The sequence below is a fragment of the Drosophila gunungcola genome, unplaced genomic scaffold (assembly GCF_025200985.1).
Source record: "Drosophila gunungcola strain Sukarami unplaced genomic scaffold, Dgunungcola_SK_2 000112F, whole genome shotgun sequence".
NCBI classification, from domain to species: Eukaryota; Metazoa; Arthropoda; class Insecta; order Diptera; family Drosophilidae; genus Drosophila; species Drosophila gunungcola.
Genome location: NW_026453273.1, coordinates 161,242 through 233,330, shown reverse-complemented (window position 1 = coordinate 233,330; position 72,089 = coordinate 161,242).

Here is a 72,089-nt window from a genome sequence, read left to right as displayed (position 1 = left end):
GGTGTCCTCCGTCTTCTTCGCATCTTCTACACGTCACTTGTTGTGGTTCTGTTGATTTGTTTCGCGAGATTTTGTTTTCTTGTATAAACGCTTTTCGCTATTTCTCGAGTTCCTCATACAGCTCCATTAGAGACTCTAGATCGTCTATCTTATTAGTTCTCAGAGAAATCCTCAGATCAGGCATGCAGTTTTCCTTTGTCAGCTCGAGTGTTTTCTTTGGGGAGTAGCCGAGTGGTCTCATCATGGTCTGCATGTCAACCATATAGTCCTTGAATGTCTCTCTGAAACCCTGTTTCCTTTACTTGACCTGATCTGCTTGAAATAAGTTTGGAAACTTTCGTTGAACTCTTATTGTTTGAAATAAACCACTTTAGAGCCTTGCCCTGCAGCAATTCTGGCTTGGTTTGAGGAATGAAGTTCAGGTTCAAACCGTATGTGTTTGCTGACCAATCTGCTTGTACCAAAAACTCCAGCGGTTTTTCCGTGCCGTCAAACTTGAAAGACCTTTCCCTGACTTCCTTTGCGACTTTTGCATAGTCTGGTGACCGAGGCATTTGCTGTTCTGGTCTTCTTTCTTGACTTGTGCCTCCTTCATACTCTCCATGCCCAGGCTAGCTATGACTTGTTCGGCGTCTGGGACTTGCAATGTGCCGCTTGAGCCTGGTTTCTTGTAGATTTCCTCCAACTCAGCTCAAATTTCCGCCATTCCTGGGTCATTTTGTGCCCCACGTTGTGCGTCTTATGTAACGAACTGATTTTCTTGGTTTATCCGCTCGCTACGAATGTCGGTCGGCTAGCTCAGAAGATGTAAGAGTTCGTCCCACCAAATTTATATAAACGTGACCGCCCTATTGATCAGTGAAAACGCACAGAAAGATTGGGAATATACAAAAATCTTTTATTCGCCGACTTGACCCTCGGCCGGGGTTTCGTATTGACAATGTGGAAATCCGCCGTCGGCTCCTTCCCACGTTGAACGTCTCGCTGGGTTGTGATTGCTTCGCAGTGGTGTTTCCCTCGCCGGTTTCGCTCGCGATGCCTTCTGTTCCCTTTGGTTCGGCAGGATTACAGGGCTTAGGGATGCGTCACCGTTCCCATGCAATAATTGGCTGCTGCAATATGGTTTGACGTTTGGCCCAAATACGCAATTTTGAAAAACTGCACATTGTTATAATTGAGGTTATGGAGTTGATGGCCTGGCCTTCGATGGAGGATCTTGCTGATCCTTAGGGGTTCATTTTCGTCGACGTATTCCTTCCAGGCGTAGATCAGTAATTGACTGCCAGAAATATGCAAACCGTCTGGCCACAAGCTTCTCTAGTTTCGGCCAAGAAATTTGGGAACCGAGCAGCGTAAGTTGGTTATTCGGGCCTCTGGGCCAAATCAATTTCGATCCCTACACATACACAAAAATTAGAACCTAACTTTCACTTGTTTACAACACGTACCTCTGCACTATTTATCACCCGAATAATTCACGGTTTTAATTAAGTCCCATTTAGTTAATGTTTTGCTAATATAAGTTGTTAGCTAACAGAAAAAGGACTTTAAATGGAATCATTTGCAATCAGCTGAGTAGAAGACAGTGGTCTGTGGTCAAAATCAATTTTGACAGAGCTATATTTCCGTTTTGGGTTAACCTGCTAAGCTTACGGCCTTAGCTTATTATAATTCTTTTCGATTTCCACCGCCAACGAGACCAGTTGTCTAAAATAAATTTTCTCCATCAAGCAGGCAGACCTCGTGGTTTGGTTACTCGGTTAAGAAATAAACTGTGAGTAGCCACTATCCAAAAGAAAAAAAGCATCGAAGGCTTATTAGTGCTTCTATTTAATTTTTTTTTAAAGAAATTTATTCGTATAACGCAACACGCGTTCAACAGTGGCTGTATACAGTGAACTACCAGAGGCCTATTCGGATGCTGGCTAAGCACAACCATATTCCTCCTGAGACCGCACTGGCTTACAGCACTGCCTAGTGGCCATAACTAGTAGCGCTGCTTAACAGCCGTAGCACGATCAGCAACTACACAGCAGCCTAAATAGGCCCCAATACCCAGTGGAAATAGAGCAGAGCAGGTGCAGCAAACGCAGGGCTATCTTCAGCAGCTATACTGAAGCCTAAACAGGCCCAACAAGTGTGTATTGCAGAGCAGCAGCCGCAGCAGCAACAGCAGGAGCTGTTGCTTCTCATCCCTGAAAGCCGTTGAAAACTTACAGTAAACAAAAATAAAAAAATAAAAACTGTGAAGATACTAGTAAATGTGTAATCCCGCAGTTTAAACGCAAATACAGTCAATAAATTCATACCTAAAATGTAAACGAGAAAAATTAACAAATTAAAAGTAAACCATGTTGCCGAATCAAAACTAGATGCTTAAAATAACCCGACGACCATAAAACTAAATAAACATGCGCAAGAAGTCGCCGCTGCCAAATATCTTTCGCCGCCGGAGTTAATCGACTGTAAGTTACCTTTATCATACCTTGTTTCATTACTTCCTTTATTTATTTACTTCGTCACTGGTCAATCCGCATAAAATTTACGATGTTTTGTTTTGAATATACATATTTGAGCGTTTACGCTTTACTGCTGACCGTTGCTTGCAAGTTCTAAAGCTCTGTTTTAATAATCAAAAGTTCCCTCAAGATATACACGCGAAGTCGAAATGTTAGACAGCTTTTGCTAGAAATAAAATTACCTATATTTAAAAATTCTTTATAGTATTGTTTAACAATTTAATACCACAAATATGAAAATATATATGAAAACCGTTTATTTTACTAAAGTTGTAATAATAAAAAATAAACAAATTTAATAGAGAATAAGAGTATATGAAACAACAACAAAAATATCTAAGCCCATATGAAAGGGATAGGTTGTAATTGTAATTTGTAATAAAAGAAAGGTATTTTAACTAAGTTTCTCCTTATCCGGGGATCATAGAAGTCAAATGTCATTAAAAAAGGTGATTGGTAGCCACTCCAAAGGATCCTGAGGAGGAAATGCTGGACCATTAGGATCATGGTAGGGTGGGCACTTCGCCTTCTTGGCGTAGTAAAAGGAGTGATGTTTTGGCAAGTGTATCTCTCACGTTTTGTTTTCGTAAACTTTCGTTTCTTCCACCAATTTTCTTTTTTTTCTCTAGCTCCCCAATGTCCCCAAATGAACAGTACGCGAATATTAATTGATTTCTACTAGCATACGAGCATTATAACGGGGCGGTTTTCTTTTCTTCGTTAACCCACTCCATGCCGACCAGACATATGAAAAGCCGAGGATGTCGCGTACTCCGCATACACGTTAATTTTTCCACCAGCTCTTTCTTATTAGATCGTTATATGCTACAGAAATAATCATGGAGCCCAACCGTGTGAGGTCCTAACCCAAACAAAACCAATTGCACCTTGACTTTGATTTAACATGTATCTGGATTAGCGTACTATTAATATAGAAACGTTCCGAACAATTTTAATTTCGATGAGTCATTAAAGAGAAAACAGCTAAATCAAGTAGGAACCTGCGATTGGATGTGGATATTTTAGAAGATTTTTATCTCCTGCCACGCAGCAAAACAAAAAAATGTGATAGGCTCTTGAAGTACAAAAGGATTACATACACTTTCATTAAAACGGTTCTACCGTTACTTACAATATTCTCGAAAGGTACTTAGGGTTTCCAAAACGCTGCTTTAAGATACGAACTAATCTCTTGCCAGGACTATAAACTTCGATCTAGATGGATATTAGTGGCAGTACCGCTTTGGAATTTTTGTTTTTTTTATGTTGTTCAATTTATTTATTGCAGGTTACAGACAAGTACAAATCGTAACATCGGTGACTGCTTTATGAATATGCTGCTAACTGTGGATATACTTTTCATCGAGTTTGTTTTAACACAAAGGTTCAAAAACATAAAATTGTCCTGTGTCTAAAGCAGATTTAAAATCCGATGCAAGTAGACCATCGAGTTCATTGGGTAGGTCTCAGATTAATTTGAGCAAGGAACTGGCAGGAAATCCTATTACAGACGACTATAAAATGAAAGAGTTACAGCAAGCCGTTAGGGAATCTAATAAAAGAACGGAAGCTTTAGCAGAAACTATTAGTGCTGGGTTCCAACGAATGTTACCTCTACTAGAGAGTGATGATAAGCTTCAGGAAAAAGTGAACTTCCCTGCAGCAGGACATTCTTCGGATACAGGAAATTTTTCTCCAATAGAAAGTAGTCCTGTAGCAGGAAATTCATCTCCGGTATCAAATCAATCTACAATAGGAAATGAGTCCGAATCTAGGTTTTCGCAAATGAATACAAATTTAAGACCAGATGTATTAGCCACATAATGATAAACTGGAAACTGCGTTTCTCAAGCCGGTCAAACATGTCGATTTTTGAATTTATATATCGACTTGAATCCCTTATGATGAATTCTATGAGTCGATCGTATTGATGGCCGATAAACTTTCGGTTTCATTATCGGACCTAGCATTGTTGGAAACTTAACGGGCTAATTTGCTGCCTCAAATTCAACATGAACTTCTGTATGAAAAAGTGACTAGCACAGCACACCTACGTCACTTAGTTAAAACTCGTGAGCAATTTATGCTGAGCTTGACAAAGAATAAACCTATATCGCAAAGGTCACAACCTCCTGTACGACGTACAATTCACATAGAGAGACACATGGCGATTGCGAAGAGGTTTTCAGCGATGAAGACGAGAGTCTTAAGGTAGCAGCAAGTAAGTTGACTTGCTGGAACTGTCGAGCGAAAGGCCATCGGTACCAAGATTGTCTTTTCGAACGGCAGGAAAACTTTGCCAACTGTCCTGCCGAAATGTAAATTTTAAGCAAATGTCCTCAAATGTGCGCACGGCAGATGGTTAGTCACAGACTATAATTGATAAACCTAATGTAGACGTCACTTATCGACAGACAACAAAGCGCCTAAATTTGTACATCGTTCCGTCACTTGTTCTTTCATTATATTTAGGCATTGACTTTTGGACTGCATTTGATATGTTACCTTCTGGATTGTCAGTCCCAGACGCTATTGCTAGCTTAGCAAGTCCGTGTGTAGAAGATGCTGTTGCAGTATCGCAACGTAATTTAACGGAGCACCATAGTACTTTATTGGAAAAAGCAATTCAATCATTTCCATCATTTTCTGAAAGGGGTCTGGGTAAAACAAACTCATCACGAAATAGATGTAGGCAGTACAAAGCCCATTAAGCAACGACATTATCCAGTTTCCCCTGCTATTAAAAAACTTATGTATGAGGAAATAGATCGTATGATTGGCCTTTGAGTTATTGACGAATTTAATAGTTCGTGGTCTTCGCCAGTGGTGATCGTAAGAAAGCGTGGCAAGATGCGCCGTTGTATAGATTGTCGTAAAGTCAATTAGGTGACACAAAAGGATGCTTATCCTATGCCACTAATAGAGGGTATCTTAAGTCGTCTACCTGGATTTAAAAGAAGCGTATTGGCAAATATTATTGAGAATTATGCTTTAATAACTTCTCCATTTACAGATTCCTTAAAAAGAAAAAAACATTGAAGTGGTCTAGTTCAGCGGAGCAAGCATTTCAGGACCTAAAAACAGCAATGTGTAAAGCTCCTGTTCTTCATTTGCTAGATTATTCACAGCCATTTTGTATACATTGTGATGCTAGTCACACGGGAGTTGGGGCGTTTTGATGCAAGTTAACCAAGAAGGAGATGAAATTCCAATAGCATTTATGTCACGAAAACTTAATGATTGTCAGCGAAGCTATTCAGTAACGGAAAAAGATTGCTTAGCGGCCATTCTGAGTATACAAAAATTTCGAGCCTACGTAAAAGGACATACCTCTACGGTAATAACCAACCACGCTTCACTGCCTAAGTAGCCGCTTAGCGAGAAGGGCACTCAAGCTACAAGGATATAGTTTTACCATTCAGCACAGAAATGGTATAAGGAAAGTAGTTCCTAATGCGTTATCACGGAGTTTAGCGAGGATTTATCTAGTTTAGAACTTGAAAACTCCATAGATCTCTGTTCACCATAACTTCAATCAAATGTTACGGAGCGGGCTAAGGCGGGGTCAGAAATAAAAATAAAAAAATAATAAATAAAATATGACTTTTTATATCATGGGATCTACAACCTGAAAGGCATCCGACAATACGGCCAACTTGGTAAACAACGTCAAAATTTTAGATCACAAGGAGGAAATCACTTAAGTCTACAATGTTTTGTGCCACACTACTGGACTCTTGATCCTTATGTTGATTCTGAATCTCGTCCGGATGTACAAGCGATCTGTGCAGATTCGTCGGGACCACAAACACGAACTGGAGAAAATCGTAGCTGTCATCGCCAATTGGCCAGAGAGGAGACCGCACTAACATGTTAACCCGTGCAAAAATAACAATTTCGGCAGTATAAGACTCGTCTGAACAATCAACAACACTCATCAATAATAAACAAACAATTAAATGCAAGCAAAAGACCAAAGTTTTTATATGTAATTGGAACCACCAGAAGAAACCACTGCGAGAAGTGCCATAATCAATCATCGCGAGTGCCGTTTTTACTCTTCTCTTACTCGCAATTCGTATCGCAATAATACAAATATTATATACACCGCGTAGAATATTTCTCTGTTTAATTTGGCACCTTAATTTACTCTTTTTTTTGTCAATTAAATGTACACCTTTTAAATGAAAAATCATTTCAATAAATTATAATGCGAAGCAGAACTCAATAATGTCTTGAAAAACGTTTATAAAAGGGGGAGTTGGCGCAAATGGAAAAACTCGGGTCAAGAACAATGACGTAACTTTCGACTGACGACATTGACAATAAGGGATCGCATTGCAGTGGCCGGCAGCGATCCATCGGCATACGGAACTTACGCTTGAGAAAGCTACTTGACAAGCTTGTGGGCAGCGACGACAAATGACAAAAAGCTCTATCTTTTTCCTAAGGCATGATAAATTTATTCTCGTTATGTAGGGGAGAGAGTGGTTTCCAAAGAACCCACCCCGTCCGGCGAGCTGAGCCGGCACCCAGCGTGCCTACCCAGGACGCAACTCCCTCGGCCCAGGTCCTTTGGACTGGGCACAAATACACCGACGTAACACAAAACAATATCAAGAATTAAGAGCAATGCTAATGCAAGCTGAAAAGCAGTTTCCGGAAATCAAAGTCGTGAAGGATTGCATTTATAGAAGGACAGAGAATGCGTCGGCTGAAAGATTAGCGAATGATATGGTGTGGAAGCTGTGGCTGCCACAAGAACTAATCTCGGTTCCTTACAAAAAGCTCACAAGACACTAGAAAGGATTAGACGACACTATTTTTGGCCAAATTTAGTTAATGATGTTAAAGATCACTAAGCATGCCAACTATGTTCTTAGACCTCCTCTGGCTAAAACAAGTGAAACCCAGAGGTTGTTTCAGAAACTATATATTGACTACCTAGGCCTTTATCCTCGATCATAATCAGGATATGTAGGAACTTTTGTGGTTCTTGATCACTTTACAACGTTTCCATTCCTAAGGCCAGTTAAAAACTTCACAGCCGAAGCTATTCTAAAGTATCTAGAGGAAGATTTATTCCATTGCTTTGGAATACCTGAAGTTATCGTGTCCGACAACGGAGTACAATTTAAATCCAAAATTTTCAATAACTTGCTTAAAAAGTTCGGCATGCGGCATGCTTACATTGCTGTTCATGCCGTAGCATTATCGCTGGAAAGCTTATGTTCATCCAGATCAATCCAATTGGGATGTCAAACTTAGTAGCATATGCTTTCTCTTAGATCCAGTTGGCATTCAGCTGCTAACAACACTCCCTATCGCCTAGCTTTCGGTCAGCATATGATTACAGAAGGTTCTACATATAAACTACTAAGAGAACTGGATCTGTTAGAGGATCGGACTATTCAAATCGATCGAAATGATTCAGTCAATATGTTTAGGGGAGATGCAGTGAAAGCTATGAAACAACAGCAACGTCGGATTGAAAAATCGTATAATTTGAGAAGCCGAGAAGTGTCATTTACTGTTGGCCAGGAGGTGTACAGAAGAAATTTTCAACAAAGCAAGTTTGTGAAAGGTTTTAATGCCAAGCTAGCGCCAACTTTATATTTAAGTATATTTAAGTATATTTAAGTATATTTAAGTATATTTAAGTATATTTAAGTATATTTAAGTATATTTAAGTATATTTAAGTATATTTAAGTATATTTAAGTATATTAAGTATATTTAAGTATATTTAAGTATATTTAAGTATATTTAAGTATATTTAAGTATATTTAAGTATATTAAGTATATTTAAGTATATTTAAGTATATTTAAGTATATTTAAGTATATTTAAGTATATTTAAGTATATTTAAGTATATTTAAGTATATTAAGTATATTAAGTATATTTAAGTATATTCAAGTATATTCAAGTATATTTAAGTATATTTAGGTATATTTAAGTATATTTAAGTATATTTCAGCATAATCCCAGCCTACCTTAGAAACGAGGTGTTCAATTATCTGGACGACCTCCTTATAATTTCTGACACTTTTGAGCGGCACATAAAGGTGTTGCGCGAAATTGCAGAAGCATTGGAAAAAGCAGGTCTTACCATAAACGTTCAAAAAAGTCGGTTTTGTGTACTTGAAAAAAAAGTCGTCAAGGATTGCATTTATAGAAGGACAGAGCATGCGTCGGCTGAAAGATTAGCGGATGATATGGTGTGGAAACTATGGCTGCCACAAGAACTAATCTCGGTTGCTTTACAAAAAGCTCACGATAGTCCGTTAGCCTCGCATTGTGGGATTAATAAGACACTAGAAAGGATTAGACGACACAATTTCTGGCCAAATTTAGTTAATGGTGTTAAAGATTACGTCAACAATTGTGCAGTGTGCAAAAACCACTAAGCATGCAAATTATGTTCTTAGACCTCCTCTGACTAAAACAGGTAAAGCCCAGAGGTTGTTTCAGAAACTATATATTGACTACCTAGGCCCTTATCCTCGATCAAAATCAGGATATGTAGGAATTTTGTGGTCCTTGATCACTTTACAAAGTTTCCATTCCTATGGCCAGTTAAAAACTTCACAGCCGAAGCTATTCTAAAATATCTAGAGGAAGATTTATTTCATTGCTTTGGAATACCTGAAGTCATTGTGTCCGACAACGGAGTACAATTTAAATCCAAAATTTTCAATAACTTGCTTAAAAAGTAAGGCATACAGCATGCTTATACCGCTGTTTATGCCCCTCAAGGTAAAGCGTCAGAGAGGGTTAACCGTAGCATTATCGCTGGAATCAAAGCTTATGTTCATCCGGATTGATCCAATTGGGATGTCAAACTTAGTAGCATATGCTGTTCGGTTAGATCTAGTTGGCATTCAGCTGTTAACAACACACCTTATCGCCTAGCTTTCGGTCAGCATATGATTACAGAAGGATCTACATATAAACTACTAAGAGAACTGGATCTGTTAGAGGATCGGGCTGTTCAAATAAGTCGAAATGATTCAGTCGATATGTTTAGGGGAGATGCAGTGAAAGCTACGAGGCTACAGCAACGTCGGATTAAAAAATCGTATATTTGAGATGCCGAATAGTGTCATTTACGGTTGGCCAGGAGATGTTCAGAAGAAATTTTCAACAAAGCAAATTTGTGAAAGGTTTTAATGCCAAGCTAGCGCCGACTTTTGTGAAAGCTAGAATTAGAAGGAAGCTGGGAAGCTCGAAGACCTCCAAGGAAAATCAATAGGATAGATGTTGGCTCTCCAAGCATGTATCGCACATCGTGTGTTTATACCTCCAAAGTGCGATTTTAGAGGTAGGGACTTGTAGATGGGCTTGTTCGAGCTCTCTTATAAAAAAAGAAAAAAAAATCCCAAAAAGTAGGCAGTGTAGCTTAGGTCTTATAGTCAAAATGCTAGCCTGTACCAAGTGCAGCCCTTCATAATCAGGTATGCGCCCTCTAACGTGGAAACCCGAACTCTGTCGTACTGGCAACGCAACAAATACAATCAGCTGAGTAGAAGTCAGTGGTCTGTGGTCAATATCAATTTTGACAGAGCTATATTTCCGTTTTGGGGTAACCTGCTAAGCTCACGGCTTTAGCTTATTCTTTTCGATTTCCATTGCCAACGACACCAGTTGTCTTGAATAAATTTTCTCCAACAAGCAGGCAGACCTCGTGGTTTGTGAGTAACCAACATCCAAAAGAAAAAAAGCATCGAAGGCTTATTAGTGCTTCTATTTAATTTTTTTTTTTTAAAGAAATTTATTCGTATAACGCAACTTGCGTCACCAGTGGCTGTATACAGTGAACTACCATAGGCCAATTCGGATGCTGGCTTAGCACAACCATATTCCTCCTGAGACCGCACCTAACCTTAACCGCACTGGCTTACAACATTGCCTAGATGCCATAACTAGTAGCGCTGCCTAACAGCCGTAGCACGATCAGCAGCTACCCAGCCGCCCACATAAGCCCCAATACCCAGTGGAAATAGAGTAGAGCAAGTGCAGCAACCGCAGGGCTATCTTCAGCAGCTATATTGAAGCCTAAGAAGGCCCAACAAGCTGTCCGTTGCAGAGCAGCAGCCGCAGCAGCATCAGCAGGAGCTGTTGCTACTCATCCTAACCCTACCTCAACATAAAACTAATGCTCTTTGTTGCTACATTTTTCTCAGTAATTTTATTAGAAAAAAAGAGATCTACATGGTATGAATATTGATTTTCCATAAAAAAATTTAATAATTATAATTAGAGTTCTTAATTTGCTGTGGTTATAAGATATTAGAGAGAGAAAAATGACAGGCAGAGAGATTAACGTTGCTGCTGAAAGCCGGTGAAAACTTAGTGAACAAAAATAAAAAAAGAAAAACTGTGAAGGTGCTAGTAAATGTGTAATCCCGCAATTTAAACCAAACCAGTCAATAAAATTCATAACTAAAATTTAAATGAGAAAAATTAACAAGTTCTAAAGCTCTGTTTTAATAAACGAGGGCCGATATTAAAGTTCCCTCAAGAACTATTAACCTACATGATATTTTTATATAAAATTATGTATATATAGAAATCATTATTTGTATAGTGACATATCCATAGTCCCATATAACTCTTATGCACATGTCCACACGCCTACACACACATACACCCTAAGTACCCGAATCAGCCGATATCTAATTGCAAATTTACCCAAGCCTTAGACTAAACATCCAGAACGAATCAGCCGATATCTAATTGCAAATATACCCAAGCCTTACACTAAACATCCAGAACGAATCAAATTACGTTTTCAGTTCGTTCCCACACTTTCGGATCCCAATGGAAAATTACCATGCGAGCAAAACCCCAAGATTCTACACTAAACAATCGGATTGAGTGGCTGGTGCATTATCAATCAACAACCCAAAGGGCAATTAGAAAAATCACTCAATTAACGCCAACTCCACTCATAAAAAGCTCTAAAGCTCAAAACCGAGGTATGATCGTCAAAGAAGTTTAAGTTAAGAAGCGAGTTCAGTTTGAGACCTAAAACAATTAGGACGCGTTCTTCCAAATAATAATAATTGTACTAGTACTAATATTTAATTGGCGCAGTCGGTAGGATTACAAGTGAAAAAGTTAAAACGTCGGTTTAAACTAGTCTTAGGGATTATACTACACAACTAGTATATCCTGACCAGTACGAATAAATCAGAAATCGTTTAAAAACACAAGTGAAATCCGCAAAAGACTCTATGTGCAAAACGTCGCGTAAACCAGTGAAAAAATCCAATTCGGTCAATACCACTAAAATTTAAACTGAAATATTGAAAAACCTCATAAAAAACATAAAAATCCAAATCGGTCAAAATCGCTTAAAAAAATATTTTAAAGTGAAATATTGAAACTTTAACAAAACCAGAATGGTAAACCCAATCCAATTATCGGAGATCCATTTCAACCAACTAATTGGTCAAATTAAAGAGTTGCCCTACTTTGATGGCAATCCCGCCGACCTAGGTGGTTACATTGGGCGTGTCGAATACCTACTACAGCTTTATCCAACTCAGGATGCCCGACAGGTTCACATAATTTATGGAGCCATTAAATGGACCATATTGGACACCGCCAAAGCCGTCATTTCCGAAGAAAAAACTGTGAACTGGTTGTCCACAAAAGCAGCCCCAACTAAACAAAAAAACTGCAAATATAATTAATAAATTAGAATTAGAAACAGACACCACAGACAAAACAATTTACACTGCAGCTTTGAATAAAACTATTAGAAATTGCATAGAAAGGAAACTTCCCGACAGATTATATAATACTTTATCAAAAAGAAATATTTCCACCATTAATAATTTGAAAGAAACAGCAATGGTGTTAGGACATTGGGATACGGATCCTTTTGAAAGCTATAGACCTGTGCGTCATGATAGTCGTAGGAATTCCGGAAATTTTCACCAAAATTACTACTATCAAAAACACAACGCCAATTTCTACCCAAGACACAGTAACAATTATAATCATTTCAATTCAAACTCAAATTCAAATTCAAATTCAAATTCAAATTCAAATTCAAATTCAAATTCAAATTCAAATACAAATTCAAATACAAATTCAACCAATGCTCAGTCTTCGTCAAACCAATATCGCATTCAACAAGTATTTAGAAATTCTCTAGCCCAAGGTAGAGCCCAAAATTCATTAAATTACCAAGCTTCAACATCAAACCATTCTCCAAATGCTCCGATAAAAAGACAAAGAGAAAGTGAGAGTACACAAAACAGAATGGATGTAAATTTTAAGCAAACAGCCTCGGAACCCGAAAATACTACCCTTATGTTAGAGTAATCATTAAGGGTAAAATTCTTAAAGCCATGGTTGACACGGGTTCATCCATTAATATAATGAGGGAAAATTTTGGGAACCTCGAAGTCAACGATGAAAATTTAAAAGTTTATACTATAAACGGATCGATGGAATTAAATAAAAGCGTTATGACAAAACCAAGTAAAGTTTGCCCAGTAGAACAAAAATTCTATTGGTAATTAAACCCATGACCATGAAATTGAAAAAAGGTGCCACAATAAACATTAAAGAAAAATCATACATTGATGCATTTGAAAAAATTAAAGTTTTAATCACCTCTGACCCCATATTAATTTATCCCGACTTTGATAAAACATTTTCTCTAACTACAGACGCTAGCAACATAGCAGTTCTATCAGAAAACCATAAACCAATGTGTTATGCTAGCCGAACATTAAATGAACATGAAATTAATTATTAAACAATAGAAAAGGAACTTTTAGCGATTTTTTGGTCCACGAAATATTTCAGATCATATCTTTACGGCAGACCTTTTGAAATCTTAAGTGATCATAAACCTTTAGTTTGGTTAAACAATATCAAAGAACCAAATATGAAACTACAAAGATGAAAGATTAAATTAAATGAATTCGATTATCAGATAAAATATTTACCAGGAAAAGAAAATTATGTTGCCGACGCACTATCAAGGGTTAAAATAGAAGAAAATATGTTTTTAAGGAGAAGCTGCAAATAGCATAGATGCAACGGTGCATAGCGCAAATGAAGATAATCAGAATTACATTGCAGTCACAGAAAGACCAATCAATTATTATTCTCGACAGATCGAATTTATTAAGGGAAATGAAGAAATTAGAGATATACAACATTATTTTCATAAACTAAAAATCAAAATAACTTTCATAAACATGTCAAACACCTTCGCAAAAGATATCATCAAAGAATATTTGTGCACAAAAAGAGTGTATTATACTTTCATGATAATTCAGATTTTCTCATATTCCAACAAGCATATCTAGAAATAAGCAATCCAAATCATTTAACAAAAGTAGTAAGATGCACCAAAAAGTTAGAAGATATCCTCACTTATGCAGAACTCAAAAAAAAAATATTAAAAGACTTATTACATCCGGGAATCGAAAAAACAGCTAATTGGTTTAGAGACGAATATTATTTCCCTGACTATCAAAAATTAATTCAAAACATAATTAATGAATGTGAAATCTGTAACATCGCAAAAACAGAAACAGAAACACAAAATATAAGAGAGAAATTTTTCATAGATTTCTATATAGTAGGAAACCAACAATTCTTGTCCTGTATCGATATTTACTCCAAGTTCGCAACTCTCATAGAAGTCACAAGTAAGGATTGGTTAGAAGCTAATAGAGATATAATAAGGGTATTTAATGAAATGGGAAAACCACAAGAAATTAAAGCAGATAAAGATTCAGCATTTACGTGTGTAGCCTTACACAATTGGTTAAATTCAGAAGGAGTACAAATTCAAGTAACTACGAGCAAAAACGGTATATCTGATATAGAAAGGTTCCATAAAACAGTAAACGAAAAATTAGAATAATAGGAAACGAAACAGACATAGAAAATTCTTTACATTTATAATCACAAAACTAAACATAATGCGACGAACAGAATACCAGCTGACATATTCATGTATGCAGGAAGTCCCGAATATAATACACAAGAAAGAAAAACGAAAAAGATTGACAGGCTAATTGAGAAACGACATGATTTTGAAATAGACACAAGATTTAGACAATCACCATTAGTAAAGTCGAAAACTACAAACCCATTTAAAAAAACAGGAAGTTTGAGGAAAATAGACAATAAACATTTTGAAGAAACTAATAGAGGTAGAAAGATAACTCATTATAAATCAAAGTTTAAAAAGAAAAAGAAAATTAATAAAAGTAAATACGATAATTCCAGGGAAGCAGAAGGAAACCAAAGAGCACAACAACCTGTATAAGATTATCACTCTGTCGATAATTTAATTGACTATAACTAAATTGGCAATAGGACAAAACATTGAGATAAATCCGATTAAAGCCCAAAATGGATACCTTATATTCAAAACCGGGTCAATAGATATTCCAACCAATTTTGAATATCATTATTTAAGCATAAACATAACCAAAACTGAGCAAATATTTGAAAGTCTTTTAAATGAAGCAAATGAATTTAATGACATTTTACAAATTCTTTATTTAGCAGCAAAACTCAAAAGAGAAATAAATGGAATTAAACTAGCCAAACGTAACAAACGAGGATTATTTAATAAATTGTCTGGCTGGTCCAGACGCGACAGGACATCAGCAAATATGTTTTCCGATCCTCATCTATGCGTAATGGTAAAGTCAAATGAGCTGACACTTCATTGACCATCTTGCAAGTCTTCCGGATAGATCTTTTTGCCTAATCAGCCACTGTAGAGCGGCATGATCTTGTAACGACCTGATTTCTATGTATTCTCGCTCGTTAACGGGCGGCTAGCTCAGAGAGGTTATGGGTTCGTTCCACCAAATTTATATTGGGTGATTGCCTTTGACCAAAGAATAACGCCAGAGTTCCTCCGACCATAGTTCCGCGCCCTCCGACTGCTGTCTCCGCAGCGTCGGCCTCGCCGGTGGGGCTCGCGGCTCCGGGCACGAAGTCTGCCGCGCCAGCTTCGGGGGTGGCGCCGCGTCGTGCGACGTCTCCGGCGGTGATGGCCACTCCTATGGCCCCTTCTCCAGCCCCTACACCAGCCCGTCCTGGGCCTCGCGCTCCTCCTCGGGAGTCAACAGTCCCTCGCGATCGGCCGTCTCCGCGACGCGTTTCGCCGACTTGGCCCTCGGCTCGCGCTGGTTCAACGGCGGTGGGCGCCGCCACGCGATGGCCTCGATGGCCTCCCGCATCCGGGCCTACTCTGCTGCCTCCTTGGACGCGGGCCACGTCCACGTGACCGTCTGCTGATACCGGTAACGGGACTCGCTCTCCGCTCTGTGCCCGTGTGATGTTTCAAAGTAACGGTGCCCTCCGTGTACACGCCTCCTACGCACCCCGTGCATGTGAGCGTTTAGCCGGTAACGGTGCCTACGGCTTTTAAAACCCTCCCTGTCCCGCTCTCGCGCTCCTGTTGTGTGTGCTTGTGTGTGTGTGCTTGACCGTTAATTTCGATACCGTGTATCGTCCTCCCCCTTTCTTCGGTTAGGGTACAGTGCTCCTCCGATACGCCGGATTTGTTGAGACTACCCCTCTTTGCTTTGGGGTTTTAACTGGCTTATGTGCGTTTTCCTTTCTTTGCCCGTGTGTTCGTGCCGCAGGTTGCAAATAACCGGAGAATCGAAATTAATTATTTTAAACGGTCCCTCGTATCTGGGGGCCAGGTTCGCCGAGAATCCTTGTGCCGCCTTGGATAGATGGTGCTCCTTGGCCCATACCGTGTCTCCAATCTGTGGTTTCCAAGGGCGCCTCCGGAGATTGTAGTGGCGCGCCTGATCCTGCGCCGCCTTCTCCATGTTCCGTCTGACCAGCTCGAAGATTTCGTTTATTTTTTTTGCATTCTCCGATGGGGTCTGGGTTTCCCTTCCTGTGCCGGTGGTTTCTTCATCAAACAACGCGCTCGGTAACCTGGGCTCTCTACCCTGCGTGACGAATGCCGGCGAATACCCTGTGGACTCGGCTACACTAGTGTTCACGGCCAGCTGCAATTCCGGCCATTTCTCATCCCACGTTCTCTGGTCTTGTCCGGCAAACTGGGCGATCATGGTTTTTACAGTTCTATTGGCCCTCTCCGTGGGATTTTCTTGTGGTGTGTACGGGGCTGTGAACTGGTGCCGCACTCCCAACTTTGTCAAGAACCGCTTGAACGCCCTGCTCGTGAATTGCACCCCGTTATCGGTGATCAAGACCTTCGGCACGCCATACCTTGAGACAATCCTTTCTCGGATTGCCTTTTCCAGCGTCTCTGTGGTAGCCCTACGCATTGGCAGTATTTCCGTCCATTTCGAGAACCGATCTACGAGCACTAGTAGCATCGAGTTTCCGTGTTTCGACCGAGGAAGCGGCCCCACGAAATCTGCGCATACTGTGGCCCAGGGCTCCTCTGGGATCTGTGTGATCATTTTTCCGGCTGCCTGGAGCTGACTGGGCTTGTACCTGAGGCTGCTCTCACAATTCCGCACGTGCTTCCTAATGTCGCGGTGCACGCCCGGCCAATAATAGTTCGCTGCCACCCTCGCAATCGTCTTCCGGCTGCCCATGTGTCCGGCCGTCGGCATATCGTGGTTCTCGGCCATGACTCGCTGCCTTGACCCGCTTGGTACGCATAGCTTCCATGCGACCACATCCTCGTTGCCTGCTCTGACTAAATAGTCCGGATATTTTTGGGGGTTCTGTGCTATCTTGGCCCTTATGTCCCCTATCCAGCTACATTCGGCTTGTTTTGCTGGCTGACCAGGTGACTTCGTTTTCAACCTTCGGCAGGTTTCAGGTAAGGGCTGGCGCGACAGTGCGTCCGCCATATTTTCAGCTGTCCTTTCCTGTATGTGATTTCGAAGTCGTATTGCTGGAGCTCCAGTGCCCAATGTGCGATTCTTCCGGTTGGGCTCTCGATGCTATTCAACAACTTCAAGGCTATGTGATCTGTTATCACTTTGAAGTGGTATCCCTCCAGGCCCACACGATTGCTAAACATTCCTTTTCAGTGGCGGAGTAATTTTTTTTTGACCCGTTTAGGGTCCGGCTGGAATAGGAGATCACCCGCTCACCCTGGTCGGAATTTTGAGTGAGAATGGCGCCCAGCCCATAATCGCTGGCATCGGTCTGCAGCACAAACGGCTTTGTAAAATCCGGGCATGCCAAAATTGGGTGGGCGACCAATCTTGCCTTGACAGCTTCAAAGGCCAGCTGGTGGTCGTCGGTCCATTCCCATTTGACACCCTTTCGGAGAAGGGCGTTCAGCGGATGCACTAGCGTGGCAAAATCTGGCACAAAACGCCTGTACCACGACGCCACTCCCAAGTACTGCCGTAGTTCTTTGACAGTTGCCGGTGGTTTTAGCAATGCTATCGCTGAAACCTTTTCCGGATCCGTCCCGATGCCCTGGTCTGTAATGCGATGCCCTAAGTATTGAAGTTCTTCCTGAAGAATTTACACTTATCCGCGTTTACTTTCAGGTTTGCCGCTCGCAGTCTTCTAAATACTTCCTTTAGGTTCCGCATGTGCTCCTCTAGTGTCCGTCGATGACGATTATATCATCCTGATACGCGAAAGCGTGCGGCATCATTTCGGGTCCAATTACCTGTTCCAACGCCCGCTGGAATGTTGCTGATGCCGAGTGTAAACCGAAAGGCATAACTTTCCATTGAAACAGGCCTTTCCCTGGCACTGTGAATGCGGTATACTGCCTGATGGCTGCCTCCAACGGTATCTGCCAGTACCCGTTTTTTAAGTCGAGGCTGCTAATATATTTAGCTTCTCGGAGTTGGTCCAGGATGTAGTTGATCATCGGCATTGGATATGCATCCTTCACGGATTTCGCGTTGATCTGCCTGAAATCCACACAGAGCCTCCATTTCCCGGTCTTCTTTCTCACCATGACTATTGGTGAGCTGTACGGACTCCTTGACGGTTCGATGCATCCCTTTTCAAGTAGCTCGTCTACTTTGGCGTTGATCTCGCCCTGCACTTTTGGATTCTTCGGATAGTACCGCTGTTTGACCGGCTGATCGTCCTTCATGGTGATCCTGTGTACTGCCACGTTTAACGTGCCTTGCAGATTTTCCAGGCTCTCCAACTCGGTCTTTAAAAACTGGTCCACATCCTTCTCCGAAAATTCCTTCGCGGCTTCCACGACTGCTACCGACAGTTTTTTCTCTAGCCAGCCTCGGTGTCTGTCCCTCGCCGGTATCATCACTCTGTGACCTGCGCATTTTACCTCGGCTCCGATTTTGGTGAGGAAGTTCCATCCTAGCACCAGTTCGTCGATCAATCCTGGGAGGATCAGCAGCTCCATTGACACTTTTCTTGTGCCAAGTCCGATTTGAATTTCTAGTTGCGATTTTACGTCTCCGCATCTACCGTCCGCCATCCGTACTTGCCTCTTTGTGGGTCCAACCTTTCCTGCCGCCTGCAGCCTGTCCGCCAGCTCTTTGCTGATGAAACTCGCTGTCGCGCCGGTGTCTACCGTGGCCTTAACGTTCGCGTCACCTATGAGCACTGTGGCGGTCAGTTGCATTTCTTCCGCCTTCAGGTCGCCCATTATTTTTGAGAGGCAGCACCTTACGATCCCTGGCCGCCCCTCGGAGGCTGGGATCGTTGCGCGTTTCCCGAACAGCACTCCACCGTTCGGACGCCTTCGTCCAATGGTCCGCGCCCCCGCATCTGCGGCAAGCGTTGGCCGGATTCTGTAAAAATCCACTGCGATCGGCTGGTGGTCCGTGTTCCTGCGGCGTATGCCTCCGTGGCGCCTCCGTGTCCTCCTGGCACCGCCTACACACCACACCCTGCTCTGCCCTTGGCCTTGGCACTGGGCGGTTCTGTGTCCTCTGGGAGTGGTTTTCCATTTCAAACTTCTCCCGTTGCTCCTCCAGCTCCTCGAACTCGTCTGCCAGCGCCATCAGGGTGTCCAGGTGCCGACACTCGTACGGCCGGATAAACATTCGGAGGGCCGGCGTGCTGTTCTCCTTTATCCTGTTCAGGACTTCTTTGGCAGACATACCCAGGGGCCGCATCATCGTCTGCATGTCCACCATGTAATCTTTAAATTTTTCGCCAGTATGTCTGCCTCCGCTGCCTGACCTGGTCCGCTAGCTTCTCCATGTAGCCTCGAGGAAGGAAATATCCTTGGAAGCTGAATATGAAGTCTCCCCAGTTGTCCCACTGCCGGTTGTTGTCTATGAACCACTTTAGGGATCTGCCCTGCAGCAGCTCCGGCATTGCTCGTGGGATCTAGTTTATATCCAGACCATATGTCACGGCTGACCACTCCACCTGCTCCAGGAACTCCAGTGGCTTGTCGTTGCCGTCATACCGAAAGTTCCACTCTCGGACTTGCTTGGCCACCTTGGCGTAGTCCTGCGGATGTGGCCGTACGCTTTCTTCCTTCTCGCTGCCTGCCGTCGCTTGCCATGCTCTGAATATCCAGGCTTGCTATAAGGCCTTCGGCATCTGCTGCTGTTAGTTTGAATTTTGGCATCGGCAGCTTCCGGAATTTGACCTCCAGACCTGCCACTAACTCTGCCACTACCGGGTCCTTCTGTTATGCGGTCAACCGTCTCTGCCAGGATCTTCCTCATCGCCTCTACCGAGCCCTCGAGTTCTATTCCCAGAACATTGCTCACCTCGGCGAAGTCCTCCTTCCTGAGATTATAAATCCAGGACTTTCCCATCTTTGATCTTTTGTTTTCCTTTGGTCAGGGCAATCACTCATTTGCGCCAGATGTAACGACCTGATTTCTATGTATTCTCGCTCGCTACGTTAACGGGCGGCTAGCTCAGAGAGGTTATGGGTTCGTTCCACCAAATTTATATTGGGTGATTGCCTTTGACCAAAGAATAACGCCAGAGTTCTGTTGGGCTCGTAACTGTCTTTATTCGTCTCCTTCTACAAGCCTCGCGGCTCTTCAGCTGCTGCTGCTCCTCGTCGTCGTCCTCTGCGGCGTCGCTCCTCGTCGCTGTCCTTCGCGGCGTCGCTCCTCGTCGTCGACTGCTTTCTGGTATCTGACTCGTGACGGCTCCTAAGAGACTCTGGATGTTATGCGAACCTCACTGTCGGGACCGGCAAGGTGTTTCGCCTAGCAGGTAGAACGAGGTTCAGCCTTTTCGCCTAGCCACCTTTGTCGCAGGCTCCCTAAGTTGGTCCGGATTGTGTCGGCAAGGTGTATCGCCTAGCACCTTAATCGCAGACTCCACGCAAGGACTCCCTGAGCTCGATTTAACCACGACCTAGCACCCGTGGATCTCAGCGTTGAAGCCTCAGCCTTGTAGACTCTCAGTCGTTCGGCGTCTCGACTTTGCGATCTTGATGCTGGTCCTCGGCACTTGATTAACTTGCTTCTGGTCTCGCGTTACACGCACTCGCTTTGATTCTCGCACTATTACTCCTTCTGTGCTGCGCTTGCGCCGCCTTTTATAGCCTGTGATGGTCCCGTTATTTCCCTTTTCCAGCTCGCGTGATCGGGTCCAAGGTCCACTGCCGCACCGTTAGTTCATGGCGGGTCCGAAGTCCGCCATTTTACCGTTCGACCCTGTTGCCCTTGCCGTGTGAGGGTCAATGTCCAGCGTGGTACCGTTAGTCCACGGTGTCTCCGCTTTGCCCGGGTCCAAGGTCCGTTGCTTACCGTTTGACCTTGTTGCCCTTGACTCCTCCGGCATTCTCGCCTCCTTCGCTGTTGCTATGCAGCTCTCCTGCCTCGGAATTTGTGGGGAGTTTTAAGACTCCTCACAATCTGTTACTACCAAGAAATTTTGACCCTCAATATATGGACGAAAATATGTAATCCCTTTAATCACTGCTAGGCATTCCAACTCACTAACCGTATAATTCCGCTGGGCTTTCGACAACTTTCGACAACTTTCGACACCATCCCGATCTTGTGCCAAGACGCAACCAATCCTGAAGGTGCTGACATCGCCGAGTATTATAAATTGTCTGGTGAAGTCTGGAGTAATCAAAATCGGTGCAGATGTTAGACAGGATTTAAGTCTTTGAAAGGCGTGTTCGGCATAGCTAAAGTTTTCTTGGTTTTAAATAAATCCGTCAATGAAAAGCTTACTGTGGCGTAGTTTTCGACAAATCGCCGATACCAGCCTGACAAACCTAAACGACTACGCCTCGTTTTATATTGACATAATGGCCTGTTTGGCACTGTAAAAGACGTATATTGCCGAGATTTTTCGTCGAGGGGTATCTGCTAAAACGCATATTTCATGTCTAAGCCAAGAATGATATTTGGGGAAACTGGGAGCATTTGTCCAGATTTCAAGTGACTATGTATATGTTCCATTTGCTCCTTTAGACGTCGTGGTGATATTAGCATTGGGCTAATTGTATAATGACGAATATCGTTAATACATTTAATATTTCTGCTTGTACCCGTTGAAGATTTGATGCCAGAATAGGAAGTTGAGTTGACAGTGTTATATACCATAAGAGTTTATTAAATACACTCTAGGTACTTTCTGGTCGGAGATATAGTTTTCAATCAATTTTAATAGTTTTGAGTTGAAAATCTCATCTCTTTTTATGACATTAATTGTCATACTAAATTCAATAGGTGTTTTTGAGAAAAATTAACAAGTTCTATACTTTTGTTTTGTCTTGGCCATTTCGTTGAGTCTAATACGCAAAACAGACTACTTGCTATATTTCCAACGATATCCAATGGTGCTCTTTGCTATTGCGATTTCGCTAGTAGGATATCTTCAGCCTCCAGATCTTCTTATAAGGTTTGAAGTGATGGTACACACTTGTACACCCTTCTTGTTGTGGAAATAGTGTACATAAATGACCAATTTTGCTAAATCCCATTCAAAATGTGTTCATATCATTCCAATACGGCCTTAGATTGTAATAATCTATTATAGACCAATCCGTTGTGGCAATTTGACCATTTCCAACCTTTTCATAGAAGATTCCACTCCTTGAAACGAATTTTTATGCATTGATTGACTGTGCAATATTTAATGGTAACAAAAGAAGCATTACTAGCAATGTCATTACCATTGACAACAGTCCTGAAGATTTTTTCTTTTTTGGTGTGTTCTCTTCAACAATACTATCCTCAGGGTTTTCAAATACCGGTTCTTCCTCTACGAGTAATGGAGCTATGTGCTGAATGTCCTTCTTGAAGAATCCTTATGCGGTTTTGACTTCCACTACTATGACGCAATTGTATTTTCCGTGGAATACCTTGACAATTTGTCCCATTGGCCATTGCAGTGCTGGTGTGTTATCTTCTTTTATTAACTCCAGCTCTTTTTCTTAATTTTAGCTGATGGTCGTCTCCACTTTTGCATTTGCTGCAGTTGTTGTAGATAATCAGTTGATAAGTTGATACAGCTTGCCATCGTTGTCCCAATTTCTGTGGTTGCTGAGAAGCTTCGCTGTCAGCCTGGCCGGAGAGTAGTTCTCCAATAATAAATGACGTGGAGTGATTGCTATCAAATCATTTGGATCAGTTGACATGGGAACCAAAGGTCGAGAGTTTAAAATTGCTTCAATCTCGACTATAAAAGTTTCCAACTCCTCTTAAGTTAGCTGTGATGACATTTTTTTAACAGCAAATGCTTAGCCGATTTTACAGCAGGTTCCCACAATCATCCAAAATGCGGTGCTCTTGGTGGAACAAACTTAAAATTGATTCCTTTGTCAATACAACTTTCCACAATGCATTGTTTTGCTTTTCGGAAAATATGGCTTCTTCCAGCTCCTGAAGTTTATTTCTTACTCCAACAAAATTAGTCGCATTGTCATAATGCAAAGTTTGACATTTTCTTCGTCAAATTATAAAACGACGAAGCGCTGCAAAAAATGCCTTTGTAGTAAGATCATTCCAGATGGACTGCTTTAGTTGCAAAGCAGCAAAATATTGCAAGATATGCAGTTTGTGGTTTCTTACCACGAATTTTATAGTGAATCTTAAATGGTCCACAATAATCAACGCCAGAGTTTAAAAAAGGGTCGTGCTTGCGTTACTCTTTCCATTATCTGTTCCAATAATTTTGGCTTGGCTCTCGTACACTTTACGCAGTTGAGAACAACAATATCTCTTGCGTAAAATGGCCACCAGAGCCTGGACACCACAATGCAATTTGTCCTCATGCATTTTTTTCAAAAATTAACTTGACGATTTGGTCGCTATATGGAAGTAATATTGGGTGCTTGGCATCAAATGACAAGTAAACTGCATCCAATCTACCTCCACCTTTGATGAGATTATCTTGGTCTAAAACTGTGTGAATGCTGCTTCTTTCGACTTCACGACAGTTCTTCAAGCTCCTATATTCCGTATTGAAATGCCCTTCCTGGATAATGCGTAGTATTTTTTTTTCTAGCTCGTTCCATCCCTTCTGGACTGGATGTTGCGATACGATACGATTTTGCAGCAATGAATGGTGCTGGCCACTTTGAAGATGGTCCATATAAAAATAGTGGGCCAAAAAACCAAAGGCTGTAACTGGCAAATTTAAAACCACATATTCCTTTTTTAAGCCACATCCGCAGCCTTCTGTTCTAATGGAATATGGCTCCATTCCTTTTGAAGAGACGTTTCTTGAATTGTCGTAATCCTAGTAGCCACAAATTATCCTTTATTGTAGTGGGGCTATTTATGATAGCATGATAGCACTATTTACGAATCTGCCCAGTAGTATGTAGGAATTGCTTGCATTGACAACTGTTCCCTTACATTGTATGTTAATTGTGCGCCTAGCACTGCTGTTTCAATTCCAGTCGGGGAAGCGTAATTGTATTTATTGGAGCCAAACGCGATTTCGCGCACGGCAATTGTACAGTCACCCTTTTGCCTTTGTGAACTTCTCGAGTATAACCGGCTACTACATACGCATTTTCTGAAGCATCAAAAAGGGTGTGGATCTCCTTTTAAATCGGTATTTTTCCTTCAAAGACCTGACGTGAAATTTGAATGTCTCTAAACTTTCACGGAATTGGATCCATTGCCTTTGTAGATGATCAGGCTATTCCTCGTTGTAATACAATTTCTCCTTTGTAAGACTCTGCATGAATATCTTTGCTTTAATGACGATAAGGTTCAAATATTTTGAATATTTCTAAGACATCTTTGTTTAACCCCTGTAGAAGTTGGTTTGCTGTTTGCGCACCATTTTCTCAATTTAAATCCTGAACTTACAAATATTTTGTCAAGCTCAGTTCGGATGATATCTGATCCAGTAATGCAGTCATCCACATAAAAATCATTTTAAGAGCAGACGATCCCAGGGGATACTGCTGCAACTGATTTGTTGCTTAGTATTTTAACATTTTGTACTGTTGGGCCTTTGTGCAATAAATCATTTAACGACTTGCCAGAAGATGATACTGCTTATCCGTCAAATACAACCCATAACTTAGTTGTCTGGCTATTTGGCTTTAACACACAATGATTGCCTGATCTTTCTGCAACCGATTCTCTAGGGAGAATGATAGAACCGTCGCGTGGCAATGTCACGACTCTCCCCCAGGGCTGATGCATGCTCCAAAAACGGCAGTTGGACAATAAATCATGAGTCCTTTGCGCGCTGAATGTTATCGTGAATGTGGGATTTACATTGTTTTTCAACCGGCGAATAACATTTTTTAAAAGGTTGAAAGTTTCTCTTCTTCTGTCAGAACCGCACATATGTTGTTGATCCGAAATCTTTCCAGCTACAATGCAACAATGTTTGGTATTGTGTAATCTTGGCAGTCCTTTTTTAATAAATGTGGGGTGTGTCTGCTTTAAGGAGCAAGCATGCCATACGTTTACTCTAGACACCAACCATTAGTCTGAACGAGAACTACGAAAAATGGGAGATCTAAAAGAAAAGACCAAAGACGAGAAGACTACAAATGAAGATTAAAGACTGATCAACCCAAACAATAAGCAATAATAAACCAAAATCGCACATTTGGGGGCTCAACCGGGATAAGTAAATAATAAAGATGTTGAAAACTTAAAAAAAAAAATAGGTTTATAATCTGTGTAAAGTTCTAAAACATTATTTCGTCGCTGTAATATACAGCAACATCTAAGCGAATGAGATTTAGCATCGATCTCTAATTTTTAAACATAGCCTACAACGTTGATGACATTGGACTTCATATATTTCGCAATCTTGAAGACTACTAACTCAATATCTATTGAATCGTGGATATCTGAGTTCGAAGAACAGGCCGAGATCATGTGCTAGAACGAGGTGTAAAAGTTAATATTCGCAAAAAAATCTTTAAAAGGAACTGCAAAACTCTTTGTAATGAGTGAGAAAGTTCTAAGGCTCTTGGAATTCTCTTAAAACTTCACTTTTACATGAGTTTTAAACTGTGGTAAGCAGCAAACAAATACACAAACATCTAAGCAAAGGTAAACGCGATTAAGAAAAGTGTAGTTTCGTTTACCTGTACCGATAGAAGGAGTTGGCCATTCGTGGTGAAATTAGTGATTCAGTTTTAATACGTACGTAATCGATGGCATAGACGATCATCCGATTGACAAAACACTTGTATACGGTGCCAGAAATTTGAGTGAGTTCAAAGAGAAGCTACAAGAAAAAAGTTACATCACAAAAAAGAGAAAAATTGTACGACCGTGCAAAACCAAAGCATAGTGAGGAAATGTTTCACAGCTAGAAAGGTGCAACAGTGAACAAGAACTTTAAAAAAGAGGTTACCTGTTATAATTGTGGTGAAAAAGGACACGTTTCAAAATGCTTTAAGTGTAACCAGTACGGACATACTTCTCGCAATTGTGACCAAAATGCAAAAGCTGAGAGCAGTAAAGGTCGAAGAGCACTTTCACGAGCAAGAAAGTTACTATTGCCAACAAAAGTGCGTAGCTCTTTTCGACACCGTTAACAAGTTCAGTGTTGTCCGCGAAGACTGTAGTGTACAAAGGTAGCAAGGAGTCGCAGATGAAGCCAATAAAGTCTCTAAATACCATAGTTGCATATAGATGTTAATTTAAGAAGCTAAGGTGGACGGTGCGCATTCTTGCTGTGCTCGGGTCCAGCTCGTCGGATTGGTCGGTGTTCTTTCTTCCCCAGCTTTCTTTACTTTCTAACACAAATCAATTATTGCGCGATTAAAACAAAGCAAATAAACTAATAAAGTCGCCAAAGTAATAAGGATACAAAATAATAATTAATTCGCGCCGACACGCTTGCCCAAACCTGACAACGGGGAGGAACTTCGGTAGATTTGGGGACACAGGTATTAAGTGTCCCAGTTCTTTACCCACCCAACCTTGATAACGCAAGCAAAGTATTTGTTGCCCCAATGCAAAAGTATTCTAGATCCTTAATACATTTTGTAAGAATTAACCATAAGTACTCGACGGACGAAGATAATCATAATTTAAACCAACATATTTATAATAATTGTCATACAAATAAGTTCCATTTTAATTCAAAATTCGAAAACAGAAAAAAAAGAAAACTAACAAATAGATAATAGATAATTACTTGGGGAATATGACGGAATGTATTTTTTCAAAACATTATATAAAATATTATGTAAAAGGTTCGAGCATAAATATTCCTTAACAATACAGATAATCACTTGTCGATGTATCATTGGGCCAAACATGACTCCGACTTATTCGCTGTGTAATTTTATAATTATATAAGTTATATATAATTAAGTGTTTGCAACTCCGATTAAATAAAAAAATATAATTTTATTTTATTCAACTGATGTTTTACAGAGTTTAAACTTATTAGTGAAGAACACCGACCTATTACTTTGAGGTCTCAAACTGAACTAACTTGCTGATCTGATTCTGTTGATGATCAAGCCTCGGTCTCGAGCTTTCGGGATTTGAGTGAGTTGTGAAATTGTTCTGAGGAAACTTTCAGTTTCTTTTGAGTGAAACTTTAATTACTCTTGGATTCAAGTGTCTTGACTCTTGGATACAAGTGCGCTCTTAGATTTTACGACTTTGAAATGTCTTTGGATTGAAATAAGAGTTTATGTGTCTACGAGCCGAACTTTGATTATCTTTGAACGTGTGAACGTGACAATTGGGGTGAGTTGTTTAGTCTACAGTTTTGGGTGATAACATATTTGGGGATTTTCCGTTGGCCTTCGATTTTGGGATCTTGTTACAAGGGTGAATAATTCTAGGGTAGTATAGGGTATACTGTAGATACGTAAAGTAATGGGTATATTCAGGGTGTTATGGGACTGTGTATGTGTTGCTGAAATATGTGCAGAGTCTCATAGGAGGGGCATGTCACTTTTCCAACCTTTGAATTTGGCCTGTCCTCAGGGCGATAACGTAGGGTATAACATAATATTTTCTGTTACAATATTTTCCTCAGTAGTTTTTACATTCTTATATGCTATGATTGGTTGTTCTTACGTTTAGAATATTTTACAATAAGTTTCTTAGGAGTATTTTTAAATTTGTAAATTAAATATAATGTCAAACTTATTATAGTGATTACAAATGTGGTTGAACATATTATCTGAAATGTATTGTAATATTTATATGTGATTCGACTATTTCTTTAGTTTGGATATATGACAATGGTTCGATTTTTGTGATATTCTTGTTAACATAATTGATTGTGTATAATCTGCTGTATTGTTGGATATTATGAACTCATCTAACTGTATAGTACAATTTTTTATTTTAACAATATTATTACCAACGATCGAAACTTCTGTGCTTATACAATATTGATTTATAGTTGATTTTTGTATATTCCATGTTAACAAAATATTTGGTTCAATGTAATTTATTTGGAAATTTTTATGGGTTTTTACATATTTGCATTTTGCTGGTTCTTGTTTTAGAATTCCAATTATGCATTTGTCGAAAATAATTTGACCTGTGTTTTCATTGAATACTTTATCTTCAGTATAGTAATATTTATCAAATGTGTTTTCTGTTAGGATATTATCAAATTCATCTGGATATGGAATTATTTCATATACAGGAGTTTTCGTTATTTCATTAGGAATTTGGGAAATTATCAGGATTTCGTTCGTGTCTGTTTTGAGCCAAGTTGATGTTTTTACTTTTAACAACTTTTCTGAATTAACCTGTTTTAAATAATCGTGTTTTAATAATTTTGGGTTAAATATACCTAACCTAGTTAGTTGCATTCCTAATTCTATGTCCTCTATGTATTCTGTGAATTGCTGGAGATTAAAAATCAGAACTGCAGCTTGTTCTTGCTTATTTTTAGATCTTCAAATTTGTTTATTAGGTCAAGTCCGTTATTAACAACGTCAATAATCATATTCAAATCATGATTTTGGATGGAATTATCTGCTAGATTATTAGTTTTCATTTCGAGTTCTTCCTTATCTTCTTCATCTAGTGTGCCAAACAAATATTTATAAACTGAACCTACCACGTTTAAAAGCCCGCGTTTACTTCTATTGACTATTCTTAACCCATTCATTTCTCTTTTTAATTTTTCAACTAAATATTGGATTTGGACAATGTGTTGGAATTCTTTGGCTTCGTCCAGTAGGTTGTCGAATGCTATTTCGGTCTTTGTTAAATTTATACTTACATGGTGGTATTCAAAATTCGTTGGGATTTCCATTGATCCAGTTTTAAATATCAGATATCCGTTTTTTGCGTTTATTGGACTTATTTCGATACTTTGTGCTTTGGTTGTACTTATAGCGAGATTAATATCAGGGATAATATAGGGATGACTTGGTTATGTTTCATCTTCCTCGGCTTGTCTGGAATTATCATATTTACTCTTGTTAATCTTCTTTTGTTTTTTGAATTTTGACTTATAATGTGTGATTTTCCTGCCTCTATTTGTTTCTTTAAAGTGTTTGTTGTCAACCTGTCTTATTAAACCTGTTTTCTTGAAAGGATTGGTAATCTTAGTTTTAACTAATGGTGCTTGTCTATATTTCGTATTAACTTCAAAATCGTGTCTATTTTCATTTAGCCTGTCTATTTTATTGATTTTATTTTGTTGAGTGTTAATATCTGGAGTTCCTGCGTATAGGAAAATATCTGCGGGAGTTCTATTAGTCGTGTTGTGTTTAGTTTTATGATTATACACGTATAAGATTACTTCGAATTTTGTACACCGGTCCTCTATATTGTTTTCGTTACTAATAATTCTCAATTTTTCATTTACTGTCTTATGAAATCTTTCTACATCAGATACACCATTTTTGCTAGTTGTTACTGATATATCTACTCCTTCAGATTTTAACCAGTTTTGCAAGGCTATACACATAAATGCTGAATCTTTGTCTGCTTTGATTTCTTGTGGTTTTCCCATGTCGTTAAATACCTTTATTATGGCTCTTTTTGCTTCTAGCCAATCTCTACTTTTCACTTCAATTAAAGTAGCGAATTTCGAATAAATGTCGATACAAGATAAAAATTAGTTGGTTACCGACCATATAGAAATCAATGACATATCGTTCTCTTGCGTTAAGTATTTCTGGAGTTATTTCAAATGGTAGTTTTGTATTTCTGTGTTCTGTTTTTGCAATGTTGCAGATTTCACATTCATTAATTATATTTTGTATTAACTTTTGGCTATCTGGATAGTAATGTTCTTCTTTAAATTAGTTGATAGTTTTTTTCGATTCCCGGGTGTAGAAGTTTTTTATGCATTTTTAATATCATATTTTTGAATTCGGCATAAGTCAAAATATCTTTTAATATAAGCGTGCATTTTACCAGTTTCGTCAAATTGTTGGGACTTATTATTTGTACGTATGCCCTTTGGAATGTTAAGAAATCATCATCATTATGGAAATAAATTGCGCTTTTCTTAGTGCATACATATTCTTTAATGATGTTTTTAGCAATGTCATCCGTCATTTCTTTGTAAGTTATTTTGATTTTTAATTTGTGAAAATAATGCTTTACCTCAGTTTCATCGTTATCTCCTTTCTCTAATTCTATTTGTCTAGAGAACTAATTGAATGGTCGTTCGGTGATGGATATATAATTAAGATTATCTTCAGAAGCGCTATGTATGGTTGCATCTACACTATTGGCAACTTCGCCAAGCATTAGTTCTTCTATTTTGGTACGCGATAATGCATCTGCTACATAATTTCTTTTCCGGGAAGATACTTAATCTTATAATCAAATTCGTTTAATTTAATTTTCCATCTTTGAAGTTTCATATTTGGTTCTTTAATATTATTAAGCCAGACAAGGGGTTTATGATCACTAAGTATTTCAAAAGATCTCCCAAATAGGTATGATCTGAAATATTTTGTCGCCCAAACTATAGCTAGAAGTTCATTTCTATAGTGGCATAGTTTATTTCATGCTCATTCAATGTCCTACTAGCATAACAAACGGGTTTATGATTTTAAGACAAGACTGCACCGATGGCAATATTACTAGCGTCAGTAGTTAAGGAAAAAGTTTTACTAAAATCAGGGTAGATTAAAATCGGATCTGATGTAATAAGTACTTTTAACCTTTCAAATGCTGCTATGTAGTCTTTGTTTTCTGTGTCTATTGTTGCTCCTTTTTTCAATTTAATGGTCATGGGTTTAACTATGTTAGCGAAGTTTGGAATGAACTTACGATAGAATCCACATAATCCTAAAAATGATTTTATTTGCTTTGGAGTCTTTGGTAGTGGGAAATTTGTGAAAGCATTGGTTTTATTTGGATTGGGTTTGATACCATTAGTGGTTACAACATGACCTAGGAATTCTGTTTCTCTTTTCATAAATTCACATTTATCCAATTGTAATTTTAAGTTTGCATCCCTAAGTTTTCCAAAAACTTTCTTTAGAGATAAGATGTGTTCTTCAAATGAAGTGGAAAAAATTATTATATCGTCAAAATAAACTAAACAATCTTTGTAGATTAAATCTTCCAAAAGGTTGTTCATACATCTTTGAAAAGTTGCGGGGGCATTCTAAAGGCCGAATGGCATTCGAGTGTACTCGTAATGACCATGTTTCGTAGAAAATCTCCTCGCTATTCAGATGTTCGAGCCTAAATTCATTGTTTTCGCGTAAATCATTATGGATCGCGAAGTTTACCGATTGATCTTCTGTAGAAGGTAGATTAAGACACTCCTGTGCGGTCTTATCTTCTTCCATGTCCTCATCGTTGTATCAAAATTATATGTTTTTGGGCCTAGTTTAATTGTTTTGTTTTCATAATCAATTTTTGCTTTAGCAGCTTCTAGGTAATTTCGACCTAACAGGATATCATAATTATCAGAGAATTTATGTAAATAAAATTTTTGTTCTGATGGACATGTTACGCTTGGTTTTACTATGATACTTTTATGTATTTTTACCGGACCTCTAATAGTATACACTTTTAAATCTTCTTTTGTCTCTTTTAATTTAGCAAAATTTTTATTCATTATGTTGATTGATGATCCTGTGTCTATCATTCCCTTATAAAATTTATTCTGAAAGGCAATTTTTACATATGGATTGTGTCTTCGGTCTCCGAGGCAGTTTGATGAAAATTTACATCCATCCTATTTTGGCCACTTTGACTTTCCCTCTGTCTTTTTACTGGGGCACCACTAAATCTATTTGTCTAAGCCTGATCATTTGAATTTTGATGGTTATTCGGATTTTGTAATCTGGCTTGATTCAAACTGTTTCTAAATGTTTGGTAATTGCCTTGCAAATGTGGGGGAATGGGACGTTGTTGATATTGATTTTGGTTATTCTGGGAAGTTGTTGCACTAGAATTTGAATTTGATTTGTAGTACGAACTTAAATTTCTTTGATTATCGTAATATCTTTGATTATTACTCTGATATTTTCCTTTATTCCTATGATTTTTATTGTTGTTTCTATTTTGTGTATATTCTTCTTCTGGATTTGCATCATAAAATCCTAACTCTATAGATGCTTGTTTTAATTTTGGAATACTGGTTATATCTTTTCTTGCTAGTGACATATACATGCGATCGGGAAGTTTTCGATCAATGGTAATATGAACTGTTCTATCCAACATTCTTGTATAATTGATTTTATCTGATGGATCAGATTCTAATTCTAATTTATCGAACACATTCCTATACTGTTTTTCTAATTCGCTTATAAACTTACTAAGACTTTTTGAATTGTGTTTCCGCCAGCTTCTTGATGATTGTTTCGTAGGGCCTATGATCTTTGAAGGCGGTGATTAAAGCTGTCTTCGTTGTTAGCCAGTTATTGGCTCCAGATTGTGCGACGGTTTCTGCTGCTGTGTCGACTATCACTCTTCTTATTGCTCCGAAAATTACATGTGCCTGTCTTGGTTCTTGGGTTGGGTACAGTTGTAACAAATATTCGACTTCAGTTGATGAATCCTGAGAGTTTTCCTGGTGTTCCATCGAAGTACTGTAGCTCCTTGATCTGACCCAATAACTGGTTCAGATGGATCTCTAATAATTGTTGGACTGCCATCTTTTCTTGAGTTTGTGTTTTGGGCTTCTTAAAATGTTTATATCTGACCGAATTGGATTTTTGGATGTTTTATGACTACTCGTAGGTTTTATGTCACGTAATTTTATTTTCAGAATGTTTTTATTTCTGACCGAATTGGATTTTTTGGATGTCTTATGACTACTCGTAGGTTTTACGTCACGTAGATTCTTTTGCGGATCTTTTTTTTTTTAAGTGCACTTTATTCAATTCGCTGATCAAGATAACTAGTTGTGTAGTATATCTTTTTGTTGATCAGTACCGTATTTAAAAGGACTTTATTTTTAGATCCTACCGACTGCGCCAATTAAATGTTTGCAACTCCGATTAAATAAAAAAATATAATTTTATTTTATTCAACTGATGGTTTACAGAGTTTTAAACTTATTAGTGAAGAACACCGACCTATTACTTTGAGGTCTCAAACTGAACTTAACTTGCTGATCTGATTCTGTTGATGATCAAGCCTCGGTCTCGAGCTTTTCGGGATTTGAGTGAGTGCGCTCTTAGATTTTACGACTTTGAAATGTCTTTGGATTGAAATATGAGTTTATGTGTCTGCGAGCCGAACTTTGATTATCTTTGAACGTGTGAACGTGACAATTGGGGTGAGTTGTTTAGTCTACAGTTTTGGGTGATAACATATTTGGGGATTTTCCGTTGGCCTTCGATTTTGGGATCTTGTTACAAGGGTGAATAATTCTAGGGTAGTATAGGGTATATCGTAGATACGTAAAAATGGGTATATTCAGGGTGTTATGGGACTGTGTATGTGTTGCTTAAATATGTGCAGAGTCTCATAGGAATATGGGCATGTCACTATATATATATATATATATATATAAAGAGAAATGTGCAAAGCTTCCCAAATTCATATTTCTCAGAGACTTACATTATTCTTTTCTTTACCTAATTTATGCGATTGTTCACAATTTATATAAAAAAAAATATATATATATTTTAAGTAACAATAGCAAGGAGATTATAGACTCTTTCATCTCATTAGAATTTTAAGGTGCGCCCGCCGCAATTACTTCTTCTCTTCTATTTATTACCAGAAGCTGATTTACACGAATCCAAGAATCAAAACAAACTATGTGCACATCAATATTGGCTTCTGCAATATGGTTTGCGGTTTGGCCTAAATACGCAATTTTGAAAACCTGCCCACTGTTAAAAAAAAAAAAAACTAGAAAAACTTACCCTGAGAAAATTTCCTTACATGTTCAAAGGGATGGGGCGCTTCGATTCATGGCGGCCGATTGGCATTAGACGATTGTGTCGATCGGTGGGCACAAAATACTGGAAATATCGGCACACGGAGTCACACTGTGGAACATCGATAAGCAGCTGAAGACCGATCGGCTTGGCGGAGAGTGACCGTACAACGGAGAGTCACACAGGAGACTATCGATAACACCGGCATATCGATAACGATCGGCACGACGTGGAGTGACCGTCCAACGGAGAGGCCAAAGCACGGAAATCGAGAAAGTCAAAGGGGGAAACCTCTGGGGCGGGAATTCAAAGACTACGGGGGAAACGTCTGGGGCGGGAGATTCAAAATCTGGAAGTAGGACCCACGCTGTGGAACTTAAGAAGGAGCTGTAAGCGTCGTGGGAACCATCTGGAGAACGAGTCGTCTAGAAGGCTACAAGTAAACGAGGACAAGTACGAGGAGAAGACACGTCGAGGGAAGGATGTCAAAATATGGAGTATACCAAGGGAGAGAGAACAACGTAGTGACTTTCAAAACCATATTGTTTGATTGTATGTTTTTTAAGTCAATGATAGTGATTCTTTATAGCGCATCGGCTACATTTCTACATATCTACCTAGTTGATCTAAAATATCATCAATTCTAGGGAGTGAAAATTTATCAGATAAGAGTACTAATAGAAGTGGGCTGTTATAAGCTTATACAGAGGGTTCCACTATTTTGCCATTAATGAGTTTTTAAACTTGTTTTTGAATCTCGTCTTTTTGACTATGAGGATATCTATAATTTTTTATGTATACGGGTTCATTATTATTTAATCTCAGTTTTTGTTTATTTGTTTTCTTTGTCCAAATACATCTCTATACTAGGTGCATAGTTTTGTTTATTGTTTATTTAATTGGGGCGGGAAAATTTTTGAAAGCTGAGTTAATACAATCTTTTGTTTGAAAGTGGTTCATGTTGATTATTGTTAATGTAAACTACCCGATCTGTATTTGCTGTGTTTAATAGTCTTATGTATTCACTTTGGAATTGAGCCTTTCGGTTTGATAAGTTCCTGACTTATTCCTTGTATGTTTAATATATAATTATTTTGAATGTGTTGAAAAATATCGGAATTTTCCTTCAATATGGATATTTCCGCACTTGTATCTAGTAAAAAAACTAATTCTTTTCCTGTTGCTACGTTTAGGAATGTGACGAATGTACTCTGACTGAGATTTATGATGTGAATTTTGATGTTATCTACTGCTGTGTATCTAAATGTGTTTGAATTTCCCGAATTTGATTGGGCTACCCTAACGTTGTTGTTTTGATTTTTGTTGTTATTGCCATTGTTGCTTCCCCTGCAGTTGTTTTCACCGCGGTTATTTCCACCTCTGTAGTTGTTTCTATAATAATTGTTATTTTAGATATTATTAGTTTAGCGTGTTGTAGCCGTTGTTTTGGTAATATCCGTTGTTTTGGTGATATCCGTTATCGTGATAGTTATTGTTACCCCTACCGCGACAATTGTTTCTGAAGCTATTGCCGAGATAGTTGTTTCCTCTGTGGGTGTGCAATATTGAATTGGCGTTGCCCGTCATTTCAGTACTGCATTGTATGAACTTGGTGACTGCTTCACTCATAGTTGCAAAATTGCCTGCTTCCTATATGGTTTTAAGGCGGCCATGCTCACAATTTTTAACCATTGTGGTGATGGCTTCCTTTGTGCTGAATTTGTCAGCGTGTTCGGCCGATAGGCCCCTGTAGAGACGGGGTCATCTGTCTAAGCCGGCTCAAGTGTTGGCGAATCTGATAGTTCTGGCTCGTCTCTAGTTTCTAATGTCAAAGGAGTATTTAATTTTAGTTGGTACAAAAATAGTTAAATCGTATCTTTATTTTATAAGTATTAAGTTCGATCGCAATTTGATCAAGAACCTAGATATTTGGTCATGTATTATTATATGCGCTGTGTTGAGGCGGCTTACTAATATTTCAGCATGTTTATTTGCAGTAATTTGCTGCACTGGCCGGTTTCTTGATAATGACTTATAAGATTTGTCAAAATCACTTTTTAAGTTATTTAACTCCTTATATAACTCATTGTAACGTTGGTTGTATGTATGTTAGACTTTATTTTATAAACACAAGAAAAGAGTGCACTGTAATGTTATAATATATATTGGGCTTTATTATTTTGTCCGTTTAGATCGGGACTCATTTTTAGAATGCTCATTTAAGACTAATGTTGGCTTGGCTTACAATTCATATAGCTGCACGAGCAGCGCCGCGGCCAACGCTTATGTATCTCAATATATATGTTAATGTATACGTAAGTGTATTTAGGCGGCGCAAGCAGCGGCCGCGCATGAGAGAGAGAGTGTTATGCTCACATGGTAACCGAATGGTCGGCCGCGCATGCAGACATGCCGACTCAGCATTTAGGATGTGCATATTGTTGTGTGGGTCGAATTGCTTTGCACTTGAAGTGCTGGGAATATTCGGACATAAACAAATGCTACAATGTTACAGTGATATAAGCGGTACAGTGTGTACCCTATATATGAGCATACTACATCTCCCTCCTTTTGAAAAATAACGTAATCTATGGAGTTATTTTGTTAATTATTGTGTTAGGTATATATATGTATGTTTATAAAAATTATCAAATTAGTAAAACTTTTTTTTTTTGTTATTATTATTATTTTTTTTTTGTTTAATATAGTAAATATTGGAAAACTTAGTGAAGTTGAAACTTTGAAAATTTATGCGACTATTTCTTATTATTTATTATAAAATGTATTGTGTATTTGTATTCCTATATTTTTATTATAGTAAAGTAATAAAAATTTTTTTTGTTTTTTTTTTGAAGAGAAAATTTTTATGTTATTTATTTCTTTTTTTTTTTTTCTTATGAATGGCCATCCTACAAAATCTATTCTATAAAAATTTTTAATCTATCTTTATGAACTGTCTGTGTTTTATTTTTTGCATTTAAAATAGTTATATTATTATTGGATTCTATCTTCTTTACTATATATGGTCCTGAATATTTAAAGTCTAGCTTATGGCCAGTTTCATTTTTTAATAAAACCTGGTCTCCTATTTTTAATTCAAAGTCTAAACTATTTTTGTCGTATCTATCTTTTTGTTTTTGTTTATTAGTTTCTAGCATTATTCTGGCTCTTTTATATGCCTGTTCTAATCTAAATTTAGATTCCTTAGCATAATCTTCTATATTATATAATGGTTCTATTCTATCTATGCTATTGAAATGTTTTGATAAGTTTGGAGTTTTCCCAAAAACTAGTTCATATGGACAATAATATGTGCCATAGAGGGTGTTGTGTTAAAGCAGTATACGAAGTATTGTAGCCATACATCCGAATCTGTTTTATCAACTGAGATGTATGAGCGTATGAACTCGTTAAGTGTTCTGTGGCTTCGCTCCACTGTTCCGACAGTCTGGTGATGGTGTGCAGTAGAATTTATGTTTTTGATATTTAAATTTTTACATAAATCTTCAATTATTGAATTTTTATATTCCGTTCCCATGTCCGTAATGAACGTCTTTATTGGACCGTACTTCAGAATAAAATCTTCGAATATAGCTTTTGCTATTGTTTTTGCACTTTTATTTTGAATTGGTATTGCTACAAGGTATTTTGTTAAATCGCAGATTAAAGTAACTTCGTATTCATTCCCTTGTTCAGACTTAGGTAGTGGACCGATCGTGTCCACGATTACCCTGTCAAAAGCTGTTTGTGGTGTTTCCGTAATTGTTAATGGTGTCTTCGTATGCGAGATTATTTTCGTTTTTTGACATTTTAGACATTTTCGTACTTACTCTGTAATATATCGAGTCATTCCTTTCCAAAAGTAATGTCTTTTGACCTTGGCCAAGGTTTTAGAAATGCCAGTATGACCTCCTTGAATTGGTTCATCATGGTATGTAGACATAATTGCTTCTTTTTCTTTTTAGAATTTATTAGGGTCGCCGGGTTGAGTAGCGCTACTCTCAATGATTTTAATGTTTTATTGCCCATTTCCTTGAAATTATCTATTGAAACGTATTCAAAGATATTTTCCCACGGTGCCACTTTGAGTTGGCTGATTTGATGTATACCGGCTTGCTTCTCAAGCCTTTGGAAAAACTGACCTAAGTCAAGGACTCCATTGGTATATAAATCGCTAACATCATAACTTGCAGTAACTTTTTTCCCATGTTTAAATAAACAAAGCATATTTTTTACATGCAAGGTCACTACTTTACGTACTTCGTCATTGTTTATGACTCCGTATACGTTGGGCTTTGAAACTTTTTTTCATAGATTGCCTTTTCTTTTTAAAAAAATTTTTTTTTATAGGGGGGTATTAAATTTAACACTCTAATCTTTTGAAAAAGAAAATTTTCTTTTTTTTTTTTATATCTTATCTAGATTGTGTGCTCTACTTAAATACTTCTTCTTTAAACAGTTATTGTGCAATTTGTATATTTTGGTAATAAACTCAAGATGACAATGATTATTATTAAGAGTACATGTACCCAATATAGGTCAATATTGTTTGGTTCTACTTTATTAATAACGTTAGCAGTGGAGTCCACTGACTTAACGTCTACGATTCCCATTTTGGGTAGATGCACTTCTAATATATCGGTATTATTATAATTAATATGATATTCATCAGAGAATTTATCTATTCTATTGTTATTCAAATCTGATTGATTAAATTATTGTCTTGTGGCATAATCGCATACATTTCATTTTATTAATATTGAAAATTGGAAGAAAAAAAAAAATTTTGTGTCAATATTCATATAACTGATTTACAATATTTTGCTCTATATAAACCAATATCAGTTATATGTAGTTAGTATATAGCCTAACAGTGGTTAGTGTTTTTCGAGCAGCGCTTTCGCGCATCGGCTCGGGTTTAGAAGTTTATAATTAAAGACAACTTAGGCATTGGCATAAATGCAGTCCTTGTTGCGTTACTTTGCTCGTTTACAAAGCATTCTGTCCAGTTCTTTGATATTTTGTTCATGTGTTTCCTTCTCCTGTGGGGTTGTTGCTATTTTCCTGTAGTCCTTCAATAATCGTCTCTGTTGCAGGAGTTTTACCCTTTTTCCACTCCTATTTCTTTTGTGGATGGGTTTGCTGGACTCCTGTCGTGCCCTGTACTCAGCTATTGTGAGGGGCGAGGTCCATCGTAGGGACACAATTCGAGGGCCTCTTGTAATGTTGGTGCGTCCCTTTGCTCAGCAGGAGCAGGTGTCTTCCACGACGGTGCAGAGGGCGGACTGCCTTCCGCACTCATATGCTTCCTTCGTTGGTGTAGCCGGCGCTCTGCATACCACACTTCAGTTTCCATCGTTGGTGCAGAAGGATTTGCCATTCCTTCCACACATGTCCTGGTCAATTTTTTCCTTTCATTTTTTTTTTTTGTGTTGATTTTGTTGTTTGTTTTTTTTTTTTTTATTGTTTCTGTAGTCCGGGCTGTTTGGGCTCAGGCGGCGCCGGTGCTGGTCATCGCACAAGCTATTTTCCGTTTGTTTTTTTTTTTTTTTTTTTTTTTTTTTAGTCATTTTGACTGGAGATTTCGATTGACGATTTTCGAGGGCGGCTCTGGAGAATATCGGACAGCCGAGGATTAGGGATCGGCTTGCATCGTCCACATTGGACGGCCACACTTGTTAAGCACTGCTCCTAATTAGCCAAACTCGCCGATTTACGCATTTTGGGGCCAAAATAACGAAAATTACACAGCGCGCAGTGACAAAAATTAAACAGTCTCACTTCCTACTCGCGCACATGTCACGGTCGCCATGTAACGTTGGTTGCATCTATGTTAGACTTTATTTTATAAACACAAGAAAAGAGTGCACTGTAATGTTATAATATATATTGGGCTTTATTATTTCGTCCGTTTAGATCGGGACTCATTTTTAGAGTGTTCACTTAAGACTAATTCATATAGCTGCACGAGCAGCGCCGCGGCCAACGCTTATGTATCTCAATATATATGTTAATGTATACGTAAGTGTATTTAGGCGGCGCAAGCAGCGGCCGCGCATGAGAGAGAGAGTGTTATGCTCACATGGTAACCGAATGGTCGGCCGCGCATGCAGACATGCCGACTCAGCATTTAGGATGTGCATAACATTGTTGTGTGGGTCGAATTGCTTTGCACTTGAAGTGCTGGGAATATTCGGACATATCGCATCGCTCAATTAGTTCGCGGCCCGACATATAAGGAGCAGTAGTAAGCAAATATAGATATTTTTTATCGAAAGTGTCGATTATCATAAGCTCTGTGTAAAAATTATACAACTCTGTGACCACGTGCTTTTAAGTTACAAATTTTTAAGTAATACAACCTTTGGGTTTTTCTACAATATGGAAAAAAAGGAGTTTCGTGTCCTGATTAAGCACTGTTTTTTTATAGGAAAAAATACAGTAAAAGCAAAAGCTTGGCTTGATAAACATTACCCAGATTCTTCTCCGGGAAAATCAACCATTAAAGATTGGTACAATGAATTTAAACGTGGTCGTGTGGACACCAAAGACGCTGAACGCAGTGGTCGCCCAAAAACAGCAGTTACGCCAGAAAATGTGGCAAAAATCCGAAAAATGGTGTTGGCCGATCGCAAATTGAAATTAAAGGAGATAGCTGATGCCTCAAAGATATCGGAAGGCAGTGTGTTTACGATATTACATGAACATTTGGACATGAGAAAGCTCTGCTCGAAGTGGGTGCCGCGATTGCTAACACCGGACCAAAAGCAACAACGCATCGATGCTTCCGAGACGTGTTTAAGCATGTTGAAGCGCAATAGGACCGATTTTTTTCGCCGTTATGTAACCATGGATGAAACCTGGATACACCACTATACTCCAGAATCCAGTCGTCAGTCTTCTGAGTGTGTGGTAGCCGGTGAAAGCCGTCCGAAGCGTCCCAAAACACAAATATCGGCGAATAAGGTTATGGCTTCTGTATTTTGGGATGCACATGGGATTTTATTTATAGACTACCTGGAAAAAGGTAAAACAATAAACAGCGAATATTATATAAAACTGCTGGATCGATTGGATCGCGTTATCAAGGAAAAACGTCCACATATGGCCAAGAAGAAACCACTGTTTCACCAGGATAATGCACCATGCCACAAGTCTATGGCAACAATGGTGAAATTGAGTGAATTGAGGTTCGAACTTCTGCCGCACCCACCTTATTCTCCAGATATGGCCCCCAGTGACTACTGGCTTTTTTCAGATCTCAAAAAGCACCTCCAAGGCAAGAGATATCGATCAAATGAGGAGGTGATTGTCGATACTGAGACCTATTTTGAGGGTAAAAGTTCATCTTTCTACAAAAATGGCATAGGAAGGTTGGAGAAGCGCTGGACTGAGTGTATAGCCGTAGATGAAAACTATATTGATGAATATATTTTCATTTTTAGGCCGGGAACTTATTGAGCGACTACAATGTTTCAGTGATATAAGCGGTACAGTGTGTACCCTATATATGAGCATACTACACTAGATATTTGGTCATGTATTATTATATGCGCTGTGTTGAGGCGGCTTACTAATATTTCAGCATGTTTATTTGCAGTAATTTGCTGTACTGGCCGGTTTCTTGATAATGACTTATAAGATTTGTCAAAATCACTTTTTAAGTTATTTAACTCCTTATATAACTCATTCCATTCCATTATTTGATGGAATAAGAATTATTTCTTTGAAACCATCATTAAAAGATTCCAAGTATTTAATTATCGTTTATGACTGCTCTTACTTGTACATCTGGAATGGTACACAATACTATTGCTTTTTGTGTATTTGAGTAATGTATTAATGGAGAAAAATCTATATTGTACCTATTTATATATTCATATTCGAATTCTGAAATTAATAGAGGCTCTGCTCCGTTTTTAACTATGGCTTATTTGGCAACTTTAATGTCGCTCAATTTTTACATTAATTTTTATATACTATATATATATAAAAAAAATTGTGCAACGCAGTGCACGGTAAAAAAAATGCGCTCTAGGAAGCGCGGGCGGTTCACTTTTCCTTGGTCTTACTTGGGTGGTAAGACGTTGCCGGTGCTGGCTGCACAGGCTGGCCTACTACGATGGGGCACCGGTGCTGGCCGCACAAGTGTACTCGCAATGGGGCGAGCACTTAGAATAAATTAGTCGGTGTTCTCAAAAATAAATATGTAACTAGTTAAATTTAAAAACTTAAAAATAAATATTTTTAAAAAACTAAGCTTATAGTTCAAGTGTTTTATTGGCGCAGCCAGCAGGATTTCATTAAAAAGGATGCTTAAAAGTTTACGGGTATTGATTACTTACAAGGGTAAAAACTATACGACTAGTTTTATCCCGATCAACGTTAAATCCCTAACATCCAAGATCCGCAAAAGAGAAATCCGCAAAGAAGTCTACGTGAGAAAAATCTACAGTGCAAACAGCCGCTTTGTAACAAGAATCGAGTATCTACAATAACTATACCCGACTCAGGATGTCAGACAGACACATGTTTTTTTTCGAAACCATCGAGAAATTGGTGGTTGATGCAGCCCAAGATGGCGTCGCCAGATCCGAAGCTAAAAACTGGAAGGAGATAAAAGATGATTTTATCTTGGCATTTAAGGACCACAGGCCATATAAAGACTTAGTGAAGAACCTGTACGAGACACAATACAAAGGAAGCATCAGTAAGTTCGTCCCTAAAGTAGAAGATAAATCACGTACAATTTATGACAAATTAGATTTAGAAACCAACCCGATAAATAAAATTAATTATTCAAATTTTCTGAAAAAAACAATTAAGGATTCTATTGATCGAAAACTCCCTGATAGATTGTGTACATCCTTGGCTAAAACAGATATAACAACTATTGAAAAATTAAAGAATTGGAATTGGGATACTGTGATGGAAATCCGTATGAAACATTTTTCCAAAACAATTATCGTAGGAATTCGGGAAGTTTTCATAAAAATAATTATAACAATAGAACAAATTCCAATTTTCAGTCAAGAAACTATAATCATTACAACAACTCAAACAATTTGAAAACTCCTCAGCGTCATTCAAATCAAAATCATTTTAACACAAATAATCAGCTTAGCTATCAAGAAGTTCGAAATTCATTAGCTCAACTTCAAATAATGGCCCAAACGCGTCAGTTAGAAGACAATAAGAAAGCCAGAGCGGACAAAATAGGATGGACGTAAATTTTCATCAAACTGCCTCGGACAATGCGCCTATATAAAAATGGTTATAATAAATACTTTATAGGAATGATACATACGGAGTCATTTATTAATATAATGAAAAGGAACTTTAATTTAATTTAATTTTATTTGTTTTAGTATCTCGACGATATTAGACTAAGTCTTTTCAGATTCATTGGTCAACTTTACAGATAACAAAGCAACAATTGAAACATTGAAAGCTTATCCAATAAATGGACCGGTTAAATTAAATAGCCCATCCAAACAGAAATTGTATTTGCAAAATTTTTCAGATAATTAAGACATTTTGTTAGGTAGAGAAATATAGCAACAAGTAGAGCTTAATAGATAACGATAAAGAAACAGTAAAATTGGGAGGCAGAAAGTATAAAATGAGGTATGTCAATAAATAGATTGAAGAGGACAAGCCTTGATCCACCTATATCAGAGGACCAATCCCTTAATAATGCTATCAACAAGGAAATAAGAGTATGTAATCAGTTTAGATTAGAACATTTAAACGATACAGAAATTTGAAGTCTAAAAAAGTTTTTTTTATTTTAAAGATATTCAGTGCAAAGAAAGTGAAAATTTGACTTTCACCAGTACTATTAAACATTCAATATAAATAAAACATGAGGACCCAGTATGTTGAAAACTTTACAAGTACCCTCAAATTTTTGATGAGGAGGTCAATAAACAAGTAATTGAAAAGATTGAACAGGGAATAATTAGAAAATCTAAATCTCCTTACTGTTCACTGATCTTCCAAAAAAAAAAAAAAATTACGCAACCAGCAAAACAAAATACAGATTCGTAGTAGATTATCGCAATCTCAATGAGATAACTGTCAACAATAAAAACCCAATCCAAAGAATTGATGAAATATTAGACGAACTTGGCCGCTGCCAATATTTCAAGACAATTGATTTTGCAATGGGATTCCGTCAAATTCAAATCAATCTGCATTTTTTACTAGACATGGACACTACGAATATACCCGTATATCATTTACCCTTAAAAATGCACCTGCAACTTTCTAAAGATGCATGAACAATCTTTTAGAGGATTTAATCTATAAGGATTGTTTAGTCTGTCTTGGCGACATAATAATTTTTTCCACTTGTAACGATCCTGCTTTGCTGAGGTAGCTCAACGGTGTCCAGGTGTTCGTTCCAACATTTATTTATGTCAGGAGTGGTTGCTGGAAGAGTTCGACCCGGCTCCCAGAGTATGACACGTAAGCGGGGTTCAGTGAAATCGAATCGGTATGCGTTTATTAAGAATTATCGTGTACATACAATAGATAGAGTTCGTGCTGCAGGGGCTCGTCCGCCCGTAGGATGCCGGGGACTTCTGCGTCGTCGGTGTCGTCGTCGCGGCCGGCGGCGGTGGCGGCGGTGGCGGCGGCGGTGGCGGGCGTCCTGTGGGTGAGAAAGAAAAGGCCACGTCGTCCCTCTTGGCTATGCTTATGTCTATGAGGATGAGACAGTTTGGAGGCCGCTTGGGTCTACCAGTTTCGAGCAGAGGGTGGAGGCCGCTTGGGTCTACCAGTTCCGAGAAGAGGGTGGAGGCCGCTTGGGTCTACCAGTTCCGAGAAGAGGGTGGGATCGGTTCGGCAGACGGCCGAGGAGCGCCTCGGAGAACCGAGTGGTGGAGTCCCCAGAAGATCGGGTGTCACTAATGAGGGTCGGTCTTGGGGTGTGGGATCCCAAAAGTCGGATATCACTGAAGACGGCCGGTCTTTAGGGGGGTGGAGAAGGAATCCAAAGGTCGGATATCACTGATGACGGCCGGTCTTTTGGAGGGTGGGAAGAAGGGGAAGGGGGGGGAATGTAATGTTATAATATATATTGGGCTTTATTATTTCGTCCGTTTAGATCGGGACTCATTTTTAGAGTGCTCACTTAAGACTAATTCATATAGCTGCACGAGCAGCGCCGCGGCCAACGCTTATGTATCTCAATATATATGTTAATGTATACGTAAGTGTATTTAGGCGGCGCAAGTAGCGGCCGCGCATGAGAGAGAGAGTGTTATGCTCACATGGTAACCGAATGGTCGGCCGCGCATGCAGACATGCCGACTCAGCATTTAGGATGTGCATAACATTGTTGTGTGGGTCGAATTGCTTTGCACTTGAAGTGATGGGAATATTCGGACATAAACAAATGCTACAATGTTACAGTGATATAAGCGGTACAGTGTGTACCCTATATATGAGCATACTACACTAGATATTTGGTCATGTATTATTATATGCGCTGTGTTGAGGCGGCTTACTAATATTTCAGCATTTTTATTTGCAGTAATTTGCTGTACTGGCCGGTTTCTTGATAATGACTTATAAGATTTGTCAAAATCACTTTTTAAGTTATTTAACTCCTTATATAACTCATTCCATTCCATTATTTGATGGAATAAGAATTATTTCCTTGAAACCATCATTAAAAGATTCCAAGTATTTAATTATCGTTTATGACTGCTCTTACTTGTACATCTGGAATGGTACTCAATACTATTGCTTTTTGTGTATTTGAGTAATGTATTAATGGAGAATAATCTATATTGTACCTATTTATATATTATCAATTGTATGGGTCACGAAATATTTCAGATCATATCTTTACGGCAGACCTTTTGAAATCTTAAGTGATCATAAACCTTAAGTTTGGTTAAACAATATCAAAGAACCAAATATGAAACTACAGAGATGGAAGATTAAGTTAAATGAATTCGATTATCAGATAAAATATTTACCAGGAAAAGAAAATTATGTTGCCGACGCACTATAAAGGGTTAAAATAGAAGAAAATATGTTCGAAGACATCCCCGAAGAAAATTTATTAGGAGAACCTGCAAATAGCATAGATGCAACGGTGCATAGCGCAAATGAAGATAATCAGAATTACATTGCAGTCACAGAAAGACCAATCAATTATTATTCTCGACAGAACGAATTTATTAAGGGAAATGAAGAAATTAGAGATATACAACATTATTTTCATAAACTAAAAATCAAAATAACTTACATAAACATGTCAAACACCTTCGCAAAAGATATCATCAAAGAATATTTGTGCACAAAAAAGAGTGCATTATACTTTCATGATGATTCAGATTTTCTCATATTCCAACAAGCATATCTAGAAATAATCAATCCAAATCATTTAACAAAAGTAGTAAGATGCACCAAAAAGTTAGAAGATATCCTTACTTATGCAGAATTCAAAGAATAAAGAATAAAAAGACTTATTACATCCGGGAATCGAAAAAATAGCTAATTGGTTTAGAGACGAATATTATTTCCCTGACTATCAAAAATTATTACAAAATTAAATTATTAATTAATGAATGTGAAATCTGTAACATCGCAAAAACAGAAACAGAAATACAAAATATAAGAGAAAAATTTGACATAGATTTCTATAGTAGGAAAGCAACAATTCTTGTCCTGTATCGATATTTACTCCAAGTTCGCCACTCTCATAGAAGTCACAAGAAGGGATTGGTTAGAAGCTTAAAGAGCTATAATAAGGGTATTTAATGAAATGGGAAAACCACAAGAAATCAAGGCAGATAAAGATTCAGCATTTATGTGTGTAGCCTTACACAATTGGTTAAATTCAGAAGGAGTACAAATTCAAGTAACTACGAGCAAAAACGGTATATCTGATATAAAAAGGTTCCATAAAACAGTAAACGAAAAATTAAGAATAATAGGAAACGAAACAGACATAGAAAACAAGTATACTAAGTTCGAATTGATTCTTTACATTTATAATCACAAAACTAAACATAATGCGACGAATAGAATACCAGCTGACATATTCATGTATGCAGGAAGTCCCGAAACTAATAGAGGTAGAAAGATAACTAATTATAAATCAAAGTTTAAAAAGAAAAATAAAATTAATAAAAGTAAATACGATAATTCCAGGGAATCAGAAGGAAACCAAAGAGCACAACAATCTGTTTAAGATTATCACTCTGTCGGTAATTTTATTGACTATAACTAAAATGGCAATGGGACAAAAAATTGAGATAAATCCGATTAAAGCCCAAAATGGATACCTTGTATTCAAAACCGGGTCAATAGATATTCCAACCAATTTTGAATATCATTATTTAAGCATAAACATAACCAAAACTGAGCAAATATTTGAAAGTCTTTTAAAAGAAGCAAATGAATTTAATGACATTTTACAAATTCATTATTTAGCAGCAAAACTCAAAAGAGAAATAAACGTAACAAACGAGGATTATTTAATATTATTGGCACAACTTACAAATATTTATTCGGAACATTAGATCAAGATGATAAGGAAGAGTTAGAGCAGAAAATAAGTAACCTATCAGAAAATAGCATACAAAACACAGATTTAAATATGATTATTGATGTAATAAATAATGGCATTGAAGTTATTAATAAGTTAAAAGAAGATGATGAAAGGGAGCAACAAGCTAGTATTTTAATATTTAACTTACAACATTTTACGGAATACATAGAGGATATTGAGTTGGGAATGCAGTTGACGAGACATGCTATATTTAATCCAAAATTATTAAAACATGATGATTTAACAAGAATAAGTTCTAAGAAATTGTTGAAAATTAAAACTTCCACTTGGCTAAAAACAGACACAAATGAAATTTTGATAATTTCCCACATTCCTACAGAAATAATAAAAGCACCAATTTTTGAAATAATTCCGTATCCAGATGATAATAATACCATTCTAACAGAAAATATATTTGATAAGTATTACCTTCATGAAGAAAAAGTATTTAATAATGAAACAGGAAAAGTAGTATTCGATGAATGTATAAATGGAATAATCAAACAAGAATCCACAAGCTGTAAATATACCAAAACACATAAAAATTTCCAAATTAATTACGTTGAACCAAATATTTTATTGACATGGAATATCTCTAAAAACAGCCCACTATCGATATTTCTTAAGCAATAAATCCCGAGATCGCGTCGCCCATCACAAAAAAGCAGTATATGTGAGATTGGCGGCACGACAACACAATTTAATAAATTTTTTCTTTTTCTATTTCGTGTTCTATATGAAAATTGCTTATTGTCCATCGCCAAAATAAAACTTTATCTGGAAAGCAAAAAGTTGTAATTCTATTTAGTGTTGTTGTTGTCTATTTGCCACATGGTGTGGCAACATCTTTATTAAATTTGTAATAGCTGGTCGTCAAAGTGCGCGGAAATTTCTGGAGAAATAATTTGCAAAGTTGTGAAATTCATAATTGTATACACATGAATCTGCGCAGTAAGAAAAAGTTGGGATTCGAATTGAGCGAAATGGCTGGAACATCTACTCCGACGTCAAAGAGTCAACCAGAATCAGAAGCAGAAATGGATTCCGACAAAAATAAAACAATTATGGATTTAAAAGAAGAGGTCTCCGAAAATGATATCTTTCGAAATATGATGGACATGATGAAAAGCATAAAAGATGCTCAATCAGACTTAACGGCTCGAGTTAATAGCCTGAGTGATGGTCAGGCAAACCCAGTCATACTTATTGAATCCCGTTTGGTGAACATGTGTAAAAGTGAAATCAGATCTGCTGTAGAAATGTTGGAAGAAACTACAAAGCGTACATTGGCACTCCCACATCCTGGCTCGCATGGCGGCGCATACGTTCTTGGCGCTCATGGATTCGCAGGTAATCCTGGCTCGCATGGAGGCGCAGCTAATCTTGGCGCTATTGGAGGCGCATACGTTACTGGCGCTAATGGAGGCGCAGATGATCTTGGCGCTACTGGAGGCGCATTCGTTCTTGGCCCTCATGGAGTTGCAGGTAATCCTGGCTCGCATGGAGGCGCAGCTAATCTTGGCGCTACTGGAGGCGCTGGAGAAGCATTCAGTCGCAGACCTACTGGAGGATGTCATGGCTTCAACGTTGCTGGAGAAACCTTTAAACGTCAAAATAGAAATGTTGGTATGTACGGGCTTGATAATGTTGGTGGTGTTAATGGGCATGGTTTAGGTAACAATAATGGCAATGTAGTTCAATATCAGCACTCCCGAAGTATACATCCTAGAAAATTTATAGATTTACCAGAATTCAATGGCAGTCCAGAATCGTGGTCTGTATTTTCAACCATGTTTTGGGAATCATTGAATCATATGTATATACCATCTTGGAAAACCTTTTGAGGTTGCAAAAGAGTTTAATAGGAGTGGCTAGCGAAGATGCTAAGGGTCTATTAATTAATCCGGCTAATGTTGTATACATTATGGAAAGACTTCAATTTACTTATGGAAGGCCAGAAATGTTAATAAATAGTCAAATGAACATGGTTAACCAAATAGCCCCGGTTACAGAAAATAATTTAGAAAAGTTGGTCGTATTCGCTTCTAAGGTAGACAACTTGGTTATATTTTTGAAATCAGCAAATGCAACTCAGCATTTACAGAATCCTTCTCTGATAGAGAGCTTAGTAGGTAAGATGCCACTCAGTAAGCGAGTTCAATGGATTGAATATTCATCGCCAATTCAGCCATATCCTAATTTAGACCACTTCAGCAATTGGCTGAGCACTATGGCAAGAAGCATTGCAAGGGCAACCATTGCAGCCCCAGTTAATACTAAACAGACGAAGAATGACAAAGGCTTACAGAAATCTATTTTACATTCTTCGAATAATGCACCTAAAGGAAACAAAAAGGAATGTTATCAATGTCAGGGCGAATATTTATGTGGGGTGTGTCTGCTTTAAGGAGCAAGCATGCCATACGTTTACCCTAGACAACAACCTTTAAGCTGAACGAGAACTACGAAAGATGTGCGATCCAAAAGGAAAGGCGAAAGACGAGAAGACTACAAACTGAAATTAAAGACGAACGACGAGGATGTGCAAAAAGCGAGAGTTAGCTTTATGCAGACGACGAGAAGACGGAGAGTTGAGTTCGAGCCTTTGACGAGAGTGGTTCCAAGACGATAACCAAGGACGTGAAGACGAGAGAGCTTGTTCAATTTAAATTTTGCTAAAGTGTCTTTCTATTTCTAATACTTAATAATTAATCAATAAACAATAATAAACTAAAATCCCACATTTGGGGGCTCAACCGGCATATGTGGATATGTGGATAAGTGGATAAGTGACTAGTGAAAACCTGAAAAAAAAAACCATGTGTGTGGTTTGATCTGCGTAAACTTCTAGAACTTTATTTCGTCGCTGTAATTTTACTTTTTTGAACAAACATGAGCCGTTTAAATGATTTCATAAGTGAAAATTTGCGCAGCAGCAGAAAAGAGAAAATTGTTGCTTTGCACAAATACGTGTTTGAAAGAGCGGGAGATCGAAACAACCGCCAAAGACTTCGAGACTTTTCCGGATTCGATTTTGATGAGACCTCGGAAAATTATCAGGCGAAAGTAAGCTATATACAGCAACATCTAAGCGAACGGGACTTAGCATCGATCTGCAATGTTTTAAACATAACGTACAACGTTGATGACATAGGACTTTACATATTTCGCAATCTGTTGCAAAATAGGCTTCTCGCACACAACCAAATCGACTCATCAGACGACGAAGACGAAGATGTCGATGTGTTTGAGAGCGGAAGAAGTACAAGAATCGACATGACTGAGGAAGAAAACAGAATGCAAAATGCGCGAATTTCTGCGAATAGTGCGAATCAAGAACCGAAAACTTTTTGCAAAGACCTGGCAATGCCGCGTTTCGCCTTTAGCTTCCGCGATTTAGAAGACTCAATTCGTTTTTTCGACGGTACTAACTCAATATCTATTGAATCGTGGTTAACTGAGTTTGAAGAACAGGCCGAGATCATGTGCTGGAATGAGGTGCAAAAGTTAATATTCGCGAAAAAATCTTTGAAAGGAACTGCAAAACTCTTTGTAATGAGTGAGAGAGGACTAAGCACTTGGAAAGCTCTTATAACTTCTCTCTTAAATGAGTTTAAAACTGTAGTAAGCAGCAAGCAAATACACGAACAGCTAAGCAAAAGTAAACGCGATAAAGAAGAGTATAGTTTCGCTTACCTGTACCGAATGAAGGAGATGGCCATTCGTGGTGAAATTAGTGATTCAGTTTTAATACAGTACGTAATCGATGGCATAGACGATCATCCAATTGACAAAACACTTCTATACGGTGCCATAAATTTGAGTGAGTTCAAAGAGAAGTTAAAAAGTTACGTCATAAAAAACGAAAGAGAAAAAGTGTACGACCGTGAGAAACCCAAGCGTAGTGAGGAAATGTTTCACAGCAAGAAAGGTGCAGCAGTGAACAAGAATAATTGTGGTGAAATAGGACACGTTTCGAACACGCATAGAGTGCAGTCGAAGAGCAGTTTTACGAGCAAGGAAATTACTATTGCTAACAAAAAGTGCGTGGCTCTCTTCGACACCGGAAGCAAGTTCAGTCTTGTCCGCGAAGACTTGTATGACGAAATTCGACGACCGAAGCTGCAAAACTGTAGTGTATCTCTAATTGGTTTCGGGAGTGAGCACGAAATAAATCCTATTGGTACATTTCAAAGAGACAATTCAAATTGACAAGGAATCGTTCCTTTTAGATTTTTATATGGTTCCAATCGGTTGCATGGACTTCAAATTGATTGTTGGTGAGGAACTTTGCTTACATGCTGAGATTATTTTCAATCGTGATGGTTTGCAAGTGCGTAATGCCCAGTGACGACGAACAAAAAAACGATTTCGTAAACGTAATGCAAATTGATATGGCTGAAAAAAATAGTGATCTTAATATTAACGAGCAAGCCAGTGCGTTCGCGAAAAGCCGAAGTTCGCAAAATAGTTACCAACTACAAGCCGCTTCACACAAAAACAACTAAAATCGAGATGCGCATAGTTCTAAAGGACGATACGCCAATTTTTGCCAGACCAAGACGAAGAGAAGCAAGTAGAAGAATGGCTACAAAATGGAATCATCGAAGAGTCTGACTCCGAGTTCACAAGCCCCGTAGTAATGGTAAAAAAACGGGACGGCTCTCCACGACTCGGCGTTGATTTTCGAAGGATCAATAAGGTAATCGTAAAAGACCATTTTCCCCTACCTCTTATTGATGATCAACTAGACCGTCTACAAGATGCAAAGATTTTCCACACAATCGACTTGAAGAACGGATTTTTCCATGTACCTGTCTCAGAGTCAAGCCGAAAATTTACGTCCTTTGTCACTCAAAGTGGACAAGATCAGTTCCTGAAGGTGCCCTTTGGCCTTTCGAATGCGCCTGGCGTTTTCCAGCGTCACGTTAACGCTATTTTTCGACAGCTGACTCGCAAAGGCATTGCTTTGCCATACATCGATGACGTCATCATACCGGCTTTGAACGAAGAAAATGCAGTACTCAATCTGAAGGAGGTTATTGACACCTGTGCAGAGTATGGTCTTGAGCTGAATCTTAAAAAATGTCATTTTCTAAAAACGCGAGTACAATTCCTTGGCCATATCATTGAAAACCAAAAGATTTATGCAACACAAGAGAAGATTGAGGCTGTGTCTAAATTAAATCTCCGCAAACTTTGAAGCAGCTGGAAAGTTTTTTGGGACTTACAGGCTATTTTCGGAAATTCATTCGAGACTATGCTATTATATCTAAACCCTTACAGACCTGACTAAGAACAATACCAATTTTTTTATGGGTCCGAAAGAAGAAATGTCCGTTAACAATCTGAAGAAGATATTGACCGCAAATCCAGTTCTGAGCATCTACAATCAGAAACTCGAGACTGAAGTACACACCGCTACTTCCATTGACGGATTTGGGGCAATCCTTTTGCAGAAATCCTTAGACGACGGTCAGATGCATCCAGTACATTTTATGAGCAAGAAAACCACTGAAGCTCAACGAAAATATACCAGTCACGAACTCGAGATTCTTGCAGTTATTGAAGCACTAACCAAGTTTAAAGTTTACTTGCTAGGTATCCACTTTAAAATAATAACCGACTGCAACGCCTTTACAAAAACTTTGGACAAACAAAATCTTTGCACAAGAGTCGCTCGCTGGGTCCTATTTTTACAAGAGTATGACTATGAGGTAGAACATCGATCTGGAACTCGTATGAAACACGTGGACGCCTTGAGCCGTTACCCAGTCATGACAATTGTTGACCAAAGTTTATCATTAGGTATTCTAAAAGCGCAGGAGCAAGATGAACATCTCAGAGCGATACTTGATATTCTCAACGACGGAAAAGAAGCCTACAATGACTATTTTTTAAAGGGTGGCATTCTTCACAAATTAGTCAGTGACGCTGAGTTAGTTGTGGTACCGAGAGACATGCAAAGGCAAATCATAACAAGAGCTCATGAGCAGGGTCATTTTGCGTCGAAGAAAGTTAAGGATCTGATTAGAACGGAGTACTACATTCCAGGTCTTGAGGAAAAAATTCAGAAGGTCATAGATTGCTGCATTCCATGTATTCTGAGCAATCGCAAAAAAGGTAAACAAGAAGGACTACTGCACCCTCTGGACAAAGGAGACGTTCCTCTACACACCTTTCATATCGACTTTTTAGGTCCGTTAGACTCAACCAACAAGGATTACAAGCATATCCTAGCAGTAATTGATTCCTTTACAAAGTTCTGCTGGTTGTACCCGACTAAGTCGACTTCATCGAACGAAGTAATCCAAAAACTGCGTAGCCAGAGTGCAGTATTTGGAAACCCTATAATCATCATCTCGGATAGAGGATCCGCATTTACTTCGCAGGACTTCTTAAAATATTGCGACGAGGAAAACATTAACCCCATCAAGTCGACCACAGGACTTCCACGCGTGAATGGGCAAGTCGAGAGATTGAACGCCACTATAATTTCAGTCCTCTCGAAATTAAGTACAACAAAGTACAGCAGGCGATAAACTCTACATTTTCTAGATCCATCGCCACAACGCCGTTCGAGCTTTTAGTAGGTACCAAAATGCGTACAAAGGAGACATCAAGCTCCAAGACTTGATAAACAAGGAGGCGATTTCAGCGTTTAAAGACGAGCGAAGTGATTTGAGAGTTAAAGCTAAAACGCAAATCTCGAAGGTACAAGATGAAAACAGAAAAATCCTATAACTTGCGTCGCAAGCAAGCTAATAAGTACGATGTTGGTGACATTGTCGCTATTAAAGGACTCAATTTGGCAGCGGGCCTAAAGCTGAAACCAAAATTTTTGGGCCCGTATAAAATTGTCAAATCAAAAGGCAATAATTCCTACGATGTGCAGAAGATCGGCAATTTCGATGGTCCAATTAATTCTTCGACTTGTGCTGAGTATTTGAAGCGTTGGTCAACACCTGATGAAGACGACGATGCATTCGATGCGAAAGCATAGCAGGATGGCCGAATGTGGGGTGTTTCTGCTTTAAGGAGCAAGCATGCCATACGTTTACCCTAGACAACAACCTTTAAGCTGAACGAGAACTACGAAAGATGTGCGATCCAAAAGGAAAGACGAAAGACGAGAAGACTACAAACTGAAAATTAAAGACGAACGACGAGGATGAACAAAAAGCGAGAGTTAGCTTTATGCAGACGACGAGAAGACGGAGAGTTGAGTTCGAGCCTTTGACGAGAGTGGTTCCAAGACGATAACCAAGGACGTGAAGACGAGAGAGCTTGTTCAATTTAAATTTTGCTAAAGTGTATTTCTATTTCTAATACTTAATAATTAATCAATAAACAATAATAAACTAAAGTCCCACATTTATGAATATGATTAATATTTAAAAGCTGATATAGCCGAAAAATGGAAAATTATAAAAACTCTTCGCCTCTGTTTTAGTTGTCTTCGACGCGGACACACTCTGCAAGCTTGTAAGTACAAGCTACGATTAACACGATCAAGCCAGCTTCTCGACAATTATTTTTAAGGTATTGGCAGTTGAGATTATGGGGCCAAACAATAAGATCATACAGACTTACGCGTTCTTAGATGAAGGTTCGTCTGCTTCATTAAAAACGAGAAATTAGCAGAACGTCTGGGTGTACTTTAACCAAAGAGAAAATTGACTTTGAACTGGATAGAAAACCATGCTAAAGAAAAAGTATGCTCTGCTAAGAAATCTCTCAATAAACGGATATAAATGTCACTTAATAGCAAACATTAAAAGTGTATACTTAGATACGAATCTAGTTGCAGATAAAACACCGTTAGGCTGGCTTATTTGTGGTTCCACCGATGACCCAGACACGGGTCAGCGATTATCTGTTGTCCTACACGCCCGTTCCAATGAAGACAACCCTGAACAGGAAATGCATGACATGATATCAAATTACTTCACTACAGAAAATTTTGGTGTGAAGATTATAATTAAGCCTTTACAATCTGCAAGTATATCTAGAGCCAGGGATATATTAAAGAACACATCTAAAAGACTAGATGGATGCTATGAAACTGGTCTTCTTTGGAAAGAAGATGTGATTAAATTCCTGGTCTTCTTTGGAAAGAAGATGTGATTAAATTCCCGGACAGTACAAAATGGCTTTTCAGAGGCTACAGGGCGTAGAAGACAAAATGCACGGACTCGGGAAAATGGAGGAATATGACAAGCCATTATGGATTTTATACATAAAGGATACGCGGTAAAAATGTCTGATCGTGAGGCCGCTCTTGTTGGACCACGTACATGTTACTTACCTCACTTCGGTGTCGTAAACATAAACAAGCCCAAAAAGATGAGATTAGTATTTGACGCGGCAGCTACAATCAACGGTATTTCTCTAAATACCCTGCTTTTAAAGGGACCTTATGAAAAACCCACTATTGACGACGATTCTTTTTAAATTCAGGCAAGGCCAAGTCGCAGTATGTGCTGACATCAAGGAAATGTTCTTGCAAGTGCAAGTTCGTAGAGAAGATCAAGATTCGTTGAGATTTCTTTGGAGACATGGTAATCGAAATGCTCAGGTCGACACATACAAGATGACTGTCCTTATATTTGGAGCAGCATGCTCGCCCTGTTGTGCTCAATACATAAAGAACATTAACGCACAAAATGCCGAAAGTTACAGGGAAGAGGTAATCAATGCCATTCAAAAAAAGCATTATGTGGACGACTTCGTAGCCAGTTTCAAATCTGAAGAAGAAGCATTTCAGATCAGTCAGGAAGTTAAACGGGTCCATAATTTGGGAAAGTTTGAGCTCAGAGGCTTTGTTTCCAATTCCAAACGTATCGCTTAATGTCTCAAGGAACACTGATTTGGGGGAAACCACGGTTCGAATTAACAGCGAATCAACGGATAAGATTTTAGGAATGTGTTGGGATAGTCAGTCTGATAAGTTTGTATTCGATCTCAAGCTTAACCGTGTCGACAAGGAAATCGTGAGTGGAATGAAGTGCCCTACTAAACGCCAACTGCTAAATCTAGCTATGTCCGTTTATGATCCTTTTGGAATGTTAGCAGACCTAATGATACACGGCAAAATCTTGATCCAAAATGTTTGGAGATCTGGGATACACTGGAATGACATGTTACCGGAAAATTTATTTTGCAAATTTAAGCTTTGGGTACTTCAGTTAGAGCAAGCAAAACAATTTCAACTAAATAGATGCTATCTGCCAGAATTTTTGTCAGTCAAAGATAATATAGAATTGCACATTTTCGTGGATGCGAGCGAATAGGCCTTTGCAGCTGTAGCATATTGGCGCGTATCTTGTGGTGAAGGTGTTAAACTAGTCTTTATTGCCGGAAAGACCAGGTGCGCTCCGTTTAAATTGTTATCTATTCCCAGACTTAAGCTGCAAGCAGCGGTGTTAGGTACGCGTCTAATGAAAACTATTTTAGAAAGTCATGATGTTAACGTAAAAAGGACAACGCTTTGGTCAGACTCTAGAACAGTCATTTCTTGGATTCGATCAGATCATCGACAGTTTAAGCCTTTTGTTGCCCATCGGGTGAGCAAGATTTTGGAAACGACATCAGAAAGTGACTGGCGCTGGGTTCCAACGCATTTAAATACAGCAGACAAGGCAACAAAGTCCAATAAATGTCCAAAATACGTTGTTGATAGCGAATGGATAGGCGGTCCAGAGTTTTTGCTTGCTGAAGAAGATTCTTGGCCAATAACAGACTTCACTTTTTCATCAGATGACAGCATTGAAAGGCGTAAAACTACTATGAACGTTCATACCATACAGTTTTTGGATATCAGCCGATTCTCAAACTATCTTCGATTAAAGCGCATGATGGGATGGTCTTTGAGATTCATAAAAAATTGTCAGAATCAGACTCAAGGCAAAGAAAAAGGCGAATTATCTGCAGATGAGTTATTTCTTGCTGAAGCTAAGTTGTGCAAAGTAGTGCAAAATCAAGTATTCGCAGAAGAGGTTGCAGAGTTACAAAGTTCAGATTCTGAACTCTATTTACACCCTTTCCCCAAGGCTGAATGCTTATGGCGTTTTAGTAGTTGCAGGAAGATTGGACTACGCCATTAACATTCCAATAACTCAACGACAGCCAATAATATTGCCTTCTCGACATAGCTTCACCGAACTAATTGTGAAATGGTATCATGAGACTTATCATCATCAAAATGATGAGACCATTGTAAACGAAATAGGACGCAAGTTCTGGATCACAAACCTACGAAAAGCGGTCGTTCGAGCAAAGTCCAATTGTCAATACTGTAAGAATCGTAATGCCAAGCCAATCACTCCAGTGATGGGTCAATTGCCCAAAGAGAGGGTGACACTGTTTTAACGGCCCTTTTCATTTGTAGGACTAGACTACTTTGGCCTGGTTATGGTTACCATCGGAAGGCGGCAAGAAAAAAGATGGGTTGCACTCTTTACGTGTCTGACAATCAGAGCCATGCATTTGGAACTGGCTGCCGATTTATCAACAGACGCTTGCATTTTATGTATACGGAATTTCGTTAACAGAAGAGGTGTTCCTATAAGTATACGATCGGACATGGGAACTAATTTCGTTGGAGCAGATAATGAGCTTAAAAAGATTAAGGACCTTTTTGACTGGGATTAAATTAAATTGGAAATGTCAAATAAAGCTATCGATTGGCAGTTCAATTGCCCTTCAAATCCCAGTTCAGGTGGATGCTGGAAACGCTTGGTAAGATCTACTAAACGAGTTTTAGGCGTAACGCTCAAGGAGAAAGCGCCTCACGTCGAAACCCTAAGAGTTTGCTCATTGAGGCTGAAAATATAATAAATAGCCATTCTTTGACTCATCTACCCATTAACATAGATGATCCGGACCTTTAACGCCCAATCATTTTTTGCTCGGGACAACCAATTCAACTCCAACTCCAGGAGATGTTAACAGCTTCTGTCATCGTAAGCAATACCGAATTGCGCAACAATTAAAGGATCACTTTTGGAGTCGATGGATTAAAGAATATCTGCCGATCTTGACTAGACGAACCAAATGGCATTCACTAACCAAGCCGATCGCCGTTATTGATATAGTAATCATTTGCGAGGATAATCAGCCCAGGGGATGTTGGAAAAAAGGAATTATAATAAGCACGATTCCGGCTAAGGATGGTTACATTAGATTGGCAGAAGTCGAGACATCTTCTGGGATTCTTAAGCGTCCAGTATCAAAGCTAGCAGTATTGGATGTGCTAGGTAAAACCCCATAGTCGTTTTACGGTGGGTGGAATGTTGCTGGTTCGTTAGAATTCAAAATTGTTGCCATGCCTCATCACCAGCTTATTAGCCCACTATCGATATTTCTTAAGCAATGAATCACGAGATCGCGTCGCCCATCACAAAAAAGCAGTATATGTGAGATTGGCGGCACGACAACACAATTTAATAAATTTTTTCTTTTTCTATTTCGTGTTCTATATGAAAACTGCTTATTGTCCATCGCCAAAATACAACTTTATCTGGAAAGCAAAGAAGTTGTAATTCTATTAGTGTTGTTCTTGTCTATTTGCCACATGGTGTGGCAACAACCAATTTAGAATATACACAAAGCATTTATATAAACAATAATGTAACAAAGTTAGAACCGCTGTCATATATCCAAACAAAAGAAATTATAAAAACACATACAAAATATATTAATGTATTTCAAATAATAACAGCAACTACTTTTGTAATTATAATCATAAGCATATTATTGTATCTATTCTATAAGTTTAAGAACATACCAAGAAAATTAATTGTAAAATATGTAAAACCAAAGGAAGAAACACCAAAAAGTACAGAAATTGTAAACGATCTACCAAACTCAGTTAAGATAGAAAAAATATAATGTTATATCAAACCCTTTCCACCTGAGGACAGGCCAAATTCAAAGAATGGGGGAGTGACATATCCATAATCCCATATAACTCTTATGCACATGTCCACACGCCTACACACACATACACCCCTAGTACCCGAATCAGCCGATATCTAATGCAATGTACCCAAGCCTTAGACTAAACATCCAGAACGAATCAGCCGATATCTAATTGCAAATGTACCCAAGCCTTAGACTAAACATCCAGAACGAATCAAATTACGTTATCAGTTCGTTCCCATACTTTCGGATCCCAATGGAAAATTACCATACGAGCAAAACCCCAAGATTCTAGACTAAACAATCGGATTGAGTGGCTGGTGCATTATCAATCAACAATCCAAAGGGCAATTAGAAAACTCACTCAATTAACGCCAACTCTAAAGCTCAAAACCGAGGTATGATCGTCAAAGAAGTTTAAGTTAAGAAGCGAGTTCAGTTTGAGACCTAAAACAACTAGGACGTGTTCTTCCAAATAATAATAATTGTACTAGTTGATAAATAAAATTAAATAAAGTTTTTTTTATGTAAAACTTATAGTACAAATATTTAATTATATATATATATATATATATTATATATTACGACACATGTAATCACTAGCATAAGACCCACTGAAGAGATATAAGTATAAGTTTAGCCTACGGCCAATAGAATAACCGCGTACTTATTTATAATAGCTGACTATAAGACAGAACGCAGCTAGTAAGCCAGCAAATAGCTAGATTAGCCAGTTACACAGAACACCCGGTCCGGCAACCAGACAACAGGGCTACCACACCGAAGAAACCACGATCTAAAGAGATTTTCTGGAAAAGAATGAACGGTCACACTGGACCGGGTGAATTGAGATCCACTTGGAAAAGTCGGCGTCTTGACTTTACCGGGAACGACGATTTTGCCTGTGTTGGTCAAGGTTCCCTGCGGATACGTGGGCATGGTAGTTTTAGCTAGTTTTCCCTGTGGCTGCGCGGGCTGAGTAATTTTAGCTAGTTTCCCTGCGTCTACGCAGGCTGTGTAATTTTAGACAGTTTTCCGTGCGGCTACGCGGGCTGTGTAATTTTAGCTAGTTTTCCAATGCGTTGGGATTCGGGAATGAATCCCTGCTAGAATTCCCAAGTTTCCGACCAAGAGATTGCCCTAAATCAAACCCTTTGCCCGTTACTGGGGAGGATCCTGGGTTGACTGAGACGCCGACCCCAGCAATCGTATCCTTACAGATTGGCGCCAGAGCAGGGACTAGTTGAGAAAAATTTTTACTAAAACTCAATCCATCGTGGCATGAAAAAAAAAAAATATTGTTCTTGTGAGTCGGGACTCATTTATGGAACTAGCGAGAAAACTACCTCCTAAATATATATAAGGGAAATTTAACATTTTCCGAGCGGGAAAATTCATAAGATAAGCGGAAAAGTCCTATGCCAGGAGTCCGAAGCTCAGACACGAACCACGAGAAAACAGCAGAGCAAGGAACTATCGGAGCCATGATTTTTTACATTCCGCACGCTAGAACGCTCTTTTCGCGGCTCTAGTCTACGTCTATATAAGGAGCGCCACTCCCATACCAAGGGACAGTCAAGTTTAATCCGCGAGACAGTCAACTTCGAACCGCGTACTGAGCCAAGTCGGGTTCAAAAGAATAGACCGTGACAATAATAAATTTAAAATAAATGCAAAAACTAAACGAAAAAAAACTCCAGAACCGACAGTCAAGTTTGAGCTGCTACCGAGTCACAGCGTGTTCACAAGGATCAGCCGAAAATAATAAAACAACAGGAACAGGAACAACAGTGAAAAATAAACCCAAATAAAATCAAGGAACAACAGTGAAATATACATTTAAATAAAACAAGGACACAGTCCGAGGATAATAAACCGAGGACCAACAGTGGACAAATAATAAATAAAATCATTGTTTATGGGGGAAACAACCAAAATTCCACCCTTTAGTTTAGAAATATAAATTAAACGCACGATAGGTTTAATTGAAATTATTTCTTGATTTTATTAGCTGTGCTCGGAGTTGCAGTGATTTTGTATAACTGACTTGCCAAAAGCTTGACTTCAAATTTGTGTACATGTTTTCGCTGTATCTCAGCTGAATAGATAACGCGACAAATGTAGCGAGATAAGAAAAACGAAGAACAAAGCTGCATAACAGCCCTGCGTTTGCAGCGCACACCTATGAGCATTTGACTAGGTGCTGGCGGTCTGCTCTAAACATACTCCCCCCGTTGGAAGAGGCACGGTTCCAACCAAATGGGATTCGATGGGCAGAGACCTGTAGCTGTCCGGACCAAAGCTACTCTGACGACGACGTCCTTTCCGGGTATGACTTCATGGATGCACCCAAGCTGCCATTTCATCGGTGGAAGGTTATCCTCCTGAAGCAATACAACTCGACCGATTTGGATGTTGGATGTTTTGATCCGCCGTTTGCTTCGTTCTTGCAACAGGGACAAATACTCTCTGCTCCATCTTTTCCAGAAGTGCTGTTGCATTTGTGTTATTCTTTGCCAACTGCTTAATTGGCCTTCGCGGAAATGAGTCAGGCTCAGGAAAACTTGTGTAGCTGGAACCTTTGAGGAAATGCGCTGGCGTTAGCACCTCAAAATTTTCAGCGTTTTCTGAAATTGGACAAACGGACAGGAGTTAAGAATGGCAGAAATTTCATATGCAAGAGTTCTTAATTCATCAAGGGCTAAGATGGCTGCACCGACTACACGGTAGAACTACTCGCCTCCCATAGACCACCGAAATGTGGGGCACGAGGGGGTATGAACTTCCAATCAATTTATTCGCTAAGCAGGAAGAAGTTATCGAAGCCGAGTGCGGTTCGCTCAAAAATAACTCCTTCAGTTCCGCTAGCTCTCGTTTAGCGCCAACAAAGTTTGTCGCATTATCACTCCAAATAGTACGTGGACTGCCTCTGAAGCTAATGAATCTTCTCAAAGCTGCAATAAAATAATCCGTTGTGAGATCCTGGACGACTTCCAAGTGCGCAGCCTTCGTGTGGGGTGCTTTGTTCCGGGCCTCTGACTTGTGATAGAACGGTCCACAATAGTCCACTCCTGTGGTGTGAAAAGCTGGGTTTGGCTGAACTCGATCTGCTGGCAGGCTACCCATCACGTGTTCCCAAGCCACAGGCATCATCCGAAAGCATCTGACGCATTTGTTGATGACGATAGCCACGAACTTTCGGCCTCCAAGTGGCCAATACCTTTGCCGTAAGGCAGCGAGCAACGCCTGTGGCCCTGCGTGGAAGTATTTCTCATGATAATAGACGATAATCGCTCTGGTGACCGGATGATCCTTGGGTAACAATATCGGATGCTTAGCTTCGTAGTCCAAGCTCGCATTTTGAAGACTTCTACCAACACGAAGTAAACCCTCAGAGCTAAGTATTGGCCTCAGAGAAATCAACTTGCTCTTCGGAGGACAAGGCTTGCCTTGGCTAAGAACCTCATACTCCACCGCTTTGTGAACCTGTTGAATGCTACTTAAAAGCAGAACGGTTCCGAAGCTGATCTCGTCAACGGTAAGATAGATGGTTGAAGGTATAATTTGGCTCTGCAATTTGAAATGAATCGATAAATCTACGCGAAAACACGCTGCAACTTGTCGAATGAGTTGAGAAACTTGCAGTTGATAGATATGTCAGTGCCAACGGTTCCAATTAGCGCCGTGGAACGCCGTCCTGGAAGGTTCTTTATTGCATCTAATAGGGAGGGCCAGCAGTGAAAGCTGCAATCAAAACCTATGGTTTCCTTAACGTTTACGATAAGCTCAGCCAATAAACACGCTGCTGAAAGTTCTAATCTTGATATTGTTAAAGCTTTTAAGGGAGCTACTCTAGACTTGGCTCAGAGTAGATGTGCTTCAGCGTTGCCATTGGCCTCCGACCGCAAATATAAGCACGCGCCGTAAGCTGCTTTGCTAGCATCACAGAATCCGTTCATCTCGACGGAAGCCTGCGATTGCTTTACGAATCGTGGAAATTTTAGGTTCTGGACGATCGACAACTGAGAAGTCAACTCCCCTCATGACGAAAGAAGGGGCTCTGGCAGTGTGTCGTCCCAATCCATGTTAGTGCTCCATAGCTTTTGGAAAAAAATTTTGGATTTTGTAACAATGGGTGCTATTAAACCAAGCAGGATCATAAAATTTTGCAATTGTTGACAACACAATCCGTTTTGTTGCTCGTTGACTTGATAAAATTTGTGCAAACTTAAAGAGAAGATTATCAGAAGATGGATCCCAGACCAACCCCAAAGCTTTGGCGATAGCTGATCCGTCGTGGAATTTAATCAATTGCTCTTTATCGCGATCAGACTCTCCTTCGAGAGCGCTTACTTCATTTGAACACCATTTTCGGATCGGAAAGTGGCCGCGCGCCAGTAGCTCCTTTACCTGATGACGAATTTCTTTCACCTCTTCAACTGAATCGCCACCAGAGATTAGATCGTCCACATAGAAATCTCTACGAGCGATTTTAGCTCCAACTGGAAATGATTCCTCTTCATCATAAGAGAGCTGATGCATGGCTCTTATAGCCAAGAATGCAGCCGACTTGGTTCCATAAGTTACTGTGTTTAGTTTATAAACACTCAATTTATCTGTGGAGTTCTCTCGCCAAATGATACATTGCTAAAAGTCATCAGGGTACGAAACACGAACGCAGCGGTACATCTTGCAGATGTCTCCACAAAGAGCTACTTTAAAGAATCTAAACCGAAGCAAAATATTAAAGATTTTTTGCTGAATTGTTGGTCCTGCTAGAAGCAAGTCGTTTAGAGCTATCCCAGATCAAAGACGACACGAAGTTTAGTGGTAGTGCTTTCAAGCTGCTGAACAGAATGGTGAGGCAAGAAAAATTGTGGCACCGCTGGATCCCTTAATGCGAGAGACATGTGGCCTAAGTTGAGGTATTCCTGTAAAAATGCCGAATACTGTGCTTTCAGATTGGGGTTTTTATTTAGTTTTGATTCCAAACTTTTAAAACGACGACGGGCCAGACAATAGGAGTCACCTAAAGATTCGAATCCTAAAGTGGATAAAAGGCGAACCGAATATTGACCATTCTATCAATTCGTTGTGACTGGTTGAAATAAGGGTCAGCTAGCGAAATGTTTTGTGGCATCCTCCATCCTGTAGTATTTATATTGAAATTTGGCTGGTAATCAGTGATACTATGGCTTACAACAGCTGCGAATGACGCACGATAGCTTGCATCCCGTGATTGCGCCAGAATATCGACTGCCTTATCAGAGTTCATGGAAGATTCCCCTATCCCAGAAATTAGTGTGTGCGATTGTCTAAGTTTCAAATTAAGTTGGCTAGCTAGGCGCGTAGTAAAAAAGTTTAACTGAGAAGCTGAATCTAATATTTCTCGGCAAGGCATAAATGCACCAACTCTATTTTTTACGTAGATTATAGCAGTTGGAAGCAGCACGTAATTCATTGGCATTGTATTTAAGGTTTGTGGTGGAGAGTGCGTTAAATGGTGTTTAGGTTGTGATAATGGAGATGAGCATGACACTAGTGATGATGAAGTCGATGGTAATGGCTGAGAGCTTATAGATGGGTCGGATGATGAAGATGAAACTGAGGTCGATGGTATGGATGACTCTGGGATAATGTGCAGTAATGAATGGTGCTTCATGCGACAATGTTTACAATGAGTTGACTTAAATTGCTGCAAGCTATGGCCTTTGCGTAAACACTTGAGGCAAAGGTTCTTTTTTTTTGATTCCCTATATCGAAGATTGGGACTCAAGCTTAAAAATCGGGAGCATTTGCAATAAGATCTAGCATCGCAAATAGGCAAATTGGATGGTTTGAGTTAGTAGCAGACGTAATCAGTACACCTGGATTTTATCTATGCATGCTTTTTCCCACCTGATAGTGTGGAGTTTGAATTACCACAGCTTGGTCCAAGTTTTCCATCATCCGGCACCTCTTCTCCAAAAACGACTCCATAGCATCCCAGGTAGATAGCTCAGAGATTGAGAAATCATCTTCCCATTTTTCACGGGTCCTTTGATCCAACTTGTGGGTCACGATATGAATGAGAAATCCATCCAGAATTTGTTGTGTAGTGGCCAGGGTACGGATTGCTCGAAGATGCGAATTCATCCAATCGCTGAGCTCCCGAAGACCCATAGCTGCTCCTTCTCGACACCTTTTAAACCAAATATTGCCTGAACGTGTGCCTGAAAGTGTAAAACTTTATTATCAAATCGATTAATAAGTAAATTTAAAGCTTTTTTATAATTTTCATTTGAGGGCTCGAGCGATCCTTGAAAACGAGCAATCTCTAGATTTGGCAATCGAGGTTTCCTAAATCTGAAAGAAAGATCCGCATTGTTTATAATATCAAAGGATGTAGAATTGGCAGCTGTGGAACCCGGCAAATGCAGTTTGCGCAGAGCTGCAAGGCCCCGATTTAGTTTTGCCTTTAAATCCATTAAAATTGCGAAAAATTCAAACCGCGTATCTTATCTCCGAAAAGTCCAGTTTTTCCAGCGAAGTCTGTGCAAAATCGAATTCTAATGAGCAGTTTGATGAATCTGATGTCCTCGCGCGGCTGGAATGGGTGAACTCTATGAACTTGGAATTCGATTTTGCACAGACTTCGCTGGAAAAACTGGACTTTTCGGAGATAAGATACGCGGTTTGAATTTTTCGCAATTTTAATGGATTTAAAGGCGAAACTAAATCTGGCCCTTGCAGCTCTGCGCAAACTGCATTTGCCGGGTTCCACAGCTGCCAATTCTACTTAACTGCTGGAGCTAATGAGCAGTTTGATGAATCTGATGTCCTCGCGCGGCTGGAATGGGTGAACTCTATGAACTTGGAATTCGATTTTGCACAGACTTCGCTGGAAAAACTGGACTTTTCGGAGATAAGATACGCGGTTTGAATTTTTCGCAATTTTAATGGATTTAAAGGCGAAACTAAATCGGGCCCTTGCAGCTCTGCGCAAACTGCATTTGCCGGGTTCCACAGCTGCCAATTCTACATCCTTTGATATTATAAAAAATGCGGATCTTTCTTTCAGATTTAGGAAACCTCGATTGCCAAATCTAGAGATTGCTCGTTTTCAAGGATCGCTCGAGCCCTCAAATGAAAATTATAAAAAAGCTTTAAATTTACTTATTAATCGATTTGATAATAAAGTTTTACACTTTCAGGCACACGTTCAGGCAATATTTGGTTTAAAAGGTGTCGAGAAGGGAGCAGCTATGGGTCTTCGGGAGCTCAGCGATTGGATGAATTCGCATCTTCGAGCAATCCGTACCCTGGCCACTACACAACAAATTCTGGAGTCGTTTTTGGAGAAGAGGTGCCGGATGATGGAAAACTTGGACCAAGCTGTGGTAATTCAAACACCACACTATCAGGTGGGAAAAAGCATGCATAGATAAAATCCAGGTGTACTGATTACGTCTGCTACTAACTCAAACCATCAAATTTTCCTATTTTGCGATGCTAGAGATCATTATTTGCCAAAATGCTCCCGATTTTTAAGCTTGAGTCCCAATCTTCGATATAGGGAATCAAAAAAAAAGAACCTTTGCCTCAAGTGTTTACGCAAAGGCCATAGCTTGCAGCAATTTAAGTCAACTCATTGTAAACATTGTCGCATGAAGCACCATTCATTACTGCACATTATCCCAGAGTCATCCATACCATCGACCTCAGTTTCATCTTCATCATCCGACCCATCTATAAGCTCTCAGCCATTACCATCGACTTCATCATCACTAGTGTCATGCTCATCTCCATTATCACAACCTAAACACCATTTAACGCACTCTCCACCACAAACCTTAAATACAATGCCAATGAATTACGTGCTGCTTCCAACTGCTATAATCTACGTAAAAAATAGAGTTGGTGCATTTATGCCTTGCCGAGAAATATTAGATTCAGCTTCTCAGTTAAACTTTTTTACTACGCGCCTAGCTAGCCAACTTAATTTGAAACTTAGACAATCGCACACACTAATTTCTGGGATAGGGGAATCTTCCATGAACTCTGATAAGGCAGTCGATATTCTGGCGCAATCACGGGATGCAAGCTATCGTGCGTCATTCGCAGCTGTTGTAAGCCATAGTATCACTGATTACCAGCCAAATTTCAATATAAATACTACAGGATGGAGGATGCCACAAAACATTTCGCTAGCTGACCCTTATTTCAACCAGTCACAACGAATTGATAGAATGGTCAATATTCGGTTCGCCTTTTATCCACTTTAGGATTCGAATCTTTAGGTGACTCCTACTGTGCTGGCCCGTCGTCGTTTTAAAAGTTTGGAATCAAAACTAAATAAAAACCCCAATCTAAAGCGCAGTATTCGGCATTTTTACAGGAATACCTCAACTTAGGCCACATGTCTCTCGCATTAAGGGATCCAGCGGTGCCACAATTTTTCTTGCCTCACCATTCTGTTCAGCAGCTTGAAAGGCAGTACCACTAAACTTCGTGTCGTCTTTGATGGTTCTGCAAAAACTACATCTGGGATAGCTCTAAACGACTTGCTTCTAGCAGGACCAACAATTCAGCAAAAAATCTTTAATATTTTGCTTCGGCTTAGATTCTTTAAAGTAGCTCTTTGTGGAGACATCTGCAAGATGTACCGCTGCGTTCGTGTTTCGTACCCTGATGACTTTTTGCAATGTATCATTTGGCGAGATAACTCCACAGATAAATTGAGTGTTTATAAACTAAACACAGTAACTTATGGAACCAAGTCGGCTGCCTTCTTGGCTATAAGAGCCATGCATCAGCTGTCTTATGATGAAGAGAAATCATTTCCAGTTGGAGCTAAAATCGTTCGTTCTAATTTCTGTTGGCGATTCAGTTGAAGAGGTGAAAAAAATTCGTCATCAGGTACTGACGCGAGACCACTTTTCTATCCGAAAATGGTGTTCGAATGAAGCAAGCGATCTCGAAGGAGAGCCTGATCGCGATAAAGAGCAATTGATTAAATTCCACGACGGATCAGCAATCTCCAGGCTTTGGGGTTGGTCTGGGATCCATCTTCGGATAATCTTCTCTTTAACTTTGCACAAATTTTATCAAGTCAACGAGCAACAAAACGGATTGTGTTGTCAACAATTGCGAAATTTTATGATCCGCTTGGTTTAATAGCACCCATTGTTACAAAATCCAAAATTTTTTTGCAAAAGCTATGGAGCACTAACATGGATTGGGACGACAAACTGCCAGAGCCCCTTCTTTCGTCATAGGGGGAGTTGACTTCTCAGTTGTCGATCGCCCAGAACTTAAAATTTCCACGATTCGTAAAGCAATCGCAGGCTTCCGTCGAGATGCACGGATTCTGTGATGCTAGCACAGCAGCTTACGGCGCGTGCTTATATTTGCGGTCAGAGGCCAATGGCAACGCTGATGCACATCTACTCTGCGCCAAGTCTAGAGTAGCTCCCTTAAAAGCTTTAACAATACAAAAATTAGAACTTTCAGCAGCGTGTTTATTGGCTGAGCTTATTTTAAACGTTAAGGAAACCATACCCTTGATGGCAGCTTTCACTGCTGGTCGGACTCGTCTATTGTGTTGGCTTGGATTCGGCAGCCTCCGAGGGAGTTCAACGTATTTGTCTCTAATAGAATCGCGAAAACCCAGGAAATGACGAAAGGAATGGCTTGGCATCATGTTCCAACAGACTTGAAACCGGCGGATGTGGTATCGCGCGGATGTACCCCCAAAGAATTGCTGGAGCACTCCCTTTGGGCAAATGGACCTCCATTTCTACTGAACGGAGCGTCGAACTGGCCCTCCCTATTAGAACCTTCCGGAACGGCGTTCCACGGCGCTAATTGGAACCGTTGGCACTGACATATCTCTCAACTGCAAGTTTCTCAACTCATTCAACAAGTTGCAGCGTGTTTTCGCGTACATTTATCGATTCATTTCAAATTGCAGAGCCAAATTATTACCTTCAACCATCTATCTTACCGTTGACGAGATCAGCTTCGGAACCGTTCTGCTTCTAAGGAGCATTCAACAGGTTCACATAGCGGTGGAGTATGATGTTCTTACCCAAGGCAAGCCTTGTCCTCCGAAGAGCAAGTTGATTTCTCTGAGGCCAATACTTAGCTCTGAGGGTTTACTTCGTGTTGGTGGAAGGCTTCAAAATGCGAGCTTCGACTACGAGGCTAAGCATCCGATATTGTTACCCAAGGATCATCCGGTCACCAGAGCGATTATCGTCTATTATCATGAGAAATACTTCCACGCAGGGCCACAGGCGTTGCTCGCTGCTTTACGGCAAAGCTATTGGCCACTTGGAGCTATTGGCAAAGCTATTGGCCACTCATTAACAAATGCGTCAGATGCTTTCGGATGAAGCCTGTGGCTTGGGAACACGTGATGGGTAGCCTGCCAGCAGATCGAGTTCAGCCAAACCCAGCTTTTCACACCACAGGAGTGGACTATTGTGGACCGTTCTATCACAAGTCAGAGGCCCGGAACAAAGCACAAGTGCTACATCGCCGTCTTTGTCTGCTTTTCGACGAATGCTGCGCACTTGGAAGTTGTCCAGGATCTCACAACGGATTCTTTCATTGCAGCTTTGAGAAGATTCATTAGCCTCAGAGGCAGTCCACGTACTATTTGGCGTGATACTGCGACAAACTTTGTTGGCGCTAAACGAGAGCTAGCGGAACTGAAGGAGTTATTTTTCAGCGAACCGGACACGGCTTCGATAACTTCTTCCTGCTTAGCGAATGGGATTGATTGGAAGTTCATACCCCCGCGTGCCACACATTTCGGTGGTCTATGGGAGGCGGCTGTAAAATCGGCAAAAAATCACTTCTACCGAGTTGTCGGTGCAGCCATCTTAGCCCTTGATGAATTAAGAACTCTTGCATATGAAATTTCTGCCATTCTTAACTCCCGTCCGCTTTGTCCAATTTCAGAAAACGCTGAAAATTTTCCTCAAAGGTTCCAGCTACACAAGGTTTCCTGAGCCTGACGTTACTCATCTTCGGGAAGGCCGGTTAAGCAGTTGGCAAAGAATAACACAAATGCAGCAGCACTTCTGGAAAAGATGGAGCAGAGAGTATTTGTCCCTGTTGCATCAAGATCCAACATCCAAATCGGTCGTGTTGTATTGCTTCAGGAGGACAACCTTCCACCGATGAAATGGCAGCTTGGGTGCATCCATGAAGTCATACCCGGAAAGGACGTCGCCGTCAGAGTAGCTGTGGTCCGGACAGCTACAGGTCTTACCAAAAGGGCCGTCATAGCCGCTCTGCCCATCGAATCCCATTTGGTTGGAACCGTGCCTCTTCCAACGGGGGGAGTATGTTTAGAGCAGACCGCCAGCACCTAGTCAAATCCTCAAACGCAGGGCTGTTATGCAGCTTTGTTCTTCGTTTTTCTTATCTCGCTACATTTGTCGCGTTATCTATTCAGCTGAGTTACAGCGAAAACATGTACACAAATTTGAAGTCAAGCTTTTGACAAGTCAGTTATACAAAATCGCTGCAACTCCAAGCACAGCTAATAAAATTAAGAAATAATTTCAATTGAACCTATTGTGCGTTTAATTATATTTCTAAACTAAAGGGTGGCATTTTGGTTCTTTTCCCCATAAACACAGATCATGGTAATATTCAGGTTAACAGCTTATAAACTTCTCGAAACATGGTGAAAAAGTTAAACTTAAACCCATTTTGCACTATTGTTCCTATGTGAGCTATATGATATAGACGTCCGATTGGCACGCGAATTCTCCCTGAACATGGTATGCATTAAAGATTACGATCTGGAAAGAGTCAGGTAAATAGCATATAAAGTGCGAGAAATAAGCTGAACAAATTTAATTTAAACCCATTTTCCCTATTGTTCCTATGTAAGCTATATGATATAGACGTCCGATTGGCACGCGCTTTTACCCTGATCATAGTATGCATTAAAAAATACATTTTGTAAAGATTCAAATCAACAGCTTATAAACTGCGCAATACATGGTGAAAAATTAAATTTTAACCCATTTTGCCCTATTGTTTTTTTTTTGGGAGCTATAAGATATAGACGTCCGATTGGCACGCGCTGTCATCCTGATCATGGTACGCATTAAAAAATACAGTTTGGAAAGATTGAGGTAAACATCTTATAAACTGCTCGAAATATGGTGAACAAGTTAAATTTGAACCCATTTTGCCCCATTGTTCCTATGGGAGCTATAAACATTAAAAAATACGATTTGGAAAGATTCAGGTCATAACCTTATAAAATACGCAAATATGCTGAAAAAAAATTAAATTTAAACCCATTTTGACCTATTGTTCCTATATGAGCTATAAGATATAAACGTCCTATTTGCACGCTCTTTTACCCTGATCATGGTATGCATTAAAAAATACGATTTGGAAAGATTCAGGTCAATAGCTTATA